The sequence below is a fragment of the Bufo gargarizans genome, chromosome 3 (genome assembly GCF_014858855.1).
Source record: "Bufo gargarizans isolate SCDJY-AF-19 chromosome 3, ASM1485885v1, whole genome shotgun sequence".
Lineage (NCBI taxonomy): Eukaryota > Metazoa > Chordata > Amphibia > Anura > Bufonidae > Bufo > Bufo gargarizans.
The window spans coordinates 562,189,118-562,261,206 of record NC_058082.1 but is presented as its reverse complement, the minus strand read 5'-3'; the positions used below and the strand labels follow the sequence as shown (position 1 = coordinate 562,261,206).

Here is a 72,089-nt window from a genome sequence, read left to right as displayed (position 1 = left end):
TCATCCCTACTCGAGAGGGAAACACAATGGTGAATGTTAATATAGTGCTTTAATACTTTAAAAACATACCCCTAAAAAATACATAAAAAAACACACATAGGCCGTGTGATTGGCGTGAAAAATACACTCCTACACAGAAATGACGATAAAATAAAGACGTGCTATACAGCATGCATCAATAACTAGAAATGTAATCACTGGGAATAAGATTCAATGTAGCGGCAATGTTCCAATCCAATCAATCGTAAGGTGGTGTACCAGCAATGTCCCAATGAGAGTCCTATTCCCGTTAGATATAATCCTGCTGATATAACAATGGCACTATGCCAAAATCAGGTGAAGCAGTAATAGTGTTGCAACAGAATTCAAGTGTCCAATAACATAAATTGAGGACATTCAATGGTGGATATGAATTACGGTACCTATTCCTGACTTCACAGTGGAACTAATAATGCCATTACTCACAGTCTCTTCATGTGGCTTGTAGCGCTCTTATGAGCCCGGTCTTACCCCTCTTCACTGCCTCTCCTCAGCGCTGTTACCATTTATTTATACATATTAATTAGATCTCCCCTCAGTCGTCTTTTTTCTAAAGTGAATAGCCCTAATTTTAATAATCTTTCAGGGTACTGTAGTTGCCCCATTCCAGTTAGTACTTTAGTTGCCCTCCTCTGGACCTTCTCCAGCTCTGCTATGTCTGCCTTGTTTACAGGAGCCCAGAACTGTACACAGTACTCCATGTGTGGTCTGACTAGCGATTCGTAAAGTGGTAGGACTATGTTCTTATCACGGGCATCTATGCCCCATCTGATGCAACCCATTATCTTATTGGCCTTGGCAGCAGCTGCCTGACACTGGTTTTTGCAGCTTAGTTTGCTGTTTATTAAAATTCCTAGATCCTTTTCCATGTCAGTGTTTCCGAGTTTTTTACCATTTAGTATGTACGGGTGACTTGCATTATTCCTTCCCATGTGCATAACTTCACATTTATCAGTGTTAAACCCCATCTGCCACTTATCTGCCCAAGCCTCCAATCTGTCCAGATCCCTCTGTAGTAGTATACTGTCCTCTTCAGTGTTAATTACTTTACACAGTTTAGTGTCATCTGCGAAAATTGATACTTTACTGTGCAAGCCTTCTACAAGATCATTAAAATATATATTGAAGAGAATAGGGCCCAATACTGACCCCTGAGGTACCCCACTAGTGACAGTGACCCAATCTGAGTGTGTACCGTTAATAACCACCCTCTGTTTTCTATTACTCAGCCAGTTACTTACCCACTTACAGACGTTTTCTCCCAGTCCGAGCATTCTCATTTTATATACTAACCTTTTATGTGGTACCGTGTCAAATGCTTTGGAGAAGTCCAGATATACGACATCCATTGATTCGCCGCTGTCAAGTCTAGAACTTACCTCCTCATAGAAACTGATTAAATTAGTTTGACATGACCGATCCCTCACAAAGCCATGCTGATATGGTGTAATTTGCTTATTTCCGTTGAGATGCTCTAACATAGCATCTCTTAGAAAACCTTCAAACAGTTTACCCACAACAGATGTTAAACTTAACGGCCTATAGTTTCCGAGCTCTGTTTTTGGACCCTTTTTGAATATTGGCACCACATTTGCTATGTGCCAATCCTGTGGGACATTCCCTGTGAGTATAGAGTCCGCAAATATCAGAAATAAGGGTCTGGCTATGACATTACTTAATTCCTTTAGGATACGGGGGTGTATGCCATCCGTTCCTGGCGATTTGTCTATTTTAATCTTTTTAACCCCATAGGGACACAGCCTTATTTCACCTTAAGGACAAGGCCATTTTTTGCAAATCTGACCACTATCACTTTAAGTGCTGATAACTTTAAAACGCTTTGACTTATCCAGGCCGTTCTGAGATTGTTTTTTCGTCACATATTGTACTTCATGACACTGCTAAAATGAAGTAAAAAAAATATTTTTTTTTGCACCAAATAATACCTAATTTACCCAAAAATTGCTAAAATTTGCAAATTTCAAAGTTTCAATTTCTCTACTTCTGTAATACATAGTAATACCCCCAAAAATTGTGATGACTTTACATTCCCCATATGTCTACTTCGTGTTTGTAGAATTTTGGGAATTATATTTTATTTTTTGGGGATGTTACAAGGCTTAGAAGTTTAGAAGCAAATTTTTAAAATTTTCAGAAATCTTCAAAATCCCACTTTTTATGGACCAGTTCAGGTTTGAAGTCATATTGTGAGGCTTAGATAATAGAAACCTCCCAAAAATGACCCCATCTAAGAAACTACACCCCTCAAGGTATTCAAAACTGATTTTACATACGTCGTTAACCCTTTAGGTGTTGCACAAGAATTATTGGCAAATGGGGATGAAATTTGAGAATTTCATTTTTTTGTCTAATTTTCCATTTTAACCCATTTTTTCCACTAACAAAGCAAGGGTTAACAGCCAAACAAGACTGTATCTTTATTGCCCTGACTCTGCCGTTTACAGAAACACCCAATATGTGGCCGTAAACTACTGTACGGCCACACAGCGGGGCGTAGAGTGAAAGGTGCTCAGTTTGGTTTTTGGAGGGCTGATTTTTATGGACCGGTTTATTTACACCGTGTCCTGTTTCAACCCCCCTGATGCACCCATGGAGTAGAAACTCCCTAAAAGTGACCCCATTTTGGAAACTACGGGATAAGGTAGCATTTTTTGGGGGACTATTTTTAGGGTACATATGATTTTGGGTTGCTCTATATTACATTTTTGTGAGGCAAGGTTGCCAAAAATTGAAATTCTGAAATTTCATCTCCATTTGCTATTAACTGTTGAGGAACACCTAAAGGGTTAATAAAGTTTGTATAATCAGTTTTGAATACCTTGAGGGGTGTAGTTTCTTAGATGGGGTCACTTTTAGGGAGTTTTTACTCTAGGGGGGCATCAGGGGGGCTTCAAAAGGGACATGGTGTCAATAAAAAAGGCCATCAAAATCGGCCTTCCAGAAACCATGTCGGTCCTTTCCTTTTGCGGCTTCCCTTTTACTGATACAGCAGTTTACGACCACAAATGTGGCATTTCTGTAAACTGCAGTATCAGGGTAATAAATATTAACTTTTGTTTGGTTGTTAACCCTTGTTTTGTTACCGGAAAAAACGGATTGAAATGAAAAAGTGCCAAAAAAAGTGTACGCATCCAAAAAATATCTGGACATCCAGTGTACTTTTTCAATAGACGGTGTTCTTACAGTGACATTACCAGTGCCACATCTCCAGTGTAATGTGTGCGCTTAAAAAATGTGTCTGTGACATGCAGTGTACTTTTTACGTAGACGCTTTGGACAGTGACATTAACGGTGGTACCTCTCCTGTATAACGTTTCCTCATCCCAAATACCTGTGACATTCCCTGTAATTTTTATTAGCCGCTGGTGACAGCATTGACATTATCTGCGGGATATCTCCTGTGTGACGTTTCCACATCCCAAATACCTTTCCAAAAAAATGTGCGCATACACTTCCAAATCCTACGCTACTGTACGTGTGACATACTTTTAAGCATATATAACATTTAATATAAAGAAGGCGAGCAGTAAGGGACAGGTAAGTGGCTATGATGCTGATGGTGCACGCAGAGGCCGTGGCCCTGGGCGCGTTGAAACTGAGCCTGCTGCCAGAGCACAAGAAAAACAATCATCTACGATACCCAGCTTCATGTCTCAGTTTGCAGGGCGGCACAGTACACCACTCAGACCAGTGCGACCAGGTGGTCGGTTGGATTGCAGCAGATAATGCTTCCAGTCGGTTAAGCACCACCCTGTCTTCCACCAAGTCCAGACTTGATACTTCTTTCTCCCACCATGGAGAGTCTGGAAAACAAGTGATCCCACATTCGGATATTCCGAGGACATCTTTTCATCACCATTCCTTGATTTGGCCCTCTGGCCAAGCACGCTGGAAGAGGGACAGATCTTGTGCCCTGATTCCCAAACTCTTGAGCATCCAAAGTCACAAGAAGATGACGGTGGGGAACGGCAATTACTGTTTAATGAAGTGGTAACGGCAATTACTGTTTAATGAAGTAACTCAACAGCAATTACTGTCTCAAGAGGTTGAGGAAGAGGATGAGACACAGTTGTGAATCACTGAGGTTGTGGTTTGGTCAACAAGTCAGGAGGATGAGCAGAGTGAGGAAGTGGAAGAGGAGGTAATGGATGATGAAGTCACTGACCCAACCTGGGAAGTTGGAAAACTGAGCGAGGACAGCAGTACAGAGAGGGAGGGATCTGCAGCACTGCAACAGGCTGGAAGAGGCAGTGAGGTGGCTAAAGGGAGAAGGCAGGCCACACCAAACAGGCCCCCAACTGTTCCACGGAGCACCCCCTTGCTGAAATCCCCCTGCCAAGGGGTAGGTGTTCCGCAGTATGGCGCTTTTTTGAGGAAAGTGCGGACGACAAAAGAATAGTAGTTTGCCACCTGTGCCATACAAAAATGAACAGGGGCATAAATACTAGCAACCTCACCAGCATGATCCGCCACATGGCATCCAAGCACCGTAATAAGTGGGACGAACGCCTGGGTCCACAATCTGTGTCTGCGGTCACACCACTGCATGCTCCTACCCTATGTTATGTTCTGGCCAATCCCCTGTCGAAGGCGCAGGCCTCCTGCCCTGCACCTGGACCTTTGCTAGCACCATCAGTGACCACATCCACTTCTGTGTCTCAGCGCAGCGTCCAAATGTCCTTACCCCAGGCCTTTGAACGCAAGCGCAAATTCCCAACCCCCCACCCACATGCCATAGCACGAAATGCGCAGCTTTCCATATTACTGGCCCTGGAAATGCTGCCATTTAAGCTTGTGGACACGGAGGCCTTCCGCAGCCTGATGTCAGCAGCCGTCCCTCATTACGCAGTCCCCAGCCGCCATTATTCAAGGTGTGCCGTGCCCTCCTTACACCAACATGTGTCCCGTAACATCACACGTGCTCTGCGGAACTGACCGGTAGGTTACTAAATATACCTACCGGTCAGTTCCGCAGAATTAAAAGGAACTGCACAAGCCAGGTGGAATTTGAGGATGAGGCTATAAATATGAAGAACAAATTTTTGGCAAAAGACTATCCAGAGAAAGTCACTGTTTTAATATATTAATAAATGTAAACATTTGATTATCTGACATATATAATATTACCCATTCCAAGTATATACAGCGAATATTTAAAGATGCAATGGGTCTTTTTTATGTTTTCTTCTTTTTATATCCATTTTATATTTCTTATTTTTTATATACCCCAGTCACTAGTTAACATATTTTATAGAGTGTACTAGTATGTATTTTATGGCAAACATAGATATATGATATGATAAGGTTGCTGGTTAATTCAAGATTGCACAACATAAAAAAACGCATGCATGCTTAAAACAACTGCAGATGAACCGCAAGATTATCGCAACATATGGAAAATCACATTATGAAACCCAGGTCTTCCAGATCCATTTCGGGTTTACTAGAGAGTCTCTTGAGAAGCCAAAATGAATAAATAGCCGGCAAACTAGCCAGATCCAACTGAGCCACTGAGGAAGAAGGTGGATAACCTTCGAAACGCGTCTGGCGTAGAGGAACTTGGACCTGACTAAAAACCGGCTAATTTTTACAGTCTTATCATTTGTACTGGACTAATAAAGCGCTTTCAGGGAATAACGAATTGCGGCCCTTTTGGATATAGCAGCCGATTGTGGGTGAGACTGAATCATTTTTTCTTCCACAAGATAGACGGAACGCCCACCCCAATCAAGGAGACCCGGTGTGAGCCTACAGCGCGATGGACTAAGCGCTCTCATTCACAGCCGGATCTGCAAAACCACAAGACTCACCTGTACAGGACTCACATTTAATAGCGAGGCAGTTTTTCAACTTACTGCCCAAAGATAAAGCTCATCCTGATTTTACACTACGTGGGACGCCACGGTGCGAACAACAGGACCGTACGTGAGTAACTATAAATATCAGCATATGCGCATGTTATCGCTATATGATTAATCCAATGCGAACATATCGCACTGCTGACGCTGAACTTTAAAGTTTATTTAACCAGATATTTGCTGGACTGTAACTCTTTTACTCTCTGGATTTTATATTGAATTATCGAAATATCAAGTCAATATCCAGGAATTATTCTATAACATTAAGAAAGTTTGACTACCATAGCCAAGTCTCCGGAGACATCGCATGATTTTACCTGGCTTTCAATAGTATCACTTTTGAGCACTGCTATTTTTGACATTTTGCTATTTTTGACATTTAGCTAATTTATTTCACTGATTGTTACTAATTTATTGTGAATATTGTTACACTGCTATAATATCACTTGTCACTCATATGTATACACTGTTTTCACTATATATTTATTTATGCAATTGTACTTTATTTGCGGAGACCTACTTGGCACTGGCCAATGCTGTAACTAATTGAGTACCGCCAGTCTGCTAGTCTGCATGCAACCTGGGCAGCTTTTTATATCACTATCTGGCCTCCACGGTCTTCTATTAGCTAGACCAGTGAATGCTATTATCTATCTATTTTTATATAGAATTATATAATTTTAGGATCATAATCTGTTTAGGATATTTTATATATTTTTTTTATATTTCATACATATACATGGTGACAATTGCTTTTATATATATATATATATCACCATCAATAAACTAGTGTCGTTTTGCCAACTTTGTGGTCCAGTTATAAGAGTGCCCACCCTCTCTATACTATAATTTAGCCTTTCGTTCATGCCGCCTGGTGCTGCTGTTTTCAGATTAAAAATCCAGCGTGCTTCACGTTGGAGTAGGCTCTTGTCCCAGTCCAGTTGTCAATACCGCGCCCACAGCCAATTTATCATCCGTATCCTGGAATTTACCCTCAACAGGAACTTCTTTTCCTTTGACAACAAAATCTACCACCAGCGCAGGGGTACCGCGATGGGGAGTCCTTGCGCCCCGTCGTATGCTAATTTATTCCTGGGCTGGTGGGAGGAGACCCTGGTATTCGGGGAAAGTAATCCGGATGATTTATCCAGAATTGGACTGTGGGCGCGGTACTTTGATGACATTTTCATCACCTGGAATGGTAGCCCTTCTCAGTTTGATTCATTCGTGTCCCGACTGAATCAAAATGAGATAGGCATGAGATTCACACACGAGACACATCCAACTAGCCTACCATTCTTGGATATCAAAATTACCAAGAACTCCAGGGGAGAACTAGACACCTCGATTCACAGGAAACCCAATGCGACTAACTCTCTCCTGAGATGGGAGAGCAGTCACCCTCTCCCACTCAGGAGGGGGATACCAAGAGGGCAGTATCTCCGTCTGCGCAGAAATTACTCAGACAAGAAGGATTGTGTGGCTCAGGCAGCTGACCTAAGGGCTAGATTTCTACAAAGGGGGTACCCTGATTATATCCTAAGATCTGCCTACAAAGCAGCTCTTGCACGACAGAGACCCAACTTACTAATGACTAGAGTTGAGCGAACACCTGGATGTTCGGGTTCGAGAAGTTCGGCCGAACTTCCCGAAAATGTTCGGGTTCGGGATCCGAACCCGATCCGAACTTTGTCCCGAACCCGAACCCCATTGAAGTCAATGGGGACCCGAACTTTTCGGCACTAAAAAGGCTGTAAAACAGCCCAGGAAAGGGCTAGAGGGCTGCAAAAGGCAGCAACATGTAGGTAAATCCCCTGCAAACAAATGTGGATAGGGAAATGAATAAAAATAAAAATTAAATAAATAAAAATTAACCAAAATCAATTGGAGAGAGGTCCCATAGCAGAGAATCTGGCTTCCCGTCACCCACCACTGGAACAGTCCATTCTCAGATATTTAGGCCCCGGAACCCAGGCAGAGGAGAGAGGTCCCGTAACAGAGAATCTGGCTTCATGTCAGCAGAGAATCAGTCTGCATGTCATAGCAGAGAATCAGGCTTCACGTCAGCCACCACTGCAACAGTCCATTGTCATAAATTTAGGCCCAGCACTAGTGTTGAGCGGCATGTCCCATATTCGAATTCGCGAAATTTCGCGAATATTCGAAAGAATATTCGTAAAATATTCGCGATTATTCAAATTCGTTATTATTTCGCATATGCGATAATTCGAATTTTCGCATCGCATAATACATATGCTATGCAAAATTCACATGTGCGCTAATGAAATCGCCTTACGAAGATTCGCAACTCAATTCAATCACTAATGTATGAATGCAATGCCCTTTGCCTCTGTTCTGGGACAAGTGTAGATATTCGCATGTGCGCTAATAAAATCGCCTTATGAAGATTCGCACCTCAATCACTTTCTAGGCAATGTGAGACTTTTGGGAATCAATCGAGATACAGTGGGGGGTGATGACAGTAGTTGACAGAGTACAGATCAATGTAATCTGTAAGGTGGAAACTAAAATAAAAAATACGAATATTCGTAAATCGAATTTTACGAAGTTCGAAATATTCGCGAATATGGTGCTATACTATATGAATGCACAGGCCTTTGCCTCTCTGTTCTGGGGACAAGTGTAGATATTTGCATTTGCGTTAATAAAATCGCCTTACGAAGATTCGCAGCTCAATTCAATCACTAATGTATGAATGCAAAGCCCTTTGCCTCTGTTCTGGGACAAGTGTAGATATTCGCATGTGCGCTAATAAAATCGCCTTACGAAGATTCGCAACTCAATTCACTAATGTATGAATGCAAAGCCCTTTGACTCTGTTCTGGGACGTGCCGATATTCGCATGTGCGCTAATAAAATCGCCTTACGAAGATTCGCGCCTCAATCACTTTCTAGGCAATGTGAGTAAGATCTGAGCTTACTCTTAGCTTTTCGAATATTCGCGCTCAACACTACCCAGCACCCAGGCAGAGGAGAGAGGTCCCGTAACAGACAATCTGGCTTCATGTCAGCAGAGAATCAGTCTTCATATCATAGCAGAGAATGAGGCTTCACGTCAGCCACCACTGCAACAGTCCATTGGCATATATTTAGGCCCAGCACCCAGGCAGAGGAGAGAGGTCCCGTAACAGACAATCTGGCTTCATGTCAGCAGAGAATCAGTCTTCATATCATAGCAGAGAATGAGGCTTCACGTCACCCACCACTGTAAGAGTCCATTTTCATAAATTTAGGCCCAGCACACAGGCAGAGGAGAGAGGTCCCGTAACAGAGGATCTGGCTTCATGTCAGCAGAGAATCAGTCTGCATGTCATAGCAGAGAATCAGGCTTCACGTCACCCAATATTGGAACAGTCCATTGGCATATATTTAGGCCCCGGCACCCAGACAGAGGAGAGGTTCATTCAACTTTGGGTAGCCTCGCAATATAATGGTAAAATGAAAATAAAAATAGGATTGAATGAGGAAGTGCCCTGGAGTACAATAATATATGGTTAAGGGGAGGTAGTTAATGTCTAATCTGGACAAGGGACGGACAGATCCTGTGGGATCCATGCCTGGTTCATTTTTATGAACGTCAGCTTGTCCACATTGGCTGTAGACAGGCGGCTGCGTTTGTCTGTAATGACGCCCCCTGCCGTGCTGAATACACGTTCAGACAAAACGCTGGCCGCCGGGCAGGCCAGCACCTCCAAGGCATAAAAGGCTAGCTCTGGCCACGTGGACAATTTAGAGACCCAGAAGTTGAATGGGGCCGAACCATCAGTCAGTACGTGGAGGGGTGTACACACGTACTGTTCCACCATGTTAGTGAAATGTTGCCTCCTGCTAACACGTTGCGTATCAGGTGGTGGTGCAGTTAGCTGTGGCGTGTTGACAAAAGTTTTCCACATCTCTGCCATGCTAACCCTGCCCTCAGAGGAGCTGGCATTGACACAGCTGCCTTGGCGACCTCTTGCTCCTCCTCTGCCTTGGCCTTGGGCTTCCACTTGTTCCCCTGTGACATTTGGGAATGCTCTCAGTAGCGCGTCTACCAACGTGCGCTTGTACTCGCGCATCTTCCTATCACGCTCCAGTGCAGGAAGTAAGGTGGGCACATTGTCTTTGTAGCGTGGATCCAGCAGGGTGGCAACCCAGTAGTCCGCACACGTTAAAATGTGGGCAACTCTGCTGTCGTTGCGCAGGCACTGCAGCATGTAGTCGCTCATGTGTGCCAGGCTGCCCAGGGGTAAGGACAAGCTGTCCTCTGTGGGAGGCGTATCGTCATCGTCCTGCCTTTCCCCCCAGCCACGCACCAGTGATGGACCCGAGCTGCGTTGGGTGCCACCCCGCTGTGACCATGCTTCATCCTCATCCTCCTGCACCTCATCCTCGTCTTCCTCGTCCTCCAGTAGTGGGCCCTGTCTGGCCACATTTGTACCTGGCCTCTGCTGTTGCCAAAAACCTCCCTCTGAGTCACTTCGAAGAGACTGGCCTGAAAGTGCTAAAAATGACCCCTCTTCCTCCTCCTCCTCCTCCTCCTCCTCCTGGGCCACCTCCTCTTGCATCATCGCCCTAAGTGTTTTCTCAAGGAGACATAGAAGTGGTATTGTAACGCTGATAACGGCGTCATCGCCACTGGCCATGTTGGTGGAGTACTCGAAACAGCGCAACAGGGCACACAGGTCTCGCATGGAGGCCCAGTCATTGGTGGTGAAGTGGTGCTGTTCTGTAGTGCGACTGATCCGTGCGTGCTGCAGCTGAAACTCCACTATGGCCTGCTGCTGCTCGCACAGTCTGTCCAGCATGTGCAAGGTGGAGTTCCACCTGGTGGGCGCGTCGCATATGAGGCGGTGAGCGGGAAGGCCGAAGTTACGCTGTAGCGCAGACAGGCGAGCAGCAGCAGGATGTGAACGCCGGAAGCGCGAACAGACGGCCCGCACTTTATGCAGCAGCTCTGACATGTCGGGGTAGTTGTGAATGAACTTCTGCACCACCAAATTCAGCACATGCGCCAAGCAAGGGATGTGCGTCAAATTGGCTAGTCCCAGAGCTGCAACGAGATTTCGCCCATTATCGCACACCACCAGGCCGGGCTTGAGGCTCACCGGCAGCAACCACTCGTCGGTCTGTTGTTCTATACCCCGCCACAACTCCTGTGCGGTGTGGGGCCTGTCCCCCAAACATATGAGTTTCAGAATGGCCTGCTGACGTTTACCCCGGGCTGTGCTGAAGTTGGTGGTGAAGGTGTGTGGCTGACTGGATGAGCAGGTGGAAGAAGAGGAGGAGGAAGCCGAGAAGGAGGAGGTGGCAACAGGAGGCAAAGAATGTTGCCCTGCGATCCTTGGCGGCGGAAGGACGTGCGCCAAACAGCTCTCCGCCTGGGGCCCAGCTGCCACTACATTTACCCAGTGTGCAGTTAGGGAGATATAGCGTCCCTGGCCGTGCTTACTGGTCCACGTATCTGTGGTTAGGTGGACCTTGCCACAGATGGCGTTGCGCAGTGCACACTTGATTTTATCGGATACTTGGTTGTGCAGGGAAGGCACGGCTCTCTTGGAGAAGTAGTGGCGGCTGGGAACAACATACTGTGGGACAGCAAGCGACATGAGCTGTTTGAAGCTGTCTGTGTCCACCAGCCTAAATGACAGCATTTCATAGGCCAGTAGTTTAGAAATGCTGGCATTCAGGGCCAGGGATCGAGGGTGGCTAGGTGGGAATTTACGCTTTCTCTCAAATGTTTGTGAGATGGAGAGCTGAACGCTGCCGTGTGACATGGTTGAGACGCTTGGTGACGGAGGTGGTGGTGTTGGTGGTACATCCCCTGTTTGCTGGGCGGCAGGTGCCAACGTTCCTCCAGAGGCGGAGGAAGAGGCCGAGGCGGCAGCAGCAGAAGAGGCCGAGGCGGCAGCAGCAGAAGAGGTAGCAGGGGGAGCCTGAGCGACTTCCTTGGTTTTAAGGTGTTTACTCCACTGCAGTTCATGCTTTGCATGCAGGTGCCTGGTCATGCAGGTTGTGCTCAGGTTCAGAACGTTAATGCCTCGCTTAAGGCTCTGATGGCACAGCGTGCAAACCACTCGGGTCTTGTCGTCAGCACATTGTTTGAAGAAGTGCCATGCCAGGGAACTCCTTGAAGCTGCCTTTGGGGTGCTCGGTCCCAGATGGCGGCGGGCAGTAGCAGGCGGAGTCTCTTGGCGGCGGGTGTTCTGCTTTTGCCCACTGCTCCCTCTTTTGCTACGCTGTTGGCTCGGTCTCACCACTGCCTCTTCCTCCGAACTGTGAAAGTCAGTGGCACGACCTTCATTCCATGTGGGGTCTAGGACCTCATCATCCCCTGCATCGTCTTCCACCCAGTCTTGATCCCTGACCTCCTGTTCAGTCTGCACACTGCAGAAAGACGCAGCAGTTGGCACCTGTGTTTCGTCATCATCAGAGACGTGCTGAGGTGGTATTCCCATGTCCTCATCATCAGGAAACATAAGTGGTTGTGCGTCAGTGCATTCTATATCTTTCACCGCTGGGGAAGGGCTAGGTGGATGCCCTTGGGAAACCCTGCCAGCGGAGTCTTCAAACAGCATAAGAGACTGCTGCATAACTTGAGGCTGAGACAGTTTCCCTGGTATGCATGGGGGTGATGTGACAGACTGATGGGGTTGGTTTTCAGGCGCCATCTGTGCGCTTTCTGCAGAAGACTGGGTGGGAGATAATGTGAACGTGCTGGATCCACTGTCGGCCACCCAATTGACTAATGCCTGTACCTGCTCAGGCCTTACCATCCTTAGAACGGCATTGGGCCCCACCATATATCGCTGTAAATTCTGGCGGCTACTGGGACCTGAGGTAGTTGGTACACTAGGACGTGTGGATGTGGCAGAACGGCCACGTCCTCTCCCAGCACCAGAGGATCCACTAACACCACCACGACCATGTCCGCGTCCCTTACTAGATGTTTTCCTCATTGTTATCGTTCACCACAACAACAAAAATATTATTTGGCCCAATGTATTGTATTCAAATTCAGCTGGATATAAATTTGAGGCCTAGTATTTAGGCGCTGGGTGACAGGTATAGATTTACTGACAGAATTAGACTTGGAAATGCACAGTAGCGGGTGTGTGTGAAGTTATTCTGAATGACCCTATGTGCACCTTCAATATGATCTACCCTTTTAGGGATAGATTTCAAATAGCTCTGATATAGCAGAAACCACTAAATTATGAAATTGCTAAATTGGGAATTGTATTTCAACCCAGAACAAAAAATGTGCTTTGACGGACACTAAATAACTTTCCCAGCCACAACAGGACAGCGGTAACGAGAGATTTAGCAGGATATAAATTTGAGGCCTAGTATTTAGGCGCTGGGTGACAGGTATGGGTTTAGTGACAGAATTAGACTTGGAAATACACAGTAGCGGGTGTGTGTGAAGTTATTCTGAATGACCCAATGTGCACCTTGAATATTATATACCCTTTTAGGGATAGATTTCAAATAGCTCTGATATAGCAGAAACCACTAAATTATGAAATTGCTAAATTGGGAATTGTATTTCAACCCAGAACAAAAAATGTGCTTTGACGGACACTAAATAACTTTCCCAGCCACAACAGGACAGCGGTAACGAGAGATTTAGCGGGATATAAATTTGAGGCCTAGTATTTAGGCGCTGGGTGACCGGTATGGATTTAGTGACAGAATTAGACTGGGATATGCACAGTAGCGTGTGTGTGAAGTTATTCTGAATGACCCTATGTGCACCTTGAATATTATATACCCTTTTAGGGATAGATTTCAAATAGCTCTGATATAGGAGAAACCACTAAATTTTTAAATTGCTAAATTGGGAATTGTATTTCAACCCAGAACAAAAAATGTGCTTTGACGGACACTAAATAACTTGCCCAGCAACAACAGTACAGCGGTAACGAGAGATTTAGCGGGATATAAATTTGAGGCCTAGTATTTAGGCGCTGGGTGACGGGTATGGGTTTAGTGACAGAATTAGACTTGGAAATACACAGTAGCGGGTGTGTGAAGTTATTCTGAATGGCCCAATGTGCACCTTGAATATTATATACCCTTTTAGGGATAGATTTCAAATAGCTCTGATATAGCAGAAACCACTAAATTATGAAATTGCTAAATTGGGAATTGTATTTCAACCCAGAACAAAAAATGTGCTTTGACGGACACTAAATAACTTTCCCAGCCACAACAGGACAGCGGTAACGAGAGATTTAGCGGGATATAAATTTGAGGCCTAGTATTTAGGCGCTGGGTGACCGGTATGGATTTAGCGACAGAATTAGACTTGGAAATGCACAGTAGCGTGTGTGTGAAGTTATTCTGAATGACCCTATGTGCACCTTGAATATTATATACCCTTTTAGGGATAGATTTCAAATAGCTCTGATATAGCAGGAACCACTAAATTATGAAATTGCTAAATTGGGAATTGTACTTCAACCCAGAACAAAAAATGTGCTTTGACGGACACTAAATAACTTTCCCAGCCACAACAGGACAGCGGTAACGAGAGATTTAGCGGGATATGAATTTGAGGCCTAGTATTTAGGCGCTGGGTGACCGGTATGGATTTAGTGACAGAATTAGACTGGGATATGGCCAAAAAATAACCACACTATTGCTGGTTAAATGCACTTGGTGACGGGCGCAGCTTGCCCCTGATGTAGTATATGGCCAAAAAATGAACAGACTATTGCTGGTTAAATGCACTTGGTGTCACAGCTTGACGAACCACACTACTGAGGGTTAAATGCACTTGGTGACGGGCGCAGCTTGCCCCTGATGTAGTATATGGCCAAAAAATGAACAGACTATTGCTGGTTAAATGCACTTGGTGACGTGCGCAGCTTGCCCCTGATTTAGTATATGGCCAAAAAAATGAACAGACTATTGCTGGTTAAATGCACTTGGTGACGGGCGCAGCTTGCCCCTGATTTAGTATATGGCCAAAAAATAACCACACTATTGCTGGTTAAATGCACTTGGTGTGATAGCTTGACCAACCACACTACTGAGGGTTAAATGCACTTGGTGACGGGCGCAGCTTGCCCCTGATGTAGTATATGGCCAAAAAATGAACAGACTATTGCTGGTTAAATGCACTTGGTGACGGGCGCAGCTTGCCCCTGATTTAGTATATGGCCAAAAAATGAACAGACTATTGCTGGTTAAATGCACTTGGTGTGATAGCTTGACCAACCACACTACTGAGGGTTAAATGCACTTGGTGACGGGCGCAGCTTGCCCCTGATTTAGTATATGGCCAAAAAATGAACAGACTATTGCTGGTTAAATGCACTTGGTGTGATAGCTTGACCAACCACACTACTGAGGGTTAAATGCACTTGGTGACGGGCGCAGCTTGCCCCTGATGTAGTATATGGCCAAAAAATGAACAGACTATTGCTGGTTAAATGCACTTGGTGTCACAGCTTGACCAACCACACTACTGAGGGTTAAATGCACTTGGTGACGGGCGCAGCTTGCCCCTGATGTAGTATATGGCCAAAAAATGAACAGACTATTGCTGGTTAAATGTACTTGGTGACGGGCGCAGCTTGCCCCTGATGTAGTATATGGCCAAAAAATGAACAGACTATTGCTGGTTAAATGCACTTGGTGTGATAGCTTGACCAACCACACTACTGAGGGTTAAATGCACTTGGTGTCACAGCTTGACCAACCACACTACTGAGGGTTAAATGCACTTGGTGACAGGCGCAGCTTGCCCCTGATGTAGTATATGGCCAAAAAATGAACAGACTATTGCTGGTTAAATGCACTTGGTGTCACAGCTTCACCCTGATGTAGGCTTTAGCCAAAAAACAACCACACCATTGAGGGTTAAATGCACTTGGTCGCAGCTTGGATGCACTTGGTCGCAGCACCGCACAAGACACAAAATGGCCGCCGATCACCCCAGGAAAAAGTGACTGACAAACGGTCTGGGCAGCCTAAAAACAGTGAGTGAGCATTTGAATTTCAGCAGCTCAATGATGCACAGCTGCAGATCGATCGATTAATCAAGTGAAGTCCTTTGGAGGAGTTAATCTGCCTAATCTCGCCCTACTGTCGCAGCTGCAACCTCTCCCTACGCTAATCAGAGCAGAGTGACGGGCGGCGCTATGTGACTCCAGCTTAAATAGAGGCTGGGTCACATGGTGCTCTGGCCAATCACAGCCATGCCAATAGTAGGCATGGCTGTGACGGCCTCTTGGGGCAAGTAGTATGACGCTTGTTGATTGGCTGCTTTGCAGCCTTTCAAAAAGCGCCAAGAAAGCGTCACAAAAGCGCCAAGAAAGCGTCGAACACCGAACCCGAACCCGGACTTTTACGAAAATGTCCGGGTTCGGGTCCGTGTCACGGACACCCCAAAATTCGGTACGAACCCGAACTATACAGTTCGAGTTCGCTCATCCCTACTAATGACGAAACAGCCGAACGCTTCTACAACCAAACTGTCCCGTATAATCACCACGTTTGACAGAGGTTCGAGCCAGGTCAGAAAGATCTTACAATGCCACTGGGGGATCCTCAAGACCTCCAGGATATACTAGGAGACAGTCCACAAATTACATACAGACGTGGCACTAACCTGCGTGATGAACTTGTCCGCAGTCATTTTGTACCTAGTATTACACACTCAACATGGCTACGGTCCACCGCAGTGGGCAGTCACAGATGCGGCAGGTGTGTTGCCTGCAAACACATCCTGACCACTAAAACCTTCACTAGCTCTGTCACGGGCAAGACGTATTCCATTCCACACTTCATTAATTGCAAATCCAGAGGTGTGATATACCGCATCCTATGTGAGTGTGGTTTGGAATACGTCGGCAAAACCATAAGGAAATTTCAGAGGAGGATTGGTGAGCACATAGGGGATGTCACACATAAGAGGGACACCCCTGTGTCCAAACATGTGCACACCAATCACAATGGCAAGGCCCGGTTAATGTTCATGGGCATTGACCTTGTGAAACCCCCACCAAGAGGGGGGGACTGGGACAAGAGCCTACTCCAACGTGAAGCACGCTGGATTTTTAATCTGAAAACAGCAGCACCAGGCGGCATGAACGAAAGGCTAAATTATGCCTGCTTCCTGTGAAAAATGACACTTCGTATCCATCATGGAGCCTGGTTCATAAATATAATTGTGCTTTTCCCTCATGGCCCCCTGGGGAAGTGTGTGGCACTTGTACGTGCACTGATGGTTGCGCCCTCTAAACCGCTGGTGCGCATTACGGTACACGTGCATATAGTGTAGAGCCTTCCCCTCGCCCCTCCTGTATTTTCCGCATTTATGTGTCTGAGTTCGAACATATAATTGTGCCGCTCTTGGCACAATTCCTCTGGGGTTGGTGCAGTTATTAATTGACTGCAATCCATGCCGTATGGGGGTTGCGCCGTGTAGTGTACTTTTACAGGGATCCCTGGTTGACATTACATGGCACCCCTGTCCACTATACAAGCGCACCCTACATACATAATCGCATAAGGAGCGCTGCGCCGCTGTGTATTACCGGTACTTACAACTACAAGCGCTCGCCGAGAGGAGGGAGGAGGCAGGCTGGGAGGACGGGCGCTGGCAGTGTGAGTCATACGTCACGCGCCTGCGCCGCCCACTTTATGAATGAAGCAAGTGGCGTGGGCGCATGACGTATGACTCACGCTGCCAGCGCCTGTCCTCCCAGCCTGCCTCCTCCCTCCTCTCGGCGAGCGCTTGTAGTTGTAAGTACCGGTAATACACAGCGCTCATTATGCGATTATATACATACGGTAACCATTAACTATTAGAGATACGATTATACAGTGAGCTGGGGGCCCGTGTAGTAGAATAGTCACTGCACGGGCCCCGCTGTCATTATAAAAGCAGATGCCGGCCCCTAGCCCGTGTATTGAGGGTCACTCACTACAGGGACACTTATGGAGGGGATCTGTGGATGACACATGGCATAAGATGCTATATATGTGTCATCCACAGATCCCCCCATAGCTGTCATACACAGATCCCCCATAAGAGCCACCCACAGATCCCCCATAAGTGTCACTCACAGATCCCCCATAAGTGTCACCCACAGATCCCCCATAAGTGTCACCCACAGATGCCTCATAAGTGTCACCCACAGATCCCCCATAAGTGTCACCCACAGATCCCCCATAAGTGTCACCCACAGATCCCCCATAAGTGTCACCCACAGATCCCCCATAACAGTGCCATCCACAGATCCCCCATAACAGTGCCATCCACAGATCCCCCATAACAGTGCCATCCACAGATCCCCCATAACAGTGCCATCCACAGATCCCCCATAACAGTGCCATCCACAGATCCCCCATAACAGTGCCATCCACAGATCCCCCATAACAGTGCCATCCACAGACCACAATTAGTTCAAAACCCACCAAAACAGTAATAATTGAATGCAGTGACAATAATTTATGATAATAAAGAGTGGATACATAGTCCGACAGATACAACCGGCCCTTTGAGGGTGACCAAACTGCTGATGCGGCCCCCGATGAATTTGAGTTTGACACCCCTGATCTAAACATTGGCTGAGTGATCACCACTTCCGTCCATCCCCCGCCGCAATCCCGCCCTTCCCACATGGTACTGCCGGCGTATGGCGTCACTGGCTGCCTCCGCCCTCTGCCCTGTGTGCGGTGACTCTCCTCAGGTTTCCCTGGTGCTTGGGTCACGTGACCAGGGGCGGACGGCGGTGCTCCTGGATGGCGTCGCGCGTCGATGACGTCACTGGGAGGGAGGGGCTACGGAGATGGAGCGCGGTCATTTAAACTCGCTATTGAGGCACACATTTGCGGCTGGTCTACTATACCGTTACCCCCAACCACAAGGGTTTCATGTGTTTGGGATTACCATATCCCCCAGATCGTCCTGCACAGCACTACCCCTCCTGCGCTACTCTGCATCCCACCCTGGGTTCAGCAGACCACAGGCCTTTACATCCTGTTCTTTTCCCCAGTGTCAAATTAGCCTAAGGTCAGATACCTACGGCTAAACTGTTACCTCCTGCAGTCGTTCCCCTGAAGAAGTCACGGACAGAAACGTGCCACGTCGGGAGACCACGTGAAGTATCATCATCCATCCATCACTGGAAAATTATTTTCTGTAGTTTTAGGGTACAGGTCCACTATAGGGACAGGCTACCGGACGGGGTCGCCTTTTCCAAGGCGAGTGCTCTGTGTAGACAGGTAGTAGCATAATAGCCTCTTTCACCTTGACAGGGATATATAGGACCCCTCCTACTGTCTGATCTACCCAACTACACAGCAGAAGCACCTTCATCCCGCCGACATACACCCAGTGTCTCCTGCCTCCTGTCATCAAGGAACCCTACCTACTATCTACTAAGGGTCTGGTAAGACTGTTCGCGTCTTCACCGACGGAGCAGAATCTTTTTATCTGTACCAGCTGGGCACCATTAAGTTGGTCCTATCCGTGTATGTATGTTCACATTGTTTAGTGAGTCCTTTTTACTTTGTCAATTCTATTATATATTAAAAGCTATATTTTAAATAAGTATACTCCCCCCTTTTTCTGTATAGGGGCCCATTGCCTGCTTGTCACTTCGGAGTGTATTCAAAACCTGAATTGTATCAGTGCTCTGATCAATCTTTGCTTACACTGTGTTTTTACAATCATGTGTTATTGCGGCATCTTAGGGGTACAATAATGGGAAGCGGCTCCCTGTCATTGCACCCGCTACTTACAAAGAAATGCGCTTCGTGACAAATTAATACATTACGAAGCAACTTTTTGGGTAAAATTTGGCGATGCAGGCAAATCAATTTTTCCATTATCTCATAATTAGACAGTTATTGCTCATCTTTATTATGAAGTGAGGTTTGTATTATGATGTTCTGCAGCAGCTGAGGTGTTTACGATAAAGTTCTGCAGTAGCTGAGGTGTGTGTAAGGAGGTTCTGCAGCAGCTGAGGTGTATTATGAAGTTCTGCAGCAGCTGAGGTGTATTATGAAGTTCTGCAGCAGATGAGGTGTGTATAATGAGGTTATACAGCAGCTGAGGTGTGTATTATTAGGTTCTGCAGCAGCTGAGGTGTATTATGAAGTTCTGCAGCAGATGAGGTGTGTATAATGAGGTTATACAGCAGCTGAGGTGTGTATGATGAAGTTCTGCAGCAGCTGAAGTGTATGTTAGAAGGTTCTGTGGCAGCTGAGGTGCATATTAGGAGGTTCTGCAGCAGATGAGGTGTGTATTATTAGGTTCTGCAGCAGCTGAATTGTGTATGTTAGAAGGTTCTGTGGCAGCTGAGGTGCATATTAGGAGGTTCTGCAGCAGCTGAGGTGTGTATTAATAGGTTCTGCAACAGAGTGTGTATTAAGAGGTTCTGCAGCAATTGAGGTATATATTATGATGTTTTACATGCAGCAGCTGAGGTGTTTACGATAAAGTTCTGCAGCAGCTGAGGTGTGTATGATGACATTCTGCAGCTGCTGAGGTGTGCATGATGAAGTTCTGCAGCAGCTGAGGTATGTATTATGATGCCCTGCAGCAGCTGAGGTGTGTATATTGAAGTTCTGCAACTACTGAAGTGTGTATTAGGAGGTTCTGCAGCAGCTGAGGTGTGTATTAAGAGGTTGTGCAACAGCTGATGTATGTATTATGAGGTTCTGCAGCAGCTGAGGTGTGTATTATGATGTTCAGCAGCATCACCAGCCCGGACCCAGTCCAGCGCTGTGAAGATCTGCCTTAAGCACTGACTGCATTCTGCCACTGTGGCAGCCGGCTACAGCAGTGCAAAAAGTAAAAAAAAAAGTTCATCGGGTAAGGCTAGTTGCACACTTGAGATCACATTCCGGCATTCTGTTTCAGTGTAGTAGCATGATACCAGAACCACTAGGTATCCGGCATATGCTGAAGACTGCCGACACCTGTTGGATCTCATTCACAATAATGAGATCCATCCGGATCCGGCGTGAGTACAGGCATTTTACCAGATGACATGAAAGCGCCTGTTTCTGCTTATACTTCCCTGCTGCGTTCACACAAAGAGACCAGATGCAACTACAGCATCTGCTTAGGTCAGTGGTCAGCAACCTGCGGCTCTAGAGCCACATGCGGCTCTTTAGCCCCCTGATATTGGCTCTTCCAGGTGCGGGCTCACATGTACAGTGCGATAGCATTTTCGTTGCCCGTAGCAAAAATAGGTAGGAGGGTGAAGACCAGGAAGCGGTGAAGGCTCTGTACTCACCGCTTCCTGGTCCTCGGTTGTAGGCTGTGCAGGGCTGCGCACAGTGTGAGGCGCTCTGTGACGTCACTCTGTGCACGCCAGTTCACAGCACAGCCGACAGCAGGAGGAACACAGAGCGTGGGTGGTGAGGAGCAGCGGCATCCAGGAGCCGGAGAGGTAAGTGCTTTTTTATTTTTTGAAACTTGGGGCTGATCTGAGGCAATGAGGTGATGAGAATCATAATGGGGGATAAGAGAGGCATCATGGATGATGAGAGGCATCATGGATGATAATGGTGATGATGAGAGGCATCATGGTTGATAATGGGGATGATGAGAGGCCTGGGGCTCTTATCTGAGGTCTGATTGAGGGGGTCATTTACTTTGGGGTCTGAGCTGACATCTGATCTCAGGGAGGTCGTATTAACATTGAGGTTCTGCTTAAGTGCTTGAGGCATAAGGTCACTGACTTTTTGAATGTTCGTATTGCGCTTCAAACAATACCTTCATGGGAATAGGGGTTCTAAGTTAGTCTCCAACCTTATTAAGAACCAAAGAAATAAATCCTTTATTCAAGCCATCAAATCAGCCTCAGGCCCCCGACTTATTAATACTCCAGCGATAGCTCAGGAGTTTTGCTCCTTTTATTCAAATCTGTATAACCTCCCAATACCCCTCACCAGCCAGCAAATCGAGACACGCACGTCGGAGTTCCTTAGCTCTATTAACATCCCAAGAATTTCTGAGGTCGATATACATCAGCTGCTTCAACCGTTTACAACGGAAGAGGTAGAAAAGGTTCTAATGTCTATCCCTTCAGGCAGGAGTCCCGGACCTGACGGTTTTCCAAGCTCATATTACAAAAAGTATAAAGATATTTTAGTCCCACATTTTGTCACGGCATGCAATCTACTCCTTACAGGTGGCTCTCTGACCCCACAAGCCTAGGAAGCGCACATAACGATTATCCATCAAGAAGGGAAGGATAAGGAAGCATGTGGAAGTTACAGGCCGATTTCACTGCTGAACACCGATTTGAAGTGGTGGGATAAACTGCTTAACAGCAGGATGTCAGGGTTGCTCCCTGGGCTTGTGGGTGAAGAACAGGTAGGTTTTGTTGCAGGTAGAAAGGGTAGGCATAATATCAGTAGAGTCATACATGCGATCACCCACGCCATCAAATCTAAGTCCCCTCTTGTACTCCTGGGCACAGATGCGGAGAAGGCGTTCGATAGGGTTAGCTGGGCCTATATGGAGAAAGTACTACAAGCCTTTGGCTTCCCTGAAGGCCTCATCAGAGCTATCTATACTCTATACTCTGCACCATCTGCGAGAGTACTAGTCAACGGCACCCTATCGAACGCCTTCCAAATTAGAAACGGTACTCGTCAAGGATGCCCATTATCCCCCACCTTGTTTGTACACACCCTAGAGAAGCTTCTTCTTAAGTTCCGCCAATCCCCCACGATCAAAGGAGTGAAACTAAGCAGATTTACTGCTCCTGATGATTTACTGCTCCTGTTGTCAAATCCTGAAGAGGCTTTGCTGGAGGTAATGCAGATTTTCGAAACTTTTGGGGTTATCTCAAATTTTAAGATAAATTTCGATAAGTCGGAGGCCCTTGGCGTTTCCCTCCCAGCTGTCCTGCGTACTAAGGTCAAAGCCCTCACACCATTCAAGTGGCCTACACAAGCAATAAAATATTTGGGGGTGACGATCCCGATGGACCCCAAGTTGTTGTTTAGTCTTAATTTCCCCCCGCTACTCTCCAAAGTCACCTCTATTCTCTCTAAGAGCAGCTCTCCTTTCCTAACCTGGCTAGGCAGGAAAAATGTCCTCACCACCTACATCCTGCCGCTGATAATGTACACCTTGAGAGCCCTACCCATATCGGTACCTGTTAGTTTCATTAATAAACTACAATCCATCATGAGCAGTTATTTGTGGGATAAGAAGCGCACTAGAATGTCTTTTCGCCTTCTTTCCCGAAGAAAGAAACATGGGGGTATCTCCCTCCCTGACCTATCAACCTATATACAGGCTATTAGTTTGGAAAGGTGGCTTAAACTGGCCAGACAAGAGACATTCTGTATGCATGTAGATTTAGAATTGGCCCTGTTGGGTAAGGAATTTTTCCATAGGTTATGGACACCTGAGAGGACAGGAGAAGGGACCAAAGTAGATAGCGTACTCACCAGAGGAATGCTGCATATTTGCCATAAGTCTTTGGTCTTAACATCTGCTCAGGACAAGATTTCTCCCTTAGCTCCTATCTCAGTTATCCCCACACTACTGTTCCCACAAATTAAATCTCCATCAGCCATTTGGCTATCAATGTCACATCACAGATTAGGAGATTTGAAAGGGTTACAGATCACTTCCGACTTCTATACTGCCCTCTCGGGTGTACCTGCCCTTGGTAAAGATTTCATTCAAAGAAATGACTTTGAGAATGCTTGTAGGCAGTTTATGATTTCCAAATTTACCCCTCTCCCTGATCCATCATGGTTGGAGAATTATGTTCTGCTGCCAAATTTACCTCATAAATGCACCACCCTCATTTATAGGCAGATTCTAAGTGAGAGCTATTCTAGCGTACCGCCCTGGGTTGCTGAGTGGGGAAAAGAACTCCACCTTGAATTTAGTGACACTAACAGTAAATGGATTCAGAAATCTTCGCACGGCTTTTCCAAGTGCATAAAAATTCAAGAAAACTCTGTTAAGACAGCGTTGCGTTGGTACAGAACCCCCGAGTTCCTTTTTAAAATCTGGTTGCTCTCTACGGATCTTTGTTGGAGGTGTGCTGCTGCCACCGGATCCTTATCCCACATCTGGTGGTTATGTCCTGCCATCAGATCCTTCTGGACAGATGTAGAAAGCGCCATTAACAGGATCTGTACAATGACCCTGAAACTTTCAGCCCAGCTAGAACTACTCTGGATACCTACCCCAGATTTTCGCCCCGGAAAAATATAACTTGGCCACGCATCTGCTTATGGCCGCAAAGCTCTTAATCCCAGTAAAATGGAGATTAGTTGACCCACCAACACTGAAGATGTGGCGGAGTAGGGTCCAACAGATATGCCTGATGGAGGAACTGATAGGCTGGACATACTATAGCAGAAATAGATTTTTACAGATCTGGCAACCATGGTTAGATTATAGGACAAACCTTCCCAATGCTCAACAGTGGGACTCTGATTAAGGATATGGGAAGACGGTCACTTCTTTCGATCAATATGCAGAACCCCCTTTTTTTTATTTATTTTATTTATTTATTTTATTTCTTTTTATTTAATTACATTCCTTCTTTTCGGCACGCCTCCTATCCTCCCCTGTAGTTGTCTCCATTGATATAGTCAAAACTTGTTTGTGCCAGGTTATAGATAAATATACATAACCTTAGATAAATATCTAGTCTTAGTTATATAGACGTTCGTGAGCGGGACCCTAACTGCACCTTGGGTTGACACACTGTTAGGGCTGTTATCCCCATCCCACCTCCCCTCCCCTTACTGTTATGTATCTAATGTTACCCGCATTTGTTTTGTAAGATCAATCACTTTAAGGGCCCCTTGCCCTAGCTGAGTGGTTGTCACATCCTAACCTGTATTGTTAGGCTATGCCTTCGATGATCTATGACTAGATTTGATTGTGATGTGTCACCCGCTGTACTGCACTACATGCGATTTGGTGATATTTCTTTGCTTGTCTAATAAAAAGAGATTTCAAACATTGAGGTTCTGATTAGTGGTCTGACCTGAGGTGTAATGAAATTTTTTTTTTTCCATATTGTCCTCCTCTAAAACCTATGTGCGTCTTATAGGGTAAAACGTTGTGGAGTGAAAGAAGATGTAGTGTCGAGGATTGAGAAAGGTATGTTCAGATGGTTAGGAATACCCTTATGAAGTAAATAACAATGTACCTTCCTATATATTTGAAGTTTAAAAAATTTAGCTCTCAAAAAAATAAAAATCGCTTCTTTGTCGATATTTGGCTCATTTTACTAATAAGGTTGCCCACCACTGGCTTAGGTGGATAATATCTCACCTGATCATCCAGCTCTGGGGTGTGATTACCTACCTTGTAGATGCTGTAGACGTGTCTGGTCTCACTATGGCAGGGGCAGGGAAACCACAGCAAAAACTACCTTTGATCTTTGATTAAAAAAAATTATAATAATGTGTTACTGACAGTAAAACTGACTCCGACCATCAAACCCACCCCACCTGCTTCACCACTGGCAGCAGCATTGTCCCTGGGTAGTGACCACTCTTCTCCAACTGGCTGTAAAACTGACCCCTGACTACTAACCCCTCATTGGCAGCAGCATTGTCCCCGGGTACTGACCCCCTATCCATATTTCAATGTTTGAATCCGTCACACTAAGCATCATTTGTGGGAGCATACAAGACATTATACCGGATCTTGAGATGTAGTAGATTTACTTTATAGATTAGGATAACATTTGGTATATAAATTAATGAGGATTTGGAAGTTTTAATAATTTATGATTTGGCTTTCCAAGAGAATATCTGTTTTAAATAGTTTTAAAATCATGGAAGTTATTTAGATATTCTTAAGAATTGTTGTTTTAGATGCCAGAAATATGGAAAATTGGGTTTTCTATAAGATCTGAAGGATACCGTATTTTCCGCCCTGATGCATTTTTTTCTCATTAGTACAAAGGGATTGGTGGATACAGAGCTCTTTTTTCTGGCTGTACTCAAAGCTCCCTGGTCTTCTTCTGCTGGAGACACACACTGTTCTGTGACTAGTGTTGCCACCTTTCCTAACAAAAAATGATGGCCATGTTAAGCTACACCCCAAAGGAGGTGTGTTGTAGGGATGTGGCTTAACACGGGGTGTTAAGTCGCTATGTCATAATGTGGCTCCCATTATTAATAATGCCCCCATTAGTGCCACTCCAGTAATACTAATGCCTCCTTTAGTGCCCTCAAATTGATAATGCCCCCAGTAGTGCCCCCAGTAAAGGGAATGCACCCATTAGTGCCCCCCAGGAATAGTAACACCCCCCAGTAGTGTCCCCCAGTAATAGTAATGTACCCAGTAGTGCCCTCCTGTAATAGTAATGCCCCCAATAGTTTCCCCTAAGTAATAGTAATGCCCCATTAGTGCCACCAGTAATATTAATGCCCCCATTAGTGCCCCCAGTAATATTAATTACCCCATTAGTGCCCCCCAGTAATAGTAATGCCCCCATTAGTGCCCCAGTAATAGTAATGCCCCCATTAGTGCCCCAGTAATAGTAATGCCCCCATTAGTGCCCCAGTAATAGTAATGCCCCCATTAGTGCCCCCAGTAATATTAATTACCCCATTAGTGCCCCCCAGTAATAGTAATGCTGCTAATAGTGCCCCCCAGTAACAGTAATGCCCCCTTATTTTCTCTGTGCTAAAATATTTTTTTTAATATTTCTTATTTCTTAGGAGTTAAAGGCTGTACTAATGAGCGCTCCAAAATGGAAACACTCATTAGTAACAGTCCTTATAAGAAACTATAGAAAAAAAATTACCGGCAGGGCCACTAAACGGCCGGGTGGCAACCCTACTCCCAGCATGTCTGGACCATTATTATGTACTATAAAAGCACATTACAAGAGGTATAAGAAGAGAGTACTATAACTCCCAGCATGTCCAGGCCATTATCATTTAATATCAGAGCACATTACAGGAGGCGATATAAGAGGATGGGACTACAACTCCCAGCATGTCTAAGCCGTTATTATGTAATATCAGAGGACAATACAGGGAGGAGACATAAGAGGAGATAACTACAACTCCCAGTATTTCCCTTGCTCTTATATTGAATGCCATGACAGGTCTTCAGCAGGACTCCTATGCACTGCTTAGCTCCGCCCCTACACGGGTCACATGGCAGTGATGTCATCACAGGTCCTTCAGCTCTGAAGATGCTGCTGGTGTCGGACTTGTATACAGACTGCAGGGGGCAGCGCTGAGGTAGTGACTGATGTCAATAGTGCTCTGTGTGTGAGGCGCATATACTGTGGGAGACAAGATACAAAATATACCGACAATTATAATTGCCGGTAAAAAAATATATATACCGGAATCGGCTTTCAGAACAATACTGGCCAGGTGGCAACTCTAGCTGTGACTTGCACACAGCTTGAGGACTAAGGCGTGCTCTGTGACCTCACACTATGCGACGTTGGGGCACAGCAGAGCAGGAAGAGCGCTGGACCTCTTGAGTAGCGGCAGCGTCTGGAGCAGGAGAGGCGAGTTGAATATTTATTTTTTTGCCTGATCTGAGGTTGGATTAACAGTGGGGGTCTGGTTGGGGATACAAGGTCTGATGAAAAATATTTTTTTTTCTTATTTTCCTCCTCTAAAACCTAGGTGCGTCTTTTGGGCAAAAAATATGGTATGTCTACCGTATGCCAGGAGTATTATTATAGATTCTACTAAGGAAGGAGAGTATGCGTTTAAAAACTCTATATGGCATCAACATATACCTATCTCTGTTTTACTGAATGGTCAGGGACACAGACTGCGGCTCCTCGACCCAAACTGATTGCATCATACATAGCTATGATGCAATAAGTTTGGGTCAAGGGAGCCACTGTCTGTCCAGGAGATGCAGCCACCACACAGGCTATGTTTCCAGAACGAATGACAGTCTAGTTAATCAGTCTTTATTGCAATATTCACTACAACCAGTGGAATACAGTAATTGAATGCAAGCAGAATGCATAAAGAAATGTTAATTGTCAGAAGAAAAAGTGGCTCCTTCTTAATGAGGGTAAAAAACCCGGAAGCGAGTGGGGATGCCGGTAATGAATTCTAATAGGCTGGGTCTGTCTGAAGAGACCCAGCGTATTAGAGGTGCAGTTCCTAGTAGTAGTGGACATTGTAGCCCCTTAGAGTAAAAATAATATATAAAAAATATAAAAATTTAAATCACCCCCTTTCCTTAGAATAAAAAAATATAAACATTATAGGCATCAACGTGTCGCGTACTGCCCGTACTATTAAAATATAAAAATATTTTTCCAGTACGGAGAATGGCGTAATGGAAAAAGTATCAAAATGGCTGATTTGCCATTTTTTCACCAATTCTCTTACCCAAAAAATTCTTAGAAAATGTGATCAAAAAGTCACATACAATCCGAAAGGGTATAAAAAACTACAGATCTTCCCACAAAAAATTTTTCCCCAGAGAGCTCAGTAGACATAACTATAAAAAAAGTTATGGGGGTCAAAATATGGTGATGTAAAATATTTTTTTCCAAAGTTTTAATTAGTTTTTTTCTGTATTTAGACATATAAAACCTATACATGTGTGGAATCATTGTAAGTAATCATACTGACCCAAAGAATCAAGGCCATGGGTCAGTTTTGCCGCAAAGGGAATGCTGTAGGGACAAAATCCTTAAAACTGTGGCGGAATTGATTTTTTTTCCAATTCCACACCATATGGAATTTTTTTCCTGCTTCCAACTACATTGTATGCCATATTGAATGGTGGCATTAGAAAATACAACTTGTCCCGCAAAATACAAGCCCTCAAATGGATATGTGAACGGAAAAATAAAAAAGTTACGGCTCCAGGAAGAAAGGGGGGGGGGGGGGGGGGGAATTAAAACGCAAAAAAAGAAAAAAACAAAAACGATGTGAAAAAAGTAGGGTATTAGGGTAGGTTATTAGAAGCATGTGGCTGCAATAGTAGCGGCAGCAGAAGCAGCACAGCATGGAACATACAAGGCAGTAGATAAGCTGTTTATGGGTAGTAGTGGTGGTACTGGTAGTAGTTAGGCTTGAGCAAATGGAATTTAAGTAAGAGAAATTCGATTCACCACAAATTTGAATTTCCTCACACTTCGTGGTAACAAATCAGATTTTTTTCTAAAATGGCTGCTGCACATTGCAAAGTGAAAGTAATAAGCCTGGGAACATGAGATCACTCATAATGCCATGTAGCAAGCCAATCAGCCCCCGGTGATGTCACAGTCATATAAAAATCCTAATCCTGCCCAGTCTCAGCCATTTTACAGTGAACGGAACATAGGGAGAGACGTGACAAGTGCTAGGGAAAGTGTTTTACAAAGCTTTTAATAGTATAATCTGGGATAGGGAGAGTGGGTGTTTAGTGCAGCGGGGGCCATAATTACCCCAAAGAAACTCGCCTTTCTACAGGAAATATTTCTAAAGATGAATCAGGCATGGATCAGCCAGGATTTCTAATGCATCAGACTAGATCATTCTGGCAGTAATGTTCTGGCTGCAGTGTGCTATTACACCAGAGCATAGTGAAAAATGGCCCTTTACTTCTGGCCACGTGCTTCAGCCACTGACACTGGAATAGAAGCTTGATTGTGACTGTACACTGTCCCTAATATCGTTTTCTGTCAAACACTGCATAAACCCATCCACCCTCATTCAGATTCTGCTAGGACACCTCCCTGCCTTCTGCAGCACTGATTGGTTCCTCCAAGCTATCTGTCAGCCTGGGAACCCTATGAGGGCAAGCCCCCACCCCAGGGTCACATGAGCATACTTCTTCCTCCCTTATGCTTTTTCCAGCTGACATGTGCAGTAAAATGGCACTGTGTCATCTTACTGGATTCACCTGAAGCGAACCTGAAAAGCTCTGGGTTCGTCTCCTAGAATAAATTTTGCTAAGTTCCTAAAGAACCCAATTTTTTACGAATTGATTTGTTTATCTCTACGCACCTTTTTGAGCAGGTTGCCATACTCACAGTTTGTCACAGATCAGCGGATGTGACCCCACTGTGCTACTGACTGGCTGTACCCTGTAGGGGCGTGACTAAGCAACTACCTGGTCTTCGCTAGAGCCTCTGATGGTGAGGATAGACTTGGGCCGTTAGGGTAGTTGCCAGTTGCCACTCTAGAGCAGTCCCAGAGTCAGTAGCAGGTGGTCCAGGCAGACCAGAAGATACCTGAGATAGGTACCAGCCGTACAGGCGTGGCAGACAGGCAGGGTCGTTACCAGTAGCAACAAAGCAGGAACTGAAGGATAAGGCAGAGGTATAGTCAGACAGGCAGAAGGTCAGGGCAGGCAGCACAGGTACAGGTCAGGCAATCCAGGTCAGCAACGGGAGAGACAAAGCAAACAGGCAGGGATCAGACGATAAGCGGAGTCCAGGGACAAAGTATAGATAAGGAACACAAGTGGTTATCAAGTTCTTTAGCAATAAACTAGGACCTTGACACTCAGGCATCTGGGCAAAGGGCTGAGCCCCTTAAGTATGTGTAGGAGAGCCAGGGTTCGTCAACGAGGTCACTTGACCCAACCCAGCCCAGCCCAGGAAGTGATGCGTACCGCCCTTAGAGCAGTGACACATGAAACCAGCCGAACTCATGCTGTGTCCATGGCTGAATGGAAGCTGTGGAGCGGAATCCTCAGAAGCAACATCACTCACACAAACTGCAGCGGTAACTGGGAAGCACTGGCCACTGATCACCGGCTCCTGGGACCGCAGCGATAAGCAGGGGAACAGCGTCGCACAGCAGTCGCTGTTACACAGTTTAGGTTTCCACAGTGTCCTTGGTGAGGTGTGGAACACTGAGAAGTTCTGGATTTCCACTCACTTCACAAGGCAAGACTGATCTGCACTAGCACAATACCAGGAGAAAAAGATTTGGGGCCCAATGCATATGTGACAAATCCTCGAAAGATTATGCCGGTCTTAATAAGCCCCTGCGCTAGCACCGTCCTCTACATAGGTTTTAGATTTGTATAGGAACCATTTTGGGATGCATAAACTGTATTAAATAAATTTTATTTAAATTTATTATTTGTATTAATATTTTTAGGGGGAAAGATTTTTTTTAAAAACTTTAATTTTAACATTATTTTGTGGAAGCTAGACGGCATGCAATTAAACAGTGATGAGGACCCAGCGTTCGCACAAGGATAGATCATCAAAATATTAGCACTGCACAACGCTTCTGTTTTTAGCCTTTTACCTTTTAAACTTTTGTCACCATATGTGATGGTTTGTTTGACTTATAGACATTATTCTATACTAATTTGGTTGCCTAGTTTAATAGATTGTTTAGATGAAAAACTTCCAGCCTTTCATAAAAAAAACAATGTATTGCAGTTTTTTATTTTCCATATGTTTGCAATGTTTATTGTTATTTTTAAAAAGTCTCTGCTCTGCTGCTGATGGTTCTAACACTACTGCCTTTGTTCTGCATGTATAAATGATTGCAGTGATACCAAATTTATGTAGTTTATTGCACTACTTTTTGCACAATATATTTAAAAAGAAAAATCATTTTGTTTTGTGTTGCCATATTCTGAGAGCTAGATGCCGTAGTCCCCCCGCCGGTGTCTCAATAACCCGCCAAACAGATGGAACACATGTCTGGTGTATGTGTGATATGCAGTGGGGTGATTTACAAGTAAGTAGTATCTGGTGCAAAACCACTACGAGTAACTGTGATCCTCACTCCACTACATACCCCTGAAGCGAGTCTATAAAGGTGTAGGGCCCTAAGTAATATATAAATAGTGACAAGACAGGTTTCACAATATCTATCTGGAGAGTTCAGGTAGATAAGTCCCCATACACCAGGCCATCAAAATAGAGGCTATAAGCAAAAAAACTCGCCCACAGGTACCTGTTAGAAAAACAAACATACCCAAAGACATGATGGAGGGCAGAGACAACGTACACAGGGCAGGCTGGAACCCCGACGCGTGTTTCGCCTCAGCTTCGTCAGGAGGTTAATGAAATGTGGTCATGGCTCCCTCTTTTATACCCCCCATGTAGCTCCAGGATGTGGGCTAATAATATAATACAGCTGATACCTGTTTACCGAGCGCTTGTGCCCGATGATGCGCGCCGAGTACATCATGGAGGCGCCGCATTCGTCAGGAGGAGGGGTGGAACGCAAGCCATGCGTTCCAGCCTACCTCATAAGGAAACACAGCGGCGTCCCCACGCGACCCGGCGCACAGCGCATCATGGCCAAGCGCTGTATCAGCCAATCCAGCGTGAGTGTCATACAGCTATAACAATATCAAAGCCTGATTATACATATCAGAAACATCGGTTCACACTAGAATCGCCCTAAACGAAGTCTACATAGGGTTTATGGCAATATGAGGTACAGAAAGACAGCTGAATACATACTATTATCACCTCATATTGCCATAAACCCTATGTGGACTTCGTTTAGGGCGATTCTAGTGTGAACCGATGTTTCTGATATGTATAATCAGGCTTTGATATTGCTATAGCTGTATGACACTCACACTGGATTGGCTGATACAGCGCTTGGCCATGATGCGCAGTGCGCCGGGTCACGTGGGGACGCCGCTGTGTTTCCTTATGAGGCAGGCTTTAACGCATGGCTTGCGTTCCACCCCTCCTCCTGACGAATGCGGCGCCTCCATGATGTACTCGGCGCGCATCATCGGGCACAAGCGCTTGGTAAACAGGTATCAGCTGTATTATATTATTAGCCAACATCCTGAAGCTACATGGGGGGTATAAAAGAGGGAGCCATGACCACATTTCATTAACCTCCTGACGAAGCTGAGGCGAAACGCGCGTCTGGGTTCCAGCCTGCCCTGTGTCCGTTGTCTCTGCCCTCCATCATGTCTTTGGGTATGTTTGTTTTTCAAACAGGTACCTGTGGGCGGGTTTTTTTGCTTATAGCCTCTATTTTGATGGCCTGGTGTATGGGGACTTATCTACCTGAACACTCCAGATAGATATTGTGAAACCTGTCTTGTCACTATTTATATATTACTTAGGGCCCTACACCTTTATAGACTCGCTACAGGGGTATGTAGTGGAGTGAGGATCACAGTTACTCGTAGTGGTTTTGCACCAGATACTACTTACTTGTAAATCACCCCACTGCATATTGCACATACACCAGACATGTATTCCATCTGTTTGGCGGGTTATTGAGACACCGGCGGGGGGACTACGGCATCCAGGTTGTTTTCTGACTTTTTCCAATTAATTCTGTGTAATAATGTCTTATATCTGTGAATTTTGAGCAATTTATGATATAATAAAGTATATATATTTTTAAATATACTGGGCATTCTATGGTTGTTTTTTAGCAACACTTTTAGGTTTGTATGATTGGTTCTCCGTTTGCCCTACTTTACGGCTTTAGAGTGAGGCCTTCTGTTTTGGTTCTATATTCTGAGAGCTGTAGCATTTTTATCTTTCCACATAGCATTGTGAGGTTGTAGTGTTAATTGTTACATGTGTTCTTGAAAACTTTCATTTATTTTGGGGCAGGAAAAATGGCAATTATGGATTATTTTTGCAGCAATCACCATTTGGACCAAAAAATGTGAAGCCTGTTGGACACAAAATGTGAAGACATATACATGTAAGTCATCAGTTTGTGGAAAGGCATTAAAAGAGATTATACACAGTTTTGAAAATCTGAATGGTTTATTTAGAAAATAGTGCCCCACCTGTCTATGAGTGGTGGCTGGTACATCAACTTGGCTTTATCAAATTAAATACAGTAGAATTGCTAAATGACATACAACCTGTTGGACAGACGTGGCATTGTTTTTAGAAGAAGGCAGCTTTGATCTTCTAATGCTGGACAACACCTTTAAGTTATACATTCTCCTCAGAGTGAGTTATTTGATGTGATGCAAGAAACAATTTTCTGGCCAAAACACTGCCCATAGACTGCACATGATAATGGCTTCTTCCCTGTGTGAATTTTTTGATGTCTCACAAGAGCCGATTTGTGACTAAAACACTCCCCACATTCTGAACTTTAAAAAATGGCTTCTCTCTTGTGTGACTTTTCTGATGTCTCTTAAGATGTGCTTTCTGACTAAAACATTTCCCACATACTGCACATGAAAATGGCTTCTTCCCTGTGTGAATTCTTAAATGTTTCACAAGAGTTGATTTGTGACCAAAACACTTTCCACATTCTGAACATGAATATGGCTTCTCTCCTGTGTGAGTTTTCTGATGTTCCACAAGTTGTGATCTCTGGCGAAAATGGTTCCCACATACTGCACATGAATATGGCTTCTCTCCTGTGTGAATTCTTAGATGTACCATTAGTGAAGATTTATGGTTAAAACATTTCCCACATTCTGAACAGGTAAATGGCTTATTTCCTGTATGAGATCTCAGATGAAGATCAAGATTTGTTTTATTAATAAAACAGTTCCCACATTCTGAACACGAGTATGGCTTCTCTCCTGTGTGAGATCTCAGATGAAGAACAAGATTTGTTTTATTTCTAAAACATTTCCCACATTCTAAACAGGAGTATGGTTTCTCTCCTGTATGCGTTCTTCTATGTTTCACAAGTTCTGACTTCTGGTTAAAAGTTTTCCCGCATTCTGAACAGGAGTATGGCTTCTCTCCTGTGTGAATTCTTTGATGTCTCACAAGTCCTGGTTTCTGGTTAAAATATTTCCCACATTCTGGACATGAAAACGGCTTTTCTCCTGAGTGACTTCTCTGATGTGTCTCAAGATGCGACTTCCGACCAAAACATTTCCCACATTCTGAACATGAAAATGGCCTCTCTCCAGCATGACTTCTTTGATGTCCATCAAGATGTGATTTCTGAAGAAAACATTTCCCACATTCTGAACATGAAAATGGCCTCTCTCCTGTATGACTACTCTGATGTCTCACAAGAACTGATTTCCGACTAAAATTTTTTCCACATTCTGAACATGAAAATGACTTTTCATTTTTGTGAATTCTCTCATGCTTGGAAAGATCATGTTTCTTTCTAAATTGCTCCCCACATTCAGAACATGCAAATATTTTACCCTGTCTATGTACAATTCTACTTTTGTCAATCTGTAATTGATTATCTTCTACAGTAAAAGCAGGAGATAACAGATGCGAGTCCGAGCCCCTTATACGGTCTTCATCTGAAAAAAAAGAAAGTTTTATATTAAGCCATTATATTTAATGGCTGCTGTGTGGTCAAGTTGATGGAATATGGTTATATTAGTATTGTATTCTACCATGTGTATACTGCTTGTATACAGCCCAGCAGCTGCTGTGCAGTTGATGGGGATATTTCTAGCATAGTTTGGAGTCCCAGGCAGGTACTATAAAAGTGGGGTTCCATAGAGCTGAATAATATAGCAGACTTTGCATAGCCTGGAGCATCTGGAGAAAGGTCAATGTATAACCCCACAGGGTCGGCACAAGGTTAAATAACACAGGCCCACTCACACCTGATAGTTATATCATTGGTTGAAAATGCCTCACTCTAATTTTATTTTCAAACTGTTTGATAATCCTAGCAGGATTTTGTTGCATAAAATAAGGCTTGTGGAAATCCATGTGCTTTCAGCCCCAATTAAATTAATGAAACTGATTTTCAATAGCTGAATTTTTTGCATTTTGTGTGAAAGCATCCTAATGGTTCACATACTTTTGCCACTCAGACATATGATACTGGATAATTTTCCTCAAGAAATTACCAAGTCTAATATTTGTAGGGGTGAGCGAACCCAAACTGCAAATTGATGGTGACGTCATCACATGTCCTTTTGCAGATCCTGCTGAAAGAAGATAGACACTACAGCAGGGCGATGGAGTAAATTGCCATCATTTTTTGCTTATTTCTTAAGAATGCTATTATTTTCCTCTATAACCATGTTAAAACCATGTTATAACTGAAAATAAGAAGTGACGTTCGGGTCTAAGTTCGGGTTCCGAACCTGAACTTTTGACCTGAAGTTTGGCCGAACCCGGCGAACCCGAACTTCCACGGGTTTGCTCAACCCTACTCATTCGTTAATCTACTTTTAGGACTTTTGTGAAAAGCAGATGAAGCTTTAGGTCAAACTTATGCAGAAATATAGAAAATTCTAATGGGTTTGCAAACTGTCAAGCACCACTGTGTATCAGTACAGAATTTATTTACCTGCTGTGTATCACATTGTCCCAGTGCTAAGGAATATCATGGGATGTAAAAAATAATGATCACGAGGAAGACATTTTATTGTAATTATGAGAAAATGTAAAGTCAATATATCTCCAGCCTAAAATGGAGGTGAAGAGATAAAATGTCAAATATCCTCCAAGCCGTATTTTAAATGTGGAAATTAACTGCTTCAACTGACTGGATGAGGCGTTCAGATAAGAGGAGCAGATATCTATGTGATATAATCTCCTCCATTGGAGAGCAGATAGAGCGTGTTAAGTAAATTGAATCTGCAATTTGTAAGGGAAGAATAAGACACAAGATTTATGAACGTCTCTTACCATTCACTGACTTGGACACAGGGTTTTCAGGTCCACTCGTTGTTCCACCATAACTTTTCTGTAAGGATCCAACATTAAGAACATGAGATATAGAAAGAAGGACCCCAATTTATCTTATATCCCCCTAGAAACCCCTAGAAGACATGAAACAATGTGCCCTAAAAGGAGAATGATTGCCTCGAGTGGCGATCAGACAGGATCAACATTTAGTTTCACTGAAAGAATAAATACCTCAAGGATGGTTGCAGTAACAAAACTCTATCATAGAAGGCAACCATCTAAAACTTAACTTTTATTGAGATTCGTTAAACATCTAAAAAAGGACTAATACACATAAATGCCACTACAGAAAGAGCTGTAACGGCCCGGACCAACAGCCAAAGCCTATGGGATGAGCAGTAGGGCAACACGTATATATGTCTGTCTGTCCCTGCTCCACCCTACTCTGATAACCTCAGCCCAGAGATACACCTGGATGGTAGGCGTACTCTGTCCGCGTACCTTGGCTAACTTGTCCATACCGGGCCCTTACTTCATTATAATACACAATACAAAACTGAAAATCCCACAATTTGACACACAGTACTTGGTTCACAGTCTCAGTACTATTAACAGTCCCAACGCGTTTCCCCTTATAATAACTAAGGTTCGTCAGGGGACATTTGGTATCAAACATTAATAATAATAAGTCAAGTGTATCAAAATAATTACACAAAGGAAACAAAGAGAAAAAATAAGAAAGAAAGTCTGGAGCGCCCCAAAATGGCACTGGTCTGTGAGAGATAAACTACCTCTTATATAGAAGAGAACAATGTTAAGGTCAGAAGATACTTCAATAATAACCATCAGTGTAGTACTTATCTGATAGATCAAGATGACATTCATTCACCCACAGACCGAGGGTGTACAGTTGGAGGGGCTCCAGGGGGCAGAAAGATACAGCTCCAATTAGTCTAAACAAACACACTCACTTTTAAAAGCCTAGGTAGGGGCGGGTCATACAGCACAGGCCAATCCTGATCCACTCACATGGTCATATGATTAGGCCTGTACTTAGCTTGATGTAGCTCCGCCCATATTGATCACATGGCGAGACAGGTAAATTGCCAGGTTCGACTTAAAATACCTATATACCAATAGCCAGAATGTGGTATTCTAAGTCGTACTGCATGGATGGCGCGTCCTCCGCATTATCTCTCCTGGAGAAACCGCGCCGACCTGCCTCTGTGCCGCTGCACCATCGCTACAATCGCGGCTCCCCCGCTCCTCCGATCACATGGCATACTCACGTGATCCTTTGCAAAATGGCCGTGCGCTCCACCTATACAACAGATGGAACGCACGTGCCACTTCCGGGTCATGTGGTATAGCCAGGTCACGAGGTATGGAGAGTGGCCTCGCGCTCCGCCGATGCACACAGGGGAACACACTGCGCATTAGTTTTGCGCAGCTAAGGTATCTGAATGGATCATAGATAGGTGCGCCTCCCCAGTGCTACCATGTGTGTGCCCCATAGTGGAGGAGCATATATATATATATATATATAATAACATCACATTATAAGGGCAGCAATGGGGTGTACAGTGATACACAAAAGGGAAAATTACAATCATACAAAAATGAGTGTGCCATTGACCACAACCTGTATTTGCTGGCACATGAATACATTGGATATAACAATAGACACTCAGATACAGAGCGGTATCTCAGATAATAAAGATGACACTTCTTGTGTCGATAGCGATTTCTATCAGCTATGGAGTAGAGTTGAGCGAACACCTGGATGTTCGGGTTCGAGAAGTTCGGCCGAACATCCCGGAAATGTTCGGGTTCGGGATCCGAACCCGATCCGAACTTCGTCCCGAACCCGAACCCCATTGAAGTCAATGGGGACCCGAACTTTTCGGCACTAAAAAGGCTGTAAAACAGCCCAGGAAAGAGCTAGAGGGCTGCAAAAGGCAGCAACATGTAGGTAAATCCCCTGCAAACAAATGTGGATAGGGAAATGAATTAAAATAAAAATTAAATAAATAAAAATTAACCAAAATCAATTGGAGAGAGGTTCCATAGCAGAGAATCTGGCTTCCCGTCACCCACCACTGGAACAGTCCATTCTCAGATATTTAGGCCCCGGCACCCAGGCAGAGGAGAGAGGTCCCGTAACAGAGAATCTGTCTTCATGTCAGCAGAGAATTAGTCTGCATGTCATAGCAGAGAATGAGGCTTCACGTCAGCCACCACTGCAACAGTCCATTGGCATATATTTAGGCCCAGCACCCAGGCAGAGGAGAGAGGTCCCGTAACAGACAATCTGGCTTCATGTCAGCAGAGAATCAGTCTGCATGTCATAGCAGAGAATCAGGCTTCACGTCACCCACCACTGCAACAGTCCATTGTCATAAATTTAGGCCCAGCACTAGTGTTGAGCGGCATGTCCCATATTCGAATTCGCGAAATTTTGTGAATATTCGAAAGAATATTCGTAAAATATTCGCGATTATTCAAATTCGTTATTATTTCGCATATGCGATAATTCGAATTTTCGCATCGCATAATACATATGCTATGCAAAATTCACATGTGCGCTAATGAAATCGCCTTACGAAGATTCGCAACTCAATTCAATCACTAATGTATGAATGCAATGCCCTTTGCCTCTGTAGATATTCGCATGTGCGCTAATAAAATCGCCTTACGAAGATTCGCACCTCAATCACTTTCTAGGGAATGTGAGACTTTTGGGAATCAATCGAGATACAGTGGGGGGTGATGACAGTAGTTGACAGAGTACAGATCAATGTAATCTGTAAGGTGGAAAGTAAAATAAAAAATACGAATATTCGTAAATCGAATTTTACGAAGTTCTACGTATTCGCGAATATGGTGCTATACTATATGAATGCACAGGCCTTTGCCTCTCTGTTCTGGGGACAAGTGTAGATATTTGCATTTGCGTTAATAAAATCGCCTTACGAAGATTCGCAGCTCAATTCAATCACTAATGTATGAATGCAAAGCCCTTTGCCTCTGTTCTGGGACAAGTGTAGATATTCGCATGTGCGCTAATAAAATCGCCTTACGAAGATTCGCAACTCAATTCACTAATGTATGAATGCAAAGCCCTTTGCCTCTGTTCTGGGACGTGCCGATATTCGCATGTGCGCTAATAAAATCGCCTTACGAAGATTCGCGCCTCAATCACTTTCTAGGCAATGTGAGTAAGATCTGAGCTGTTGGACCTTTGGGAAACAATCAATTATATGTGTACTGTAATTTTGTGGGGGGGGGGGGGGGAAACAAAAAACGAATATTCGTTTTTACGAATATATAGCACTATATTCGAAATATTCGCGAAATCGCGAAGTTGCGATATTCGCGAAAAAAATTTGCTTTTCGAATATTCGCGCTCAACACTACCCAGCACCCAGGCAGAGGAGAGAGGTCCCGTAACAGACAATCTGGCTTCATGTCAGCAGAGAATCAGTCTGCATGTCATAGCAGAGAATGAGGCTTCACGTCAGCCACCACTGCAACAGTCCATTGGCATATATTTAGGCCCAGCACCCAGGCAGAGGAGGGAGGTCCCGTAACAGAGAATCTGTCTTCATGTCAGCAGAGAATTAGTCTGCATGTCATAGCAGAGAATGAGGCTTCACGTCAGCCACCACTGCAACAGTCCATTGGCATATATTTAGGCCCAGCACACACACAGGCAGAGGAGAGAGGTCCCGTAACAGAGGATCTGGCTTCATGTCAGCAGAGAATCAGTCTGCATGTCATAGCAGAGAATCAGGCTTCACGTCAGCCACCACTGCAACAGTCCATTGTCATAAATTTAGGCCCAGCACCCAGGCAGAGGAGAGAGGTCCCGTAACAGAGAATCTGGCTTCATGTCAGCAGAGAATCAGTCTTCATATCATAGCAGAGAATCAGGCTTCACGTCACCCACCACTGTAAGAGTCAATTTTCATAAATTTAGGCCCAGAACCCAGGCAGAGGAGAAAGGTCCCGTAACAGACAATCTGGCTTCATGTCAGCAGAGAATCAGTCTTCATATCATAGCAGAGAATCAGGCTTCACGTCACCCACCACTGTAAGAGTCAATTTTCATAAATTTAGGCCCAGAACCCAGGCAGAGGAGAAAGGTCCCGTAACAGACAATCTGGCTTCATGTCAGCAGAGAATCAGTCTTCATATCATAGCAGAGAATCAGGCTTCACGTCACCCACCACTGCAACAGTCCATTGGCATATATTTAGGCCTAGCACACAGGCAGAGCAGAGAGGTCCCGTAACAGACAATCTGGCTTCATGACAGCAGAGAATCAGTCTGCATGTCATAGCAGAGAATCAGGCTTCACGTCAGCCACCACTGCAACAGTCCATTGGCATATATTTAGGCCTAGCACACAGGCAGAGGAGAGAGGTCCCGTAACAGACAATCTGGCTTCATGTCAGCAGAGAATCAGTCTTCATATCATAGCAGAGAATCAGGCTTCACGTCACCCACCACTGTAAGAGTCAATTTTCATAAATTTAGGCCCAGAACCCAGGCAGAGGAGAAAGGTCCCGTAACAGACAATCTGGCTTCATGTCAGCAGAGAATCAGTCTTCATATCATAGCAGAGAATCAGGCTTCACGTCACCCACCACTGTAAGAGTCAATTTTCATAAATTTAGGCCCAGAACCCAGGCAGAGGAGAAAGGTCCCGTAACAGACAATCTGGCTTCATGTCAGCAGAGAATCAGTCTGCATGTCATAGCAGAGAATGAGGCTTCACGTCACCCACCACTGCAACAGTCCATTGGCATATATTTAGGCCTAGCACACAGGCAGAGCAGAGAGGTCCCGTAACAGACAATCTGGCTTCATGACAGCAGAGAATCAGTCTGCATGTCATAGCAGAGAATCAGGCTTCACGTCAGCCACCACTGCAACAGTCCATTGGCATATATTTAGGCCTAGCACACAGGCAGAGGAGAGAGGTCCCGTAACAGACAATCTGGCTTCATGTCAGCAGAGAATCAGTCTGCATGTCATAGCAGAGAATGAGGCTTCACGTCAGCCACCACTGCAACAGTCCATTGTAATAAATTTAGGCCCAGCACCCAGGCAGAGGAGAGAGGTCCCGTAACAGACAATCTGGCTTCATGTCAGCAGAGAATTAGTCTGCATGTCATAGCAGAGAATCAGGCTTCACGTCAGCCACCACTGCAACAGTCCATTGGCATATATTTAGGCCTAGCACACAGGCAGAGGAGAGGTTCATTCAACTTTGGGTAGCATCGCAATATAATGGTAAAATGAAAATAAAAATAGGATTGAATGAGGAAGTGCCCTGGAGTCCAATAATATATGGTTATGGGGAGGTAGTTAATGTCTAATCTGGACAAGGGACGGACAGGTCCTGTGGGATCCATGCCTGGTTCATTTTTATGAACGTCAGCTTGTCCACATTGGCTGTAGACAGGCGGCTGCGTTTGTCTGTAATGACGCCCCCTGCCGTGCTGAATACACGTTCAGACAAAACGCTGGCTGCCGGGCAGGCCAGCACCTCCAAGGCATAAAAGGCTAGCTCTGGCCACGTGGACAATTTAGAGACCCAGAAGTTGAATGGGGCCGAACCATCAGTCAGTACGTGGAGGGGTGTGCACACGTACTGTTCCACCATGTTAGTGAAATGTTGCCTCCTGCTAACACGTTGCGTATCAGGTGGTGGTGCAGTTAGCTGTGGCGTGTTGACAAAAGTTTTCCACATCTCTGCCATGCTAACCCTGCCCTCAGAGGAGCTGGCCGTGACACAGCTGCCTTGGCGACCTCTTGCTCCTCCTCTGCCTTGGCCTTGGGCTTCCACTTGTTCCCCTGTGACATTTGGGAATGCTCTCAGTAGCGCGTCTACCAACGTGCGCTTGTACTCGCGCATCTTCCTATCACGCTCCAGTGCAGGAAGTAAGGTGGGCACATTGTCTTTGTAGCGTGGATCCAGCAGGGTGGCAACCCAGTAGTCCGCACAGGTTAAAATGTGGGCAACTCTGCTGTCGTTGCGCAGGCACTGCAGCATGTAGTCGCTCATGTGTGCCAGGCTGCCCAGGGGTAAGGACAAGCTGTCCTCTGTGGGAGGCGTATCGTCATCGTCCTGCCTTTCCCCCCAGCCACGCACCAGTGATGGACCCGAGCTGCGTTGGGTGCCACCCCGCTGTGACCATGCTTCATCCTCATCCTCCTCCACCTCCTCCTCATCCTCGTCCTCCTCGTCCTCCAGTAGTGGGCCCTGGCTGGCCACATTTGTACCTGGCCTCTGCTGTTGCAAAAAACCTCCCTCTGAGTCACTTCGAAGAGACTGGCCTGAAAGTGCTAAAAATGACCCCTCTTCCTCATCCTCCTCCTCCTCCTCCTGGGCCACCTCCTGTTCCATCATCGCCCTAAGTGTTTTCTCAAGGAGACATAGAAGTGGTATTGTAACGCTGATAACGGTGTCATCGCCACTGGCCATGTTGGTGGAGTACTCGAAACAGCGCAACAGGGCACACAGGTCTCGCATGGAGGCCCAGTCATTGGTGGTGAAGTGGTGCTGTTCTGTAGTGCGACTGACCCGTGCGTGCTGCAGCTGAAACTCCACTATGGCCTGCTGCTGCTCGCACAGTCTGTCCAGCATGTGCAAGGTGGAGTTCCACCTGGTGGGCACGTCGCATATGAGGCGGTGAGCGGGAAGGCCGAAGTTACGCTGTAGCGCAGACAGGCGAGCAGCGGCAGGATGTGAACGCCGGAAGCGCGAACAGACGGCCCGCACTTTATGCAGCAGCTCTGACATGTCGGGGTAGTTGTGAATGAACTTCTGCACCACCAAATTCAGCACATGCGCCAAGCAAGGGATGTGCGTCAAATTGGCTAGTCCCAGAGCTGCAACGAGATTTCGCCCATTATCACACACCACCAGGCCGGGCTTGAGGCTCACCGGCAGCAACCACTCGTCGGTCTGTTGTTCAATACCCCGCCACAACTCCTGTGCGGTGTGGGGCCTGTCCCCCAAACATATGAGTTTCAGAATGGCCTGCTGACGTTTACCCCGGGCTGTGCTGAAGTTGGTGGTGAAGGTGTGTGGCTGACTGGATGAGCAGGTGGAAGAAGAGGAGGAGGAAGCCGAGAAGGAGGAGGTGGCAACAGGAGGCAAAGAATGTTGCCCTGCGATCCTTGGCGGCGGCAGGACGTGCGCCAAACAGCTCTCCGCCTGGGGCCCAGCTGCCACTACATTTACCCAGTGTGCAGTTAGGGAGATATAGCGTCCCTGGCCGTGCTTACTGGTCCACGTATCTGTGGTTAGGTGGACCTTGCTACAGATGGCGTTGCGCAGTGCACACTTGATTTTATCGGATACTTGGTTGTGCAGGGAAGGCACGGCTCTCTTGGAGAAGTAGTGCCGGCTGGGAACAACATACTGTGGGACAGCAAGCGACATGAGCTGTTTGAAGCTGTCTGTGTCCACCAGCCTAAATGACAGCATTTCATAGGCCAGTAGTTTAGAAATGCTGGCATTCAGGGCCAGGGATCGAGGGTGGCTAGGTGGGAATTTACGCTTTCTATCAAATGTTTGTGAGATGGAGAGCTGAACGCTGGCGTGTGACATGGTTGAGACGCTTGGTGACGGAGGTGGTGGTGGTGGTGTTGGTGGTACATCCCCTGTTTGCTGGGCGGCAGGTGCCAACGTTCCTCCAGAGGCGGAGGAAGAGGCCGAGGCGGCAGCAGCAGAATAGGCCGAGGCGGCAGCAGCAGAAGAGGTAGCAGGGGGAGCCTGAGTGACTTCCTTGGTTTTAAGGTGTTTACTCCACTGCAGTTCATGCTTTGCATGCAGGTGCCTGGTCATGCAGGTTGTGCTCAGGTTCAGAACGTTAATGCCTCGCTTCAGGCTCTGATGGCACAGCGTGCAAACCACTCGGGTCTTGTCGTCAGCACATTGTTTGAAGAAGTGCCATGCCAGGGAACTCCTTGAAGCTGCCTTTGGGGTGCTCGGTCCCAGATGGCGGCGGTCAGTAGCAGGCGGAGTCTCTTGGCGGCGGGTGTTCTGCTTTTGCCCACTGCTCCCTCTTTTGCTACGCTGTTGGCTCGGTCTCACCACTGCCTCTTCCTCCGAACTGTGAAAGTCAGTGGCACGACCTTCATTCCATGTGGGGTCTAGGACCTCATCGTCCCCTGCATCGTCTTCCACCCAGTCTTGATCCCTGACCTCCTGTTCAGTCTGCACACTGCAGAAAGACGCAGCAGTTGGCACCTGTGTTTCGTCATCATCAGAGACATACTGAGGTGGTATTCCCATGTCCTCATCATCAGGAAACATAAGTGGTTGTGCGTCAGTGCATTCTATGTCTTTCACCGCTGGGGAAGGGCTAGGTGGATGCCCTTGGGAAACCCTGCCAGCGGAGTCTTCAAACAGCATAAGAGACTGCTGCATAACTTGAGGCTGAGACAGTTTCCCTGGTATGCATGGGGGTGATGTGACAGACTGATGGGGTTGGTTTTCAGGCGCCATCTGTGCGCTTTCTGCAGAAGACTGGGTGGGAGATAATGTGAACGTGCTGGATCCACTGTCGGCCACCCAATTGACTAATGCCTGTACCTGCTCAGGCCTTACCATCCTTAGAACGGCATTGGGCCCCACCATATATCGCTGTAAATTCTGGCGGCTACTGGGACCTGAGGTAGTTGGTACACTAGGACGTGTGGATGTGGCAGAACGGCCACGTCCTCTCCCAGCACCAGAGGGTCCACTAACACCACCACGACCATGTCCACGTCCGCGTCCCTTACTAGATGTTTTTCTCATTGTTATGGTTCACCACAACAACAAATATATTATTTGGCCCAATGTATTGTATTCAAATTCAGCGGGATATAAATTTGAGGCCTAGTATTTAGGCGCTGGGTGACCGGTATGGATTTAGTGACAGAATTAGACTTGGAAATGCACAGAAGCGTGTGTGTGAAGTTATTCTGAATGACCCAATGTGCACCTTGAATATTATATACCCTTTTTGGGATAGATTTCAAATAGCTCTGATATAGCAGGAACCACTAAATTATGAAATTGCTAAATTGGGAATTGTACTTCAACCCAGAACAAAAAATGTGCTTTGACGGGCACTAAATAACTTTCCCAGCTACAACAGGACAGCGGTAACGAGAGATTTAGAGGGATTTAAATTTGAGGCCTAGTATTTAGGCGCTGGGTGACAGGTATGGGTTTAGTGACAGAATTAGACTTGGAAATGCACAGAAGCGTGTGTGTGAAGTTATTCTGAATGACCCTATGTGCACCTTCAATATTATATACCCTTTTAGGGATAGATTTCAAATAGCTCTGATATAGCAGAAACCACTAAATTATGAAATTGCTAAATTGGGAATTGTACTTCAACCCAGAACAAAAAATGTGCTTTGACGGACACTAAATATCTTGCCCAGCAACAACAGTACAGCGGTGGGTAACGAGAGATTTAGAGGGATTTAAATTTGAGGCCTAGTATTTAGGCGCTGGGTCACCGGTATGGATTTAGTGACAGAATTAGACTTGGAAATGCACAGAAGCGTGTGTGTGAAGTTATTCTGAATGACCCTATGTGCACCTTCAATATTATATACCCTTTTAGGGATAGATTTCAAATAGCTCTGATATAGCAGAAACCACTAAATTATGAAATTGCTAAATTGGGAATTGTACTTCAACCCAGAACAAAAAATGTGCTTTGACGGACACTAAATATCTTGCCCAGCAACAACAGTACAGCGGTGGGTAACGAGAGATTTAGAGGGATTTAAATTTGAGGCCTAGTATTTAGGCGCTGGGTGACAGGTATGGGTTTAGTGACAGAATTAGACTTGGAAATACACAGTAGCGGGTGTGTGTGAAGTTATTCTGAATGACCCAATGTGCACCTTCAATATTATATACCCTTTTTGGGATAGATTTCAAATAGCTCTGATATAGCAGGAACCACTAAATTATGAAATTGCTAAATTGGGAATTGTATTTCAACCCAGAACAAGAAATGTGCTTGAACGGACACTAAATAACTCGCCCAGCTACAGCACTAGGGACAGATTTAGCTGGATATAAATTTGAGGCCTAGTATTTAGGCGCTGGGTGACCGGTATGGATTTAGTGACAGAATTAGACTGGGATATGGCCAAAAAATAAACAGACTATTGCTGGTTAAATGCACTTGGTGTGACAGCTTCACCCTGATGTAGGCTTTAGCCAAAAAACAACCACACCATTGAGGGTTAAATGCACTTGGTGACAGGCGCAGCTTGCCCCTGATTTTGTATATGGCCAAAAAATGAACAGACTATTGCTGGTTAAATGCACTTGGTGTGACAGCTTCACCCTGATGTAGGCTTTAGCCAAAAAACAACCACACCATTGAGGGTTAAATGCACTTGGTGACAGGCGCAGCTTGCCCCTGATTTTGTATATGGCCAAAAAATGAACAGACTATTGCTGGTTAAATGCACTTGGTGTGACAGCTTCACCCTGATGTAGGCTTTAGCCAAAAAACAACCACACCATTGAGGGTTAAATGCACTTGGTGACAGGCGCAGCTTGCCCCTGATTTTGTATATGGCCAAAAAATGAACAGACTATTGCTGGTTAAATGCACTTGGTGTGACAGCTTCACCCTGATGTAGGCTTTAGCCAAAAAACAACCACACCATTGAGGGTTAAATGCACTTGGTCGCAGCTTGTGCTGGCGCACCACAAGACACAAAATGGCCGCCGATCACCCCAGAAAAATGAGACTGACAAACGGTCTGTGCAGCCTAAAAACAGTGAGCAATTGAGGATCAGCAGCTCAATGATCCACAGCTGCAGATCGATCAGTTAATCAAGTCCTTTGGAGGAGTTAATCTGCCTAATCTCGCCCTACTGTCGCAGCCGCAACCTCTCCCTACGCTAATCAGAGCAGAGTGACGGGCGGCGCTATGTGACTCCAGCTTAAATAGAGGCTGGGTCACATGGTGCTCTGGCCAATCACAGCCATGCCAATAGTAGGCATGGCTGTGATGGCCTCTTGGGGCAAGTAGTATGACGCTTGTTGATTGGCTGCTTTGCAGCCTTTCAAAAAGCGCCAAGAAAGCGTCACAAAAGCGCCAAGAAAGCGACGAACACCGAACCCGAACCCGGACTTTTACGAAAATGTCCGGGTTCGGGTCCGTGTCACGGACACCCCAAAATTCGGTACGAACCCGAACTATACAGTTCGAGTTCGCTCATCCCTACTATGGAGGGCAAAGCGACTTAGTACAGCAAGAAGCTAGCCATATTTCAAATAAGTGAATTTTCAGGTTCAAGGTTAAATGAAGCATGAGAACGTGAGTTTCTCGTTAAGCCCCCCTGGTGAATGGGAGCGGAATCTGTAGACCCATTCAGTCTCTTTTTGAAGGATTCTACGATCCCAGTCACCCTTTCTGGGAGAGGGTCTCACTACTTCCAGGGGTCTTGAATTTCAAAGACTTCAAATCCCCACCATGATGTTCCCACATATGATTCGCTATAGGGGTATCCTTATTTTTCTTGATATCATTAATGTGTTCAAGGATGCGTCTGCGAAATTCCCTAAAAGTCTTTCCCACGTAATCCTTTGGACACATACACTGACAAAGATATACCACCCCCTTACTCCTACAGTTAACAAAATCTCTGATATCATATCTCTTATTTGTAACTGAGCAGATGTTGATCTTGGTATTGTTGAGGTAGCAACACGCCATGCATGACCTGCAGCGAAACATGCCGATCGGTTTTCTATCTAGCCACGTACCCTCAGGTGCTGGTCGTGAATAGTGGCTATGTACTAACTGGCCACGTATACATCTACCTCGTCTAAAGGTGATACTCGGACAGGGAGGGAGTACATCAGACACACCTGAATCCATTAGGAGAATGGGCCAATATTTTTCAATAATGGCCCTGACCTCCTGATTTTTTACATCAAAGGTGGAGATAATCCTCACGATTTCGTCCCCTTTTGGGTTGGATTCCCTAGGTACAAGAAGGGAATTACGTTCACACAGTTCCTTTTGAAAAGCCCCTCTTAGGAGCTGCTGCGGATACCCTCTCTTCCTGAAACGGTCCTGAAGTTTTTTGGACTCTTGATGGAAACTTTCTGTGTCTGAGAAATTCCTCCTCATCCTTAGGTACTGACCCCGAGGGATCCCCCTTTTTAGATTCGTGGGATGATGGCTGTCCCAATGGAGTAAACTGTTCATCGCGGTGGCCTTTCTAAAGGTGGTCGTGACTAACCTATCTCTTTCTTTGGTAACTCTAACGTCCAGAAAAGTTAGTGTGTCTGGATGAAACTCAAAGGTGAAAGACAGGCCCAACTCGTTTTTATTAAGTGCCTTAACAAAGGCATCAAATTCTTCAGCGTCACCATTCCAAATGACAAAGACATCGTCAATATAATGTGTCCAGAAGACAATCTTGTCACCCCACCAAGTCTGTACATTAGGAAAGACCACCTTATCCTCCCACCAGCCCAGGAGGAGATTAGCATAGGACGGAGCACAAGGGCTCCCCATCGCGGTCCCCCTGAGCTAGTGGAAGAACCGCGAATCGAACAGGAAAAAATTATGGGTGAGGATGAACTCGAGGATGGTCACCACAAATTCTTTGTGGGACCCGTGGCATACTGCCCTCATTTTGAGGGACTCAGCCGCCACTATCAGTCCCTTTGAATGAGGAATGGAGCTGTACAGGGATTCAACACCTATGCTTGCAAGTGAGCATGATGTTTCTATATTGATTGTCTCTATTTTACGTAGAAAATCCATAGTATCCCTTGTATAAGAAGGGAGGGCAGATACAAAGCCTTTAAGAATCCGATCGATATAGATACCGCTATTCTGGGTGACGAGTCCCTCCAACTGTGTACCATCGGTCTGTGGGTGAATGAACGTCATCTTGATCTATCAGATAAGTACTACACTGATGGTTATTATTGAAGTACCTTCTGACCTTAACATTGTATATATAGTGTAGTTTATCTCTCACAGACCAGTGCCGTTTTGGGGCGCTCCAGCCTTTCTTTATTATTTTTTCTCTTTGTTTCCTTTGTGTAATTTTTTTTTATACACTTGACTTATTATCATTAATGTTTTATACCAAATGTCCCCTGACGAACCTTAGTTATTATAAGGGGAAACGCGTTGGAAATGTTAATAGTACTGAGACTGTGAACCAAGTACTGTGCGTCAAATTGTGGGATTTTCAATTTTGTATTGTGTATTATAATGAAGTAAGGGCCTGGTAAGGACAAGTTAGCCAAGGTACGCGGACAGAGTACGCCTACCATCCAGGTGTATCTCTGGGTTGAGGTTATCAGAGTAGGGTGGAGCAGGGACAGACATAGACATATATATACGTGTTGCCCCACTGCTCATCCCATAGGCTTTGGCTGTTGGTCGGGGCCGTTACAGCTCTTTCTGTAGTGGCATTTATGTGTATTAGTCCATTTTTGGATGTTTAACAATTCTCAATAAAAGTTAAGTTTTAGATGGTTGCTTTCTGTGATAGAGGATCAACATTTAACCACATATTTTACACATCAACAGAAATGTTTTGCTGCATGAAATTATCTGAGCTGATGCTGAAGTGGACAGTGGTGTTCATCACTATTATTCAGTAACATCACAGCTTTTACTGTAAAGAAGCCTTTCATCAATGCTGGAGATTGAAACTTTTCCTCCAGCCAGAGAACAGTCTTTTATGGTGACCTCCCTGTGAAATCTGATCGCAGTGTTTCTTGCATTGACTGTATATATTTGTACAATGTTATCATGTCCCCTGTAGGCATCTTCTACTTTTAATCTTTCCTAATATGAGGATTTCCATGCCTCCATCACTTTAATTTCTTGTGCCCAAAACTGTATTTTATTATCTAGATGAGGCTGCACTAGAAATGATAGATTTTTTTGTGGGGGGGAGCCAAATTGAAAGTGCTCCAATTGGCCTGAAAACACTTTCCTACTAGATCTCCTACGACTAAACTTTTTTGTTTTGTCTTTCTTTTTTATTTTATTTTTAAAGTGTGAAAGGGGAGAAAAAACATCTTAGTGCCCCCAGTAGAGCCAATGTCCCCAGAATGCCCTCATGTGTTCCAATGACCCGTACTGTGTGCCACTAGAAAAAACACTTAGTGCCCCCAGTTGAGCTTAGGTGCCCATAGTGCCCCTATAATTTGTGACAGTATAAAATACTCCTATATAGTGCCCCCAAAAGATGCTCCATAGTGCTCCTCCCCTGTCCCCATAGTCTGCCAGTATAAAATGCCCCTATAGACTGCCCTATTAATGCTCCTCTCCCCCTTCCCCATAGTGGCACCAAAATGGTTGCCAGTATTAAATGCCCCTATATAATGCCCCCATAGTGCTCTTCTCCCCCACTTCTCCATAGTGCCCCCCATAATGCGTGCCAGTAAATAGGGCCCCCAGTAAATGCCCCCATAGTGCTCCTTTACCCCCCCCACTTCTCCATAGAGCCCTTCATAATGAGTGCCAGTATATAGAGCCCCCAATAGATGCATCCCCTCTTCTCCATAGTGACCCCCCATATTGTGCCAGTATATAGGGCCCCAGTAGATGCATCCCCTCTTCTCCATAGTGACCCCCCATATTGTGCCAGTATATTGGGCCCCCATAGTGCTTTCCCTCTTCTCCATAGTGCCCCTCCATATTGTGCCAGTATATAGTGCCCCCATAGTGCCCCTCCATATTGTGCCAGTATATAGGGCCCCACCCCCCTTCTTGCCATAGTATACTATAAATAATAAAAACTATAAACACATATACTTACCTTATGCTACTTAGTGATGCGATGCAGGCCTCTTCCGGCCTGTGTCCCGCTCTGTACGGCTCAGGCGGCGCGATGACGTCATCGCGCCGCCTGCCTCGGCCTCTCATAGGCTACAGGCACTAAGCCTGTAGCCTATCAGAGGAAGGGCCAAGGGAGACACTCTCCCCTGCTCCTCGGTACCGTTCATCTGTATCGCTGTCCTGAGGATGGCGATACAGATGAATTTGGAGATGAGCGCTTCCTCAATGGAAGCGCTCATCTCAACTCCTGCTGCCTCCGGACAGAAAGGGCCCCCCTCCGGCACTGGGCCCTGCTGACGGCGCCCCCCTCTTCTGTCCTGAGGGATGCGCTCCGTGCGGTCGCACCCCTCGCCCACCTCTAGAAACGGCCCTGGTCTCAGTTTGCAGATGTGCATCTGGTTCACGTACCACAGAGTCCAATACAATAAAGTCTGGCACTGTGGAGTAAAATAAAAAATGGAAGATACCTCACACAAAAACCCCCGCCAGCAAAGATGATATAATTTCTGCCTCTACCACTCCTGCCATCCGAGATTGCACTGATGCAACATTTGAGCCCGCAATAGAGTCCACTATTTCGATAAACGACAACAGTGACATAGTCAATATGTCAGATTAGGTATACAGCTCTGTGCAAAAATTTTGGTATATTTTTTTTTTTTTACTTTTTGTAATAATTTTCAGCGGTTGTTTTGGGGGAAAAAGTGCAATTGGACAATCTGTGGCAAAAATATATGCTGCTGGTGACTAGTGAAGGCCTTGTGGTTCTCCCAACAGTCGTTTCGCTGCAAACTTTGCCCGTTCGCGATTCGCCGAAAACATGCGAACAGATGGCGATGTCCGTCAGCGCCGTATTCTTTTGCATTGCGCCGAACTTTGACCCATGACACACACATCAGGTGGGACAGGACAGCCAATTGAGACGTTTCAGCACATGGACACACCCCCACCCTATAACAGAACCCGATCTGGCAGCCATTTTACATTCTGTGTTTTGCAAGTGTAGGTAGAGGTTGCTTTGTGGAGCAGGGACAGACTTTTAGGGACACCAAACGTTAGCTAATAGAGCCATAAAAGTCCTTTTAACCGCCTCCGGACTGCCTAACGCAGGATTGCGGTCCGGAGGCGGACGATTCATTCCTCGTCCGACGCACAGCGCCGGCCCACGCATGCGCATTGCGAGCCGGCAAAAGTTCAAGGAGTATTTCGTCACCAGCCTGCCAGCCAATGACCATCGCTGGCAGGCTGGTGTCACAACCAGACAGCTGAGAAGCTCTGACAGAGGCCTTTCAGAACCTCCTCCTTGAGTTCTCTTTGTTGTGCTGTTCAGTTCCTCATCTCGTTAGCCTCTCTCAGCTGTCATGGAGTTGGACTGATTGCTTCCCTTTAAATTCCTCCCCATGGTGCATTACTGGCCGGCTTATACTACTTCCTGGAGTGTGTGTATGCTGATCTTGTTTTCCAGTCTGCTACAAAGTTAAGTGCTGAACATTTATCTGTTATTTTCTGTTTGCTGGATCCCAGGTGACCCTGACTCCCTCCGTGTCTGGTGTAGGGAGCCGGTGGTCGTGTCCCCTCACTATTGTAGGGTGTTCAGGGGTTATATAGTCGAGGTACGTGGATATGCAAACTTCCACCTCTGGGATCTTTGCATAGGCTGAGCAGCCAGGGAAAGTCTCAGGTCTTGTGCAAGGGTCTCCCTTTTGGTTCCTTAGCTTTGGATCCACTCAGTCATATATGCATGTTGCTTTCTCTTGTTTCCTGTACACCGTCCGTGACAGCTGGTTTTTAAAAAAAAAAAAACTAATCAAAAGCCATTTAACACTTTATATTTATAAATATAAGGTGTTAAATGGCTTCTGTGCTCCTCTGCTGGTCCTTTGGCAGCCCCCAACTTCAGCCGCACCAGTATTTCCCCCTTTCACCACCCAGTCTGGAGTTCGGGTTGAGACAGCTCAGATCGGATCTGCACTGTTTATTTTTTTTTAGCTGTTCTTGACTGCGGAGCTCTTGGACTTATTCGTGGCAGAAACAAATCGGTATACCACTCAATTTATAGCCGCCAACCCGGGAAGCTTTTATGCCCAGTCTTTCCGGTGAAAACCCGTCCAAGTTTCCGAATTTAAAACTTTTCTGGGCCTTCTCCTCAACATGGGCCTAACAAAAAAGCATGAATTGCGGTCATATTGGTCCACGAGCCAAATTCATCACATGCCCATGTTCTCTGCTGCCATGTCCAGGACACGATTTGAGACCATCCTGCGTTTCCTGCACTTTAGTGACAACAGCACCTCTCGTCCCAGAGGCCACCCAGCTTTTGACCGGCTCCACAAAATTCGGCCCCTCATAGACCACTTCAACCAGAAATTTGCAGATTTGTATACCCCTGAGCAAAACATCTGCATAGACGAGTCCCTTATACATTTTACCGGGCGCCTTGGCTTCAAACAATACATCCCAAGCAAGCGCGCCCGGTATGGGGGTCAAATTGTATAAGCTCTGTGAAAGGGCCACAGGCTATTCGCACACATTTCATGGCATTTGTTTTTAGAACAGATTGGCTGCTGTGGCACCGCGCAACTTACTCGTCGGGGCTTCCCCCAACGGCTCGTTACCACCTGTCTTGCAAGGGAGGAGAGGGCTGCCTTGTGCAACGAAGAACTGCTCGTGGTGAAATGGAGAGACAAGCGTGACGTTTACATGCTCTCCTCCATTCACGCAGACACGACAATACAAATTGAACGAGCAATCAGTGTCATTGAAAAGCCCCTCTCGGTCCACGACTATAATTTGCTCATGGGAGGGGTGGACTTCAATGACCAAATGTTGGCTCCTTATTTAGTGTCCCGCCGCACCAGACGCTGGTATATAAAGGTGTCTGTATATTTAATTCAATTGGCACTGTATAATAGTTCTCTACAGTAAGGCTGGGAGAACAGGATCCTTCCTCAAATGATTTAGGGGATCTATATACCTGCTTCCACAAAATACTGATTAAGTGGATTGATATACCTGCTTCCACCAAATATTGATTGAGGCCTGCGATACACCCGATTCCTCAAAATACTGATTAAGGGGTTTGATATACCTGCTTCCACAAAATACTGATTAAGGGGTTTGATATACCTGCTTCCACAAACTACAGATTGAGGGGCGCGATATACCTGCTTCTGCAAAATACTGATTGAGGGGTGCGATATACCTGCTTTCACCAAATATTGATTAAGTGGTTCTATATACCTACTTCCACAAATTACTGATTAAGAGGTTTGATATACCTGCTTCCACCAAATACTCATTTACGGGTGCGATATACCTGCTTTTACCAAATATTAATTAAGGGGTTCTATATACCTACTTCCACAAAATACTGATTGAGGGGTGCGATATACCTGCTTCTACAAAATACAGATTGAGTGGTGCGATATACCTGCTTTCACCAAATATTGATTGAGGCCTGCCATATACCTGCTTCCACAAATACTGCTCTTCCATAGGGACTTTGGCACAGGGTCATTTTGAAAATGACAGGCAGAGGAAGGGGCAGGCCATTTCACAGGGGTGGTAGGGGTCGGGCAGGTGCACCAGGCCGGAGCCTAAGTGGGAAGTTGGAGAAGGTGCGTGCAATTACGTCAAAGGACGCGCCAGAGTTGGTTAAGTGGCTCACTCAGCCTTCCACTTCTGCACCCTGCTCAACCTCTGTACCTGCACCCATCTCACTTTCTGTTGTGTGCACCCCCAATGACACCACCACCACCAGAGGAATTATTTTCCCATCCATTCCCAGACCTTACCAATGTGCCCGCCATTATTGGCATCGGAAGAGGAAGAGGAGGTAACAACGGCCGCCACCCAGTGGTCTGACAATACCTAGATCAGCCCAAGGGGGGTGGTCCCCACTGTTGCTGCCTACTCCGAGATATCTAATGTCAGTGGTGGTAAAGGTGACGATGATGACGTGTCGATGGATGTCACGTGGGTGCCCACAAGAGAGGAAGAGGAGGGGAGGTCAGAGGGAAAGATGGAGCAGCAGATAGGGAGTAGAAGGAGGAGAAGCAGGCAGAACTCGCAGTACACAGGAGGCAAAAAGGAGACTGCAAATGTATCTGGAGCGATCCATCCACCATGCGCGGTCACATCTTGCGCTCCCAGGATGCCGGCCTTTGCCTTCACAGTGTAGGGCTTTTTTTAACATGTTAGCTGCTGACAATAGTGTTGCCATCTGCAGCTTGTACTGTCAACGCATAAGTCGCGGTAAGCCCAACACTCACCTAGGGACGACCGCCTTAAGAAGGCACCTGGCCTCCCATCACCGTGCCCAGTGGGAGCAACGCTGTCAGAACACACAAAACCACACTCCCGGCGCTCAAGGTCCTGCCATTTCTCCTGATAACCCTCTTGCCCAACTCCTAGCCCACCAACTAATGCCAAATAAATTGTGGGACTCGGAGGCCTTTAGAAAATTTGTGGCCATTGGCACACTGCAATGGAAGGTCCCCAGAATGAAATATTTCTCCCAGAAAGGCATCCCAGAGCTATATGGCCATGTTCAGCAGCAAGTGAATGTATCTCTGGCAGACAGTGTCGGTGCCAAGATACATCTGACCACAGACACGTGGTCAACATGGGCAGGGAAGGTACATAAAACTTTTACTGCCCACTGGGTGACCTTCTGACGGCCATCAAGCATGTAACCCGTGAGGATTTGGTGTTACCGCTATGAATTGCATGCAAGCCTGCCTCTTCTTCTCCACCTCCGTCTCCTCCTCGGCTGACTCCTCCTTTTCCACTGCTACCGCCTCTTCTGCTGCACCCCCACACCAGTCCTGCACTGCTTTCAGCTCTGTGGTTTCAGCTCTGTGGTCGATCAGTGGCTAACCCTGCTCAATTAGACAGTTGGCAAAGTGGTGTGCGACAATAGTGCCAATCTGCTGAGCGCGCTGAAACACGGCAAAATGACACACGTGCATGGCACACGTCCTAAACTTAGTTGTGCAGCGATTCGTTGCCAAATACCCCGGGGTCCAGGACGTCTTGCGGCAGGCCAGGAAAATCTCTGGCCATTTTAGAAGATCTTACACGGCCATGGCTCGCCTTGCTGACGTTCAGCGGCGACATCACCTGCCCGTCAGACGTCCGATTTGTGACAGCCGACGCACTGGAACTCCACCTTGTATATGCTTGATAGGCTGCTCCAGCAGCAACGTGCCATTAATGAATACCTGTATGAACTCTGCAGCAGGATAGGTTTTGGGGAGATTGGTTTCTTTTAACTGTCCAAGTGGCTGCTCATGCGTGACTTCTGCGGCCATTTGATGAGATCACCAAACTGGTCAGTTGCAGCCAGGGCGCCATCAGTGACATCGTACCTTACGCCTTCTTTCTGGAGCGTGCATTGCATCATGTCATTGATCAAGCCATTGAGGAGCAGGAGCTGGAAGATGAGGAATTCGCAATGCTGAATGAATTTCCAGGGGGGCTACTCCATCTGAGAGAAGTCAGCAGGAGTCTGAAGAGGAGTCAGAGGAGGATGGTGGCTGGGGGGGGGGGGTGGAGGAGGAGCAAGAAGAGCAGGCTTTGAGGGGGACTTTAAACTTTTCGGGGATCCCTGGTGTTGTCCGTTGCTTGGGGGAGGAAACCGAGGACGACATTCTCCTGGGCGATCAGCAGGAGCTTCAAATTTGGTGTAAATGGGGGCCTTCATGCTGCAGTGTTTGAAGAGGAACCCCCGTATAAAAAGCATAAAGGGCAAGGACCAGTACTGGGTGGCAACGTACTTAAACCCCCAGTACAAACTGGCGGAAATTTTACCAGCATCACAGAGGGTTTGCAGAATGCAGCATTTCCAGGCCTTGCTGCGAGAGATGCTGCATTTTGCTGTTGCAGGCGCTGGCAGAGGAATTTCCACCCATAGCGAAACAGTTGAGGGTACCAATCCTACTGTGCCTGCAAGAAGAGGGCGGTTTGAAGATGTGTTGGTCACTTCGATTAGGAGATCATTCTTGCAGCCAACCCATCAACAGCCGCCCTCCGGATCCAGCCTCAGGGAACTCCTAGACCGACAGGTGTCCGACTGCATCGGGTTAACGGCCGATGTGGACGCTCTGAGAAGCAAGGAACCCCTGGACTACTGGGTCTGCAGGCTTGACCTGTAACAATGAATGAGGCAAGGATCTCGGAGGAATTTAACACCTGTGACAAACACGTGTAATTGAATTTACTGATGCCAGCCCACACATATCCGCCACCACACAGAACAAAGAATGGTCCTTGTCATATGTATATACAGCGGCATAAAAGGCCTTTTCTGTCAGGTTAATGCCTAATTTTTGGGGCCTGTACTGGCCGACAGTAAAATTTGTATCCAGTGACTGCCTAAAGTACCTCCAGCCACATAATCACAAGTTCTTTTCTGTCAGGTGAATGCCTAATGTTTGGTGCCTCTACTCCAGTGGCCTACAGTAAAATTTTTATCCATTGACCGGCTAATGGACCGCAAGCCACATAATCACAAGTTCTTTTTGGTCAGGAGAATGCCTAATTTTTGGGGCCTGTACTCCTGTGGCCTAAAATAAAATTCTTCTAGGCTCCAGCAGGGCACATTTTTGAGAGTTTCCCATTAAGACGCATAAAAATGGCCCCTGATTAAAATACATTTTGCGTGGGAATTTTTGCCATTGATCCCCCTCTGGTATGTCACTGTCCATGTTGTGGGACTATTTGTGCACTTCTAGTAAGTATTTTGTGGCTGCAAATATGACCTGAAGTTTTTTCAGGTTCGCCTGCCATTAAAGTGAATGGGGTCCGCCGCAAACGCGCGGTTCGCGAACATTTGATCGCGAACACGGATTCGCTAAACGTCCCAGCCGATGTTAGTCTATCACTACTGGTGACACAGGAAAACATGCCTTTTTGTGCACATACAAACTGTAAAAATAATATCACAAAAACAAAGACAGGTGCACTCTGCGGTCTTACTAACCCTAATACTGGTGTAAAAATTGATAGATTAGCCAACATATCCTGCTTGGAGGACATGTCTGAGCCAGAACACCGCGCCAAGGTTTTTCAAGTAGCTCGGGACCTAGCGCTAAACCTTCCTGAGCCATATGGTCAATACCAGGAGCCAGTGGGCAAATTACAGGAGCGCAAGGTCCGACTCAATACCTGTCTTTGTTTTTGTTGGATTATGTATACTGTTTATCACATCCACACATTTGCTATTCTGTGTAGGATGTCCATTGTGGTACTTGTGGTCCGCTGCAGGCATCCTCCATTGTATGCATTTTTGCTGGGGATTGCCATTAGCAGCGGACCACAAGTGCAGGATCTGCCCCCCCAGTATCGATGCACCACTCCATATGGGGTTGAGCACTTCCTGCTTTTTAATACCACGCCAATCTGTAGTTTGCACATACAAACTGCAGACGTTTTGCAACAGATTTTTTGGGGGGTAAAAAACATGTGTAAGTGGATATCCCCAGGCTGCGACCAAAACATTAAGGCTACATGCACACGACAGTGAAAAAAAAGTCAGTTAAAACGGACCTTTCTGATGCCTTTCTGAGAGACGGACGTTAAAAATTGACCTAATGGGGGCAGTCTGTCAGTGAAAACCGGACAAGATAGAACATGTTCTATTTTTTTACGTCTGTTTTTCACTGACAGTCAAAAAAACTGCAGTGTGAATAACCCCATAGACTACCATTGGTCTTAAAACAGATGTGTGATGGCCATTAAAAAAAAAAAAAGTACGTTACATGTCCGTTTTTCACTCGTGTGCGTGTAGCCTAACTGCTGCTGACACACTAAAATCTTCTTATGCATGTTCATTGTTCACTTATAAACTATGGAAATATTGCAGCATTTGGATGTTCCCAGGCTGCAACCAAAGTATATAGTGCACTACTGGTAACGCACTGGATAGGTCATCAATATCTGATTGGCGGGACCCCCCCTATAAGCTATTTGAAGGCAGCAAAGCTCTCAGTAGGTCCACGGCCTTCTCGCTGCTTTCTCTAGGCTGAGTGACGACATGTTCATCGCTGCTGTTGCTGTTGACACATGCAATGTTCAAGTATAAATGATTAAAAAAATTGCCTCAGGTTTTTTTGGGGTAAATTATACAGAACACTGCTGCTGGCGCATTAAAATACACTTATTGCAATGCCTACTTAGTAATAGCACAGGCGCAATTGGACATCCCCCGATTACGAGATAAGTATACATTGCTCTGTCTCCATATCTTCAAATCCCTGCCCTTTTCACCTCACTAGTGTACTTAATTTTAAATGTAAAATGGCGCTCTGCTTTGCACAATCGCACGAATATTTCGAATTTGTTTGGAGGAAGAATTTTTGCAAAATTTGTTAAGAGTCTGATTAGTTTAGACTAGAATCACTCATCTCTAGGCTGCAGTAATGTTTTGTAAATCAGTACGATTAAGTTGTCAATGTTTCCTTTAATACATGGCATTATTCTGTTAACCTTAGGCCTCATGCACACGACAGTTTATTTTCACGGTCCGCAAAAACGGGGTCCGTAGGTCCGTGATCCGTGACCGTTTTTTCGTCCGTGGGTCTTCCTTGATTTTTGGAGGATCCACGGACATGAAAAAAAAGTCGTTTTGGTGTCCGCCTGGCCGTGCGGAGCCAAACGGATCCGTCCTGAATTACAATGCAAGTCAATGGGGACGGATCCGTTTGACGTTGACACAATATGGTGCCATTTCAAACAGATCCGTCCCCTCTGACTTTCAATGTAAAGTCTGGAGTTCTTTTATACCATCGGATTGGAGTTTTCTCCAATCCGATAGTATATTTTAACTTGAAGCGTCCCCATCACCATGGGAACGCCTCTATGTTAGAATATACTGTCGGATATGAGCTACTTCGTGAAACTCAGATCCGACAGTATATTCTAACACAGAGGCGTTCCCATGGTGATGGGGACGCTTCTAGTTAGAATACACTACAAACTTTGTACAATACTGCCCCCTGCTGCCTGGCAGCACCCGATCTCTTACAGGGGGATATGATAGCACAATTAACCCCTTCAGGTGCGGCACCTAAAGGGGTTAATTGTACTATCATATTCCCCTGTTAGAGATCAGGGCTGCCAGGCAGCAGGGGGCAGACCCCCCCCCCCTCCCCAGTTTGAATATTGTTGGTGGCACAGTGTGCGCCCACCATCGGGCCCCCCCTTCCTCCCTCTATTGTTAGAAATCGTTGGTGGCACAGTGTTTGCCCACCATCGCCCCCCCCCTCCCTCCCTCTATTGTAATAAATCGTTGGTGGCACAGTGTGCCAACCACCATCGGGCCCCCCTCCCTCTATAGCAGTAACAACATGGGTGGCAGTGTGCGGCCTCCCATTTCCCCCCCCCCCCCCCCATCATTGGTGGCAGCGGAGTTCCGATCGGAGTCCCAGTTTAATCGCTGGGGCTCCGATCGGTAACCATGGCAACCAGGACACTACTGCAGTCCTGGTTGCCATGGTTACTTAGCAATAGTACAATAGTAGAAGACTCATAGTTACCTGCTTGCTGCTGCGATGTCTGTGAACGGCCGGGAGCTCCTCCTACTGGTAAGTGAAAGGTCTGTGCGGCGCATTGCTAAAGAACTGTCACTTACCAGTAGGAGGAGCTCCCGGCCGTTCACAGACATCGCAGCAGCAAGCAGGTAAGTATGAATCTTCTACTGTTGTACTATTGCTAAGTAACCATGGCAATAAGGACGGAAAAAAGGACGGAAAAAAGAAACGGGTCACAATATTAGCTAGGAAAAAATGGGAGAATGAACTTCAATTCTTTACAGAAGAAAAATGGAACGATGCATTAAAGAACTACTCTCGAGTCTCAAATAGGGGTTCACATAAGATTTCACAATTCTTTGTAGTCCACAGGTTGCATAGATCCCCATGGATATTGAAAAGAATGGGTGTTAGAGCCTCGGATGATTGCGTAAAATGTGGGGGAGAGAGAGCGGATTTAATGCATTGTTTTTGGAGATGCCCCAGATTGTTTAGATATTGGACAGAAATAACAGATATTATATATCGAATTTTGAAGGTTCAAATATCAGAAGATCCCATGACCTGTATTTTGGGGGCAACCGAACACCTGGGTCTAAATAGAGATATAAGTATGGTCCTGAGTAAGGTGCTATTTCAAGCTAGACTCTTAATACTTAAGAAATGGGTAGGTGCTGACCCTCCAACAGTTCGGCAGTGGAGAAAAGCAGTGGATGATCTGATTAAAGAAGAACGGGTGATGGAGGGTCATAGTAGAAAAGAAAAAACTATGGATGAAATATGGAAGAGGTGGCTACTTTAGGGCTGGATAGACAATTTTTTTTTTTTTTTTTTTTACACGTCTCCCTCTCCCACTCCCCAAGGGAGGTGGGAGGTTGGGTAATTGGGGAGTAAAAATACTTGGGTATGTACAGAATTTGATTGGAATGTTTTCTCTTTTTGATGGCTCAAAAAAAAAAAAAAAAGGGAAGGAAGGGGGAGGAAAGGGAAAAAAGGGAGAGAAAAAAAAAAAAAAGGGGAAAAGAATCTCCTGTTACCATTTTCTACTGCTGAGAGTGTGCAGTTTAGGTATTATTATTTATTTTCTATTATATTCTTTTGGTATATTTTGTACTTTCCTACATGGCTCCACATGGTTGGAGCACTACTCCTGTGTGCGTACACTTTGGGCATATTTACTAACACCCTGGACCATTCACATCCTTTGTACAGACATCTATGTTCTTAGTCATTCGCCAGACGTGAGATCTCTTGTACTTGTATGCATAATTGCTAACTGAATCTGGAGTGTCTGTCACTATATGATGTTCTGATGTAATGATGAAAAATGGTTACATTGTTTTTCTATTTGAATATTTTTTAAACCCAATAAAAAACTACAAAAAAAAAACCGGAACTCCGCTGCCACCAATGATGGGGGGGGGGGGGGAATGGGAGGCCGCACACTGCCACCAATGTTGTTACTGCTATAGAGGGAGGGGGGCCGATGGTGGGCGCACACTGTGCCACCAACGATTTATTACAATAGAGGGAGGGAGGGGGGGGCGATGGTGGGCGCACACTGTGCCACCAGCGATTTATTACAATAGAGGGAGGGAGGGGGGGCGATGGTGGGCGCACACTGTGCCACCAACGATTTCTAAAATTAGAGGGAGGAAGGGGGGGCCCGATGGGGGGCGCACACTGTGCCACCAACGATATTCAAACTGGGGAGGGGGGGGTCTGCCCCCTGCTGCCTGGCAGCCCTGATCTCTTACAGGGGAATATGATAGTACAATTAACCCGTTTAGGTGCCGCACCTGAAGGGGTTAATTGTGCTATCATATCCCCCTGTAAGAGATCGGGTGCTGCCAGGCAGCAGGGGGCAGTCTTGTACAAAGTTTGTAGTGTATTCTAACTAGAAGCGTCCCCATCACCATGGGAACGCTTCTGTGTTAGAATTTACTGTCGGATATGAGTTTTCACGAAGTGAAAACTTAGATCAGAAAAAGCTTTTATGCAGACGGATCTTCGGATCCGTCTGTATGAAAGCAACCTACGGCCACGGATCACGGACACGGATGCCAATCTTGTGTGCATCCGTGTTCTTTCACGGACCCATTGACTTGAATGGGTCCGTGAACCGTTGTCCGTCAAAAAAATAGGACAGGTCATATTTTTTTTGACGGACAAGATACACGGATCACGGCCTTGGCTGCAAAACGGTGCATTTTCCGATTTTTCCACGGACCCATTGAAAGTCAATGGGTCCGCGAAAAAAAACTGAAAACGGCACAACGGCCACGGATGCACACAACGGTCGTGTGCATGAGGCCTTAGAAGGAGCTGACATTGCGTTATCGTGCTACTTATTTACACTGCAGAACTTTACATGAACTCTGACGCTGGGTTCAGACCTGAGCGTTTTACATCGCGTTCCTACGCGCTGTAAAACGCTCAATAGGCAAGAACCAATGATTCTCTATGGGAATGGTTCTCACCTGAGCGTTTTACAGCGCGTACGATCGCGCTGTAAAACGCCCGACGCCCCAAGAAGTACATGAGCTTCTTTGGGGCGTCTTGTCGCGCGTTCCCGTACATAGACTTCCGGGAACGCGCGACAATGGGAGTTCACTTGTCTCTGTATGCGCGATTGCAAACGCCGTTACAATCGCGCATACAGAGCGCGACATCCCGAACACTCAGGTCTGAACCCAGCGTTAGAGGACCCTGCGATTTTCCATTTTAGAGTTTTAGTTTTTCACTCCCCGCCTTCCTATAGTCCTAATTTTTTTATTTTTTTCCGTTCACATAGCCTTATGAGGGCTTATTTTTTGTGGGGACAAATTGTACTTTCTAATGGTGCTATTTACGGTTGCATACAATGTAGTGGGAAGCGAAAACAAAATTCCAAAGGGGGTGGAATTGGAAAAAAAACGCAATTCTGATAAAGGTTTTTTTTACACCGTTCACTATGCGGTAAAATTGACCTATTAACATCATTCTCCAGGTCAGTACAGTTACAACAATACCATACTTGTATAATTTTTCTTGCGTTTTAATACAGATTTTTTTTATTAAACCCTTGAGAAAAATAAAAAAAATTATCACTATATTCTGACCCCAAATAACTTTTTTTGTAGTTATGTGTAGAGGGCTGTGTAAGGACTTACCTTTTGCGGGGCGATCTGTACTTTTCAGTGATACCAATTTGAATTGTATGTGACTTTTTGATCACTTTTTATAAAAAAATTATTGGGGAGTTAAAGTAACAAAAAACGGGGAATTGGCATTTTTTTTTCCTGTTGCACCATTTTTATATATACTATTAATATTGTTATATTTTAATTGTATGGGCATTTTCGCATGTTGAGATGCCCATGATGTTTATTTTTTTATTGGTTAAGTATTTTTATTTTATGGAAAGGGGGTGATTTTATATTTTTGTTTATATATTTTAAAAAACTATTTTTTTACTTTTTTTTAAGTGACAATAACTGGCAATCATTAGATTGCTTATTGTGTTCATTGGTGGGCATATAGCCATCATTGAACACCTAATTTTAAATATAACAATACAGTGCTGCCACCTAGTGGCCTGTATTGGTATATTCCTCTAATAGACTCCAAAGCCTGCTTGAGGCTTGGGGCTATTAGTGTACTGTAACAGGTTCCCCAATCTCATCCAGGGAACGCTGTTACAGGAGCAGAAGCACGTGGCTTACGGACTTCTGAGATGCTGTGGTAAATCCCGGCGGCTATAGTGCCCGCTGCATGTGCGAGCAGGCGCCATGTTTAAAAACTGGACTTGTACTACATGTATTGCGGAGGTCCTGAAGGGGTTAAAGGGGTTGTCTCATTACAAACACATCCCCAATCACCTGTATAGAGGATAAGTGTCTGATTGGCAGAGGTCAGACCGTTGGGGCCCCCATCAGTTATGAGAACTTGGGTTCCATTCGCCTGTATGAATAAAGAAACCGGTCATGCTGTTACGCAGTTCCTCTGGCATCAGAACTACACAGCTCTAACCACCTCCTGTTCAAGTTAATTGAAGCAGCATTGTGGTACAAAGCTTAGTTTAATTTGCCGATCTGATATTAATTGCCCATTCTGAGAATAGGCCATAAAAAAAAAAAAAATCATGGAGAACCCCATAACTAAAAAGTGCATGTGCAATAAGGGAGAAGTTGAATACAATCCTTCAAGAAACCAAAAAACACTACCTACCACAGTCAACATAACCATAGAGCATTTACTCCACTGCTGGAGAAGTTTACTGGAAAGTGTCATTTCATCAGTCTAAAGAGGACTTGCAGAAATCTCACCTGATGATCCAGTGGAACATTTTGCTTTTCCTCAGGACAGTCCTGTGAATATAGAGGACTAGGACATCTCTCTGGTGGATTTCTCTTACTGGACTCATCTATAGGAGAAAAACCCAGTGACTGAATACATTGTCTATATGTGATGATCAGATGATGGGTGAATCTAGGTGATCCTCAAACCTGGTTTCCTCTATAATGAAGGAAGGTCCCCTCTTACATACCTGGTGATGTGAGGGGCTGGTGATCCTTAATCAGGACATGCTTGTACAGATCCTTGTGTCCTTCTAAATACTCCCACTCCTCCATGGAGAAATAGACAGTGACATCCTGACACCTTATAGGAACCTGACACACACAATCATACAGTCATCCTCCAGACATCTCCTTGGCGTTATTGTATAATGTCCCAGGATTCCCAGCAGCGCTCACCTCTCCGGTCAGCAGCTCAGTGATCCTGTTGGTAAGTTCTAGGATCTTCTGCTCATGTATCAGTGAATGAGGTGGAGTCTTTGTGATGGCTCCTGGGGTCCTGCTCCATTCTCCTGACACATGGGGTGTCACACACTCACCAGACGACTTTTTCACTACTGTGTAATCCTGTGTATGGGGAGAAACCGATCACTACATGTATTCTAAGAATCCTTCACCTTTCCTATCATTTACCTGTATTATTAATAGAGATAAGAGTGATGTCATGTGAGACTCTCACCTCTCCTGTTAGCAAGTAGATGATCTCCAGGGTGAGGTCTAATATCCTTGCAGCCATGAGGTTTCTGCCCTCGACCATCCTTGGTGGATCACTGATGGAAAGCAGCATTGTGTTTCAAAGAACACTTGAAATGTTGGACTCCAGAATCTAAGGAACAAGTAGGATTTACTTCAAGCTCACATTTTTAGATCATCTTACATGAAGAACAGTGCATAATTGGCAACTTTTTGAAGCCACTAATGTGGGAGGGGAGAAATTATTCATCCTGCTGCAAGACCCATTTTATAGTATACCCCTTTTACTAATGAGACCCATCAGTCATATCCCCTTTTACTGCAGGCTCCACTCCATCAGTATATGTATGGGTGCCAGGACTGCATCTGATGACATTAGTTCTGGTTCCACACACAGATAGGGCAGCTCTTTGGGACCCCATGATGCTTTCCCAGCACCCAGAAGATTTGATAACTCTTTTGGAGGTCTTTCCTTTTTCAGTAAACCTCACTGAGTGCTGACAAGTATGGAATAGTGTCTCCTTAATTAGGAACGATAAAGGGATACGAATAGCATACAGTGGAGGTGAAGCCGCTATTGATGTGTACGAATATGAAAAGCAAATAATCCAGGGCTCAGAGACTGAAAGAAGCCAAGATGTCAGGAGGTATGGGTATGAGATCATTGTAAGATATGACTTACTCTACTTTAGAGGGTTGTAGACAGCACATCAACTTACCACCGTCCTGGATCAAATGTCCATATTGGAGATAATTTTCCACCGATAGGTTCTCAGTGCTCCACCACCAGTCCTCCGAATGTACTAGAGCTCCAAAGTCTAATTACTGTATGTATAGGTTTATAATAAGAGTCCTTGTAATATGTTCTTTGGGAATGGAAGTGAGAATGCCTTACTTCAGTAGACATAATAGGGAACATACAAACAGTATAAACTTAATACAATCCATGCCGGCTGACAGGAAGCACGGAAACAGGAAGTGACATCATGTTAACATTGTACATGTGTACTGTACAATGTTAGTTTTACCTTCCAAATGAAATGATTAAACAGCAACTAGGAACATCCTGGAGTTACTACCTAATGGGAGCGCAGTCTTGCTCTAAAATTGGCTCCTACTCAACCAGCTGACCACAGGAATTGCATTGTGATCTACATGGAGGAAGTTTGTGTTCCACAGACAAAAAATTCCTGGAGTTCCAAAGACAGGAAGTGCCATGTGTTCCATTAATAGGAAGTCTGTGTTCCACAGACAGGAAGTGCCATGTGTTCCATTTACAGGAAGTCTGTGTTCCACAGACAGGAAGTGCCATGTGTTCCATTTACAGGAAGTCTGTGTTCCTCAGACAGGAAGCGCCATGTGTTCCATTTACAGGAAGTCTGTGTTCCATAGACAGGAAGTGCCATGTGTTCCATTTACAAGAAGTCTGTGTTCCACTGAGACAGGACACCTAATGTAGTGCAATGTAAACAAAAAAGTAAAGAATAATTTCTATATTCAAATAAAAAAGATGAAGACTCCTTTATGATGGTATTTAAAGTGGTTGCCCCACAAAAAATATTTCACAGCTTTCAATCCAGCACCTGGATCTGAACACTTTTGTGATTGCATGTAATTAAAATTATTACTGTTAAAGCTACTAATTTATTCAATGAAATCTATCTGTATAGCACCACCTACCATTTGCCATTTTTCACATTTCTTTGACATTGGAAGCACATGCTCAGTTCAATACTTCAAATTCCATTAGCTGCAATAGCATACCTCCCAACCATCCCGCCTCCGGCAGGACAGTCCCAGATTTCAGTGGCCGTCTAGCGGTCCCAGTACGAGGGAGGAAGGTCCAGCTCTCAGGCAGCTGTCCCTGCTTCAGCAGAGACAGTTGCCTGCAATGATGAAGCAGAGAGTGGTCAGCTCCTTGCTCCATCATTCCTCTGCACTGCTAGTCTGGGCAGGGGCGGGCCAGTAGTCAGCCTCTGCTCCTCCTCCTCCTACACAGACCAGAGCAGCCGATGTGTATCCTGCTGGTGCTGGGGAACGGGGTGAGTATCTAAAGTTTTTTTTTTTTTTACTTTCTGTAAAGGGGTTACATTCCTGGGCATATTTCTGTGAAGGGGCACAATCCTGGGCATATTACTGTAAAGGGGCACAATCTTGTGCATATTACTCTGAGGGGGCACAATCCTGGGCATATTACTCTGAGGGGGCACAGCTGGGTATATAACTGTGAAGGGGCAAAATCATTTTTTACTCCTTGCCTTCCCAAGCCATGATTTTTATTTTTCCTTTCACATAGCCATTTAGGGCGCTTGTTTTTTTTTTGCAGGAGAAGTTGTATTCAATGTTGAGCGAACTTGTGTTTCAAGGTCAGCGTACAAGGTTTGGGTTATCTAAGAATTCCGTTATGGATTCTGTCACCACAAACCATTTATTCTTAGATAACCAGAACCTTGAACGCCAAACTTGAAACACAAGTTCGCTCATCCCTAGTTGTATTTTCTAATGCCACCATTTAATATTGTATTGCATGCAGTATATTGTGAAGCTGAAAAAAATAATAATAAATTGCATGGAATTAGAAGAAAAATCTAAAATTCCGGCGCAGTTTTATTGATGTTGTTTTTTATGTTGTTGTCTGTGAGGAAAAAACTGACCTGTGCCCTTCATTGTCTCAGTCAGTATGGTTTCAGAGATACCACATTTATGGAGTTTTTATTGAGTTTTTATACTGAAAAAAAAAAGCTTTAGAATGAAAATAAATTTTTAATTTTCCTCGCCATATTCTGACCCCCATATGTTTTTATAGTTACATGTTCTTTGGTCCTCTCCACTCTGTGCAGTCTGTGGCCCAGCTCGGCAGATAGCGGTGATGATGTCACTGCATCACACCTGCGTACAGTGAACTACTGATGGCAGGGGAACTGTGAAGCAGGTTGCCGACAGCTCCCTTCTTCACCATCTGCTTCGTGAGCACACAGATACAGTTGAAAGTGGGACATGCAAGAGTCCGGACAGCTGGCATTACACAGTCTGCACTCGGAGACAGTCCACCCTGTTCTATACATTGAATTGGAACTTCCCTATTTGTCATGATTAGAGATGAGTGAATCTCAGGATAAATTTGATTTGCCTAGAAGCCGAATTTTCTCATTCTTCGTGTCAGCGAATCGATTTAACCTGAAATAGTATAAAAAAACAAAAAAATTCAAACTTACCTCCTCCATTTGCTCGCAACGGGTCGCCAGCCTCCATCTTGCTTGAAGATCTCGTCCGAAATCCCGTGCGGTGCGAGATTGCATCATCACACCGGCTGACGTGATGACGTCATACGTCACCACGCCAGCCGGCGTGATGAAGTATTCTCGCGCCGCACAGGATTTTGGCTGAGATCTTTAAGCAAGATGGTGGTGGCCGGCCCGTCGGGAGCAAATAGAGGTGTTAAGTTTAAAAAATAAATAAAATTATTGTTAATTTTACACTCAGATGCCGCGATCATGTATGAATGCGGCATCTGAGGAGTACAATTACGGGGCGATGCTATTGCAGCTCCCCGTTATTGCACCCGCTACTTACAAAAAAAAAATCATAATTCGTCAAAAAACAAATTTTTAGGGGGGAAATTCGGCGAATCAGCCGAATCAAACTTTTTAGAAATTCGCTCATCTCTAGTCATGATTAGACAGAAGTCATGCTTTCATGCTTTGTGCTACCACAGGTTTGCTACATGCTTTAGTCCTTCCCAACTGATGTCCATGTACCTTTGGAGAAACAAGCGACCTAGATTAGTATATTTTTGAAGGTATCAGGAAAAGGATCAAAGTGGATATTCTTGCCTGATTTACCAACTTATTATACAGCTATATAAATACTAAGAGGGAAGTTCTGCGGGGGCACTTGCAATACCTCTTATGGGATTAAAGTTCCTTTACCAAACCCATGGATTATCATTAATGTCCTCACTAGAGGTTTCCACAAGGTCAGCTATAAACAATCTTGTGGCACTGAATATAGGTCAAACACGTTATCAATACAGTTTGGTGCAAATATCTAAAAGAAAAATACATACAATAATGAGAAAGTAATAAATTGAGGTCTAATAGACCAAAAACCGCTGTGAAAGTAATGGATTCGTCACATGTCTGGGGATGGGAAAAACAAGGATAAGAGCAAGGATGGGATAGTAGAATAGGGGTAAACAAACAAATGGGGTCATTTATCAAACTGGTGTAAAGCAGAACTGGCTTAGTTGCTCATAGTGCAGCGTCCCACTTAGGACATGTGGGAACTGCAAAATAGTTTTAAAACTGCATTACTGTGTTGCATGTCATTTTGCATTACAACACCTGTTGTATCCCTGTTCATAGTTTGGTCAAGTGTATTTTATACATCCCACCACTAGATGGGGATAGCACTTAGTTCATATAAATACTTTAGTCAGGCCTAGTGTAGGGGTTGTTGAGGTTGCTAGTGAAGTGATTCAGTTCAGCTGAGGCTACACACCACAGAGTGGGTGAAGTCTGAAGCAGCAATGAGGTAGAGCCAAGGTATGAGGGGCAGGAGAGCGTTTTCCTCCTGTGATCCTCTTAGTTCTTTACATCCTACAACCAGAGGATAGTGTTGCGTCCCTGGAAGAAATCCAAGCAAAGAGAGACATCGGTGATAACAGCCACTACCTAAGGCTTAATGGGCACCTTTGCACATGGTGGAGGACAATCTAGCTACAGGCAGCCTCACCATACATTATAGAAGACAGATTAGCTACCTGTTCAAAGGCTTGGAAGATACAGAAATAATAGGACTAAGCATACCAGAAATACCTCTACAGAACCACAGCCTGAGTCAGAACCTAGCCAAACCTATTAACAGTGGATCAACAGAATTCCTCTAAGGAACAAAAGACTGTATTCTGTCTGGATGTTTATGCCGCAACTGAAACCAGCCACAGTAAAAGTTGTGAGTTGTATCCTACCACTGTCTACTTCATTCTTCAATATTACTACAACTGGTTGAATCACCATAAACGGTACTGGTGTCACGACAAATACCACCAAGGGACCCAGCCACCACAAGCACCCTAAACACCACTGCCATCAAGGGCACCTCAACCCCCATCTAGGCTGGTGCTTCCCTACCACAGAGTGTGCCCCGGAGGATTTTGTGCTGTCTTCCTCATCACTGTGCTGCTGGCCCAAGGAGGCTTTCTGCTAACCGAGAGTAAACCGATGAAGTGTATTATTATTGGCCCCTCATCGGCCCACCGTGCACCTCACGTGTAGCCCCTGCGGTTCTGGCAAGCCACAATAGCAACCAATCAGATTCCACCTTTTATTTGTGACAGCTCCTTTGGAAAATAAAAGGTGAAATATGATTGGTTGTTATGTGCAACTAAGCCAGTTCTACTTTACACCAGTTTGATAAATTACCTCAAAAATCTTTTCGACACATGTATCGAGCTCCGAGAGCGGTCAGTGAGCATACACCAGACAGGATTCCAAGGACACATAATATAATAGTTACAATGGTGGATAAGATGTGAGAGATTCCCACTGCCAGGTTGTAAATGGAAAGTACATATGTCACTTATGCTTAACCTCTTCAGGACACATGACGTACCGGTACGTCATGTGTTGTTCCGATCACTGCCGCCTGGCTGGCAGTGATCGGAACAAGGTGCCTGCTCAAATCATTGAGCAGGCACCTAGGCTAAATGCGCGGGGGGTCCCGTGACCCCCCCATGTCGGCGATCGCAACAAACCGCAGGTCAATTCAGACCTGCAGTTTGATGCGCTTTTTGCCGTTTCTGATCCGCGGGGATCAGAAACTTTATAATGCCCAAAATATATATGTTCTTCCTCCCCCTGCACCCCTGAATGATATTATGTGGGCGGGTGGTGCGGGCGGTGCAGGAGGCGGGCGGTGCGGCAGGCGGGATCGCGATCCCCCGCCCGCCTCCCCTTGAATAATCGTTGGCGTCTAGTGGGTATACCAGGGTGCCAGCACATTGCTGGCACCCTGGTATAAACGGCTGACATCGTTGATGCGATGTCAGCCGTTTAACCCTTTCCATACAGCGGTCCATACGGACCGCTGTATGGAAAAGGTTAACAGCGCAGGGAGCTCCCTCCCTCTCCGATCGGGGGGCTGCTGTGCCTTTGCAGCCCCCCGATGGAAGAGGGAGAGAGCCCCCAGACAGCCCCCCGAAGCCCCGTCCTCACCCTTCCCCGTCTGCGAAGTTGTGGTAGACGGGGAAGGTTC

The 72,089-nt window shown here is 45.4% G+C and overlaps 1 protein-coding gene across 1 annotated transcript; it reads right to left on the bottom strand.

Annotated features, from left to right (window-relative positions):
* Positions 1 to 33,581: 33,581 nt before the first annotated feature.
* Positions 33,582 to 67,016, bottom strand: LOC122930685 (zinc finger protein OZF-like). Its single transcript, XM_044284240.1, has 7 exons — positions 66,554 to 67,016; positions 65,821 to 65,967; positions 65,541 to 65,708; positions 65,333 to 65,456; positions 65,112 to 65,209; positions 36,410 to 36,467; positions 33,582 to 35,061 (listed from the first exon to the last, which is right to left on the bottom strand). The coding sequence occupies exons 2-7, from the start codon at positions 65,926 to 65,928 to the stop codon at positions 33,887 to 33,889; spliced, it is 1,731 nt and encodes a 576-aa protein (XP_044140175.1). The 5' UTR covers positions 65,929 to 65,967; positions 66,554 to 67,016; the 3' UTR covers positions 33,582 to 33,886.
* Positions 67,017 to 72,089: the final 5,073 nt, after the last annotated feature.

Excerpts from the sequence above, each read along its gene's own strand:
- LOC122930685 (XM_044284240.1), bottom strand. The coding sequence starts at position 65,928 with ATGCTGCTTTCCATCAGTGATCCACCAAGGATGGTCGAGGGCAGAAAC. Across the intron at positions 65,457-65,540 it reads CTGAGCTGCTGACCGGAGAG|GTTCCTATAAGGTGTCAGGA; the intron begins GTGAGCGCTGCT and ends TGTGTGTGTCAG. Across the intron at positions 35,062-36,409 it reads TGTGTCCAAGTCAGTGAATG|ATGAAGACCGTATAAGGGGC; the intron begins GTAAGAGACGTT and ends CTTTTTTTTCAG.